The following is a 72,089-nucleotide window of genomic DNA, read 5'->3' as shown; positions in this document are numbered from 1 at the left end:
AATCCTTATATTAGGGAAGAACACCAATTCGCCCTTAATTAATATTCTGAAACACACTTCTAATAACGTTTGACCAATAGTAAACTAGTCAAAAAGTCAACGGTCAATGGTCAATGGTCCATCATGCAATGGAAAACCCTTGACCACATCGTTATCTAATCTCGAGAAAACAGGCACAACACATATGACCACCGCATTGTGGTCAGCCCCTGGTCGTGTCTCGATGCGCTTTGCAGATACATCTTCTTCATATAGTAATACATTTGCAAACTTTATTCGAATTACTCACTTAAAACTCACAAAATGGACCAAACTTTCTTATAAACTCAAGGTCTAAGAGAAATAAACCACAAACGTCGAGCCTTGAAGACTTACAAGAGTCCAAAAGTTTATATGGGGTTTATTATACTTTATTGATGGTTCCTTGCACCACAAATGCAGTCCTTCTTCCTTCAATATGCACAAAACAAGCAAAATGGGCTCAAAATGGACAAGAGGATGCTATAGTTTGGTATTCTACTCTTGGAGGTGATGGAGGCTAAGGGTTGAGGAAACCCCAACCATCACATCCCTTAAATAGGGCTCAAGACCCAAAAACTAAAGGTTTTATGCATAAAGCGACATCGCTCCATGGCCATTAAATGAATGTCATGTCGTGGTGATTTGACATGACCATGCAGAGGTAAACCGTATACAACGTTATGGGTAGGCAAATTTCCCTAAATTCAAATTTAAGTGAAAACGAGAGTGAGTTTGCTTTACACGCAACCTCCTACACATCCAAGACTTCTTCTTTTAGGTTATGCTTTAGTTTATGAGGGATGATGCCTAAATAATTCCATGTAACTTTTAAATAGAGTGTAATACTTCTATTTTGTAGTTATATTTTCAAAGGTATTGCTCTCTTTTTCTCTCATAAGAACCATATATTCTCTCCCTCTTTTCTTCTTTTTTTCTTTTGAAGCTAATTCAGGATATGGTGCATTTAAGTGTTTCTCCTTTAGTGCTTAATTGTGTTAAACACTTAAAGGCTTAAGAAATACTTTATACAAGATGAAAAACTCGCATTCTTGGTGGCTTATTCTTATTGTCATAATCTTTCTATTTCATGTAATTGGATCCTCTCGGTGGTTTTCTTTCAATGATCATAAACTAACTATTTACTTTAAAGTCTTCCATTTTCTGTCCTTAAATTTTTTTCATAAAAGGATTGTTTTTAACTTCCCAAAACTCATCAGTGGTATCAAAGCCTCTTTTACATGTTAGAAAGATTTACTTAAGTGTTTGATAACCTTTGGTTTTCGAAAATATGTTTTGTATTTCTTTTGGAAAAGAAATCACCAAGTATATTTTTTCTATGACAACTTGATTTTATAATTGCTATTATATATGCAACCAAGGTTTGCATGCTACATGTTCATATTATGTTTTATACATGCCAACTAATATATGATATTTGTGTCTTAAACTTAACGCAAAATGTTGATATTATGTTTTATAAATGCTAATGAGATTTAAAACATTATTAACATCACCTCATAAGATGTATAAAATAAGTTTGTAAATCAAATGAGTTTTATTATAAAATTCGTATAGTCATAATATTTTAACTATTAAAAGGAGATTAAAGTTGCGATTTTGAAACTCGTCCAAAACTCCAAGTATCAACTATAAATGATGTTTTAATAAAAGACTATAATTGATTCTAAAATCGTTCTATGACTAAACCTTAAATATAAGATATCTGTCTATAATTCATCGTGACTAATGATTAATAAAAGTTTTATTTGGAACTTAAAGAATCTTATTCAATAGATATGATTTTTACAAAATGTACATGAGTTGTTGGATGCATGCAATATTCACGAGACTATGTTTTTATAACTATACTGTAAAATATTTATAAAACCTTTTTCTTAATAATGCAAGTAAATGTCATCATTTTGAAGAACAATCGTGGGTCGTTTGTATGGTCTTGGTGGCATAGGGTCAATTGGTTATTACGATTTGGTCTTATGATGTTCAAGGGGGTTTTGTACTTTCTAGTGCCAGATGGATCACCTAGTCACTAGTTAGTTGCAATGCTACAAGTTTTTCAAGTAGGAAGACTTGATCAGGAATTGTTTCTGATAAAGGTCACCTAAGCATGAGAGGCATAGGGCATAGATGCGATCAATAATGCCAAGTTGAGAAATAGTTCTTTAAGATCTCATTATCTAAGAATTACATTTTGATGGAATTGGTAAACTCTATCTACCGAGTTGGATTAAGTGGATAGGATAATAGTCACCTAACCGTTTACTTGTTTAGTAACTTGGATCATAGACCTTTAATAAAGTGATGTTTTAGAAATAATAAAAAAAATATAAATTTTTAAAGACTTAATACTAAAAATAGTAAATGAAATTTTGTTAAATTATGTATATGACTGCTAATACATGTAAGCCCCTATACAACCTCTCTTTAATTGAGTTTCAAGAAATAAGTAACATTTGATGGTCATGATATCTATAACTAGTATAAAGTCTTCATATTTTTCCTCAAGGAATATATATATATATATATATATATATATATATATATATATATATATATATATATATATATATATATATATATATATAGAAAGATCTTATTCCCGGACAACCTCTGCTAAACAGTAAGTTTGATCATGATACTTTATGGAAGAATTATTGTGATGCTATTGATGTGTCTTGTATCATACTGGAATAATGACCCTTGACCTGCAGAAGGTATTGGAGAATTATGAAGCACATCAGATGTTTCATCAAGTAAAGCATATATTCATTCTGAACAGTAGAGTCTGTTTCAAACCTGTTCAATCATTGGATAAAAATGAACGTCTAAGAGATTATGTACTCTATGAGACTTATAGTTGAGTTAGGGGGAATACAACATAAACCCCAGAAATCAAGAAGGGGCCGGAATGATCAATGTTGTTTCTATTGTGGAAAAACTAGACACTGAAAAAGGAACTTATTCTCTTATCCCACTAAGCTAAGGAAGTTTAGCATCACCAACACTTCAAGTATCTATATGATAGAACTATTTATTTCCCACCAATTACTTGAGTATTTAATACTACATGTGACACTAATATTTGATATTATGTGTAAAGGGGTAAAAGAAATAAGATATTGATTACGGATGAATGATATTTCATGTTGGAGATATGACAAGAGCTATTAATGATATTGCTGGAGATTTTGATTACCAAATAGTCTGTAATTTAAATAATATATGTTTTGTACATATTATTATAGGAACATGTAACAATTGCAAATTTTGAATTAATTTAGATTTACTTATTGTTTAATGGATTTTAGATTCATGTTATGAAACAATGTATTCTCTGTTAAGAATATTTTCTCATATTATTATTTATAAAGTAAATCTATATGTTTTCATTAATGAGGGATGGTGTCTAACTAATTTCATGTAACTATAAAAGATAATGTAAGCTTCCATTTTGAAGTTAGTTTTGGAATGGTCTTGCTCTTTCTCTTTCTCATAAGAAGCATAGGTTGTCTCCCTCTTTTCTTCTTCTTGTCTTTTGAAGCTAGTTAAAATATGGTGCATTGAAGTGCTCCACATTTAGTGCTTAATTTTGTTAAGCACTTAAAGGCTTAAGAATAATTCATACCAGATGAAGAATTGGCATTCTTGGTGGCTCACTCTTATTGGTGGATACATTATAGAGAAACTCTATTCTTGATTTTTTTCCATTATCATCAACTCTCCAAAACCAAGTGTGATCAAAGTCTTCCAATTTTGTATTCTTAACGTCATATGGTTGTCATAATCTTTTTAGTTCATGTAGTTGGATCATCTTTGTGGTTTTGTTCAATTAATCATAAAATAAACTAGCTATTTTAAAGCCTTCTGTTTCTCGTTCTTAATTTATAAAATGATCATTTTTAGCTTCCCAAAACCCATCAACATCAACCTTTCGAAATAGTGTCATTGTAGCATAATCTAGATGGTCTAGCCACTCCACATCATCAACAATAAACATGACATACCTCCAGAAAACAACTTCTAATTACCCCCCAATCATAATGGACACAATATCACATATTCATTGTTCTTTTTCTATTGTAAAAAACAAGAATATCAATAAATAAAGAAGAAGAAAAAATTTACAAAATATGAAAAAAGAAAATCTGAATGAGAACAAAGAAGTTAAAGAGTCCATTTAACGTTAAATGGAAAACACAATCATCTTTGATTTTATTAAATGGAAAACACAATCATCCCTTCTTTAATTATAATTCAAGCTCGCCCTGGCACGCTGATCATAGGGCGACAAAATAATAAAAAAATCGTCAAGAAACTATCATCATACTATGCACATCAATATTTGCCACCAAAACTAATAAGTCTAGAATCTGTAGTCGTGCAGGTTTATCTACACTTTTCAAATTAGGGGGATTTAGTAGTATTGCCCACTGGTCAGCCAAGCTCTAATTTCACATAACCCAAATCCGGACTCGATATATTCTTGTACTTACAACGAAGTTTGGCGAATTTATACATTTAGTCACTCAAGTATCTTTTGTGCTCAAGTAATCATTAACGTTAGGAAATACCGACTAATTAAGGGTTTGAGGGAAATTCTATTCGGTTTATGCGTGACATGTTGGCATGGCATGACATACGCATGTTCATTTTTGGCACTATAGCACAACAAAATTTAGTGAATTTACATATTTAGTCACTTAAGTAACCGACTGTTGTTGTATCAAGTCATATAATGGTATAATTGATAGGTAAAATTCTATTTTAATGGTCTACTAGACACAAAAAATATTTTAGTGACTAAATGTGTAAATTTGTCAAACTTTGGTGTGCTATAATGCCAAAAAGCCGATAAAGGTGGAGGTTGGAAGAAGTTATGGTAAACAAATTGATCATTATATGATAAAGGCAGTATAAAGTTGTTCTTTGGTATATTGTAACCTTAATTTAGGGCAAATTTCAAGAAAGTCATTATATTACCACAAATTATTGATTTTGACACAGAGTTATTTTTTTTCAATTATGTCATTATATTTATAATTTTGCTGCAATATCAACCGAATGACCTGTTATTCGTGCTCTCCTGATAACTACTTTTCACTAATTGCATAAAGTCACTATGTTTACCAAAAAATTTCGATTTTGATACTAAGTTTCAAATTGCAAGAAAGTCACTATACTGCTACAAAATTTTGATTTTGACACATAGTTTTCTTTTTCTCTCAATTATGTCATTGCATTAATCTTTTTTGTTTTTTGCATTGCCAACCAATTGACCTATTCATGAGATGTTATAGTGGTTTAGAAGCTCGATTTGTAAAATGAATAAATAAAGGTTGGTCAAATTGTTCAAACTTACTTACAAGTCAGCGAAAAGGACATGATTACCATTCCAGGAATTGCTATTATGTTTAGAGCTCGATTTGTACAACAAATAATGAAGACCCCTATAAGGTCGATTTTGTGGTCGACTTCAAACACAACCTCATATCTTCAATATCTAATTAACTTTCAATTATGTCGGGGATCAACCTCTATAAAGAAAAAAAAACTACATCTATATTGATCCGAAAACAATTATCAATTATATTATGTTCAAATAGACAAAAAAGAGTAGAGAAAATGGACAACATAAGAGGTCCCAAGTTTAAATATCGACGTGTTCAAAATATTGTTAGTGTTTCGTTATTGATTTTTCGTATAAACCACTAAAAGAGTAAACATCCCGTTGCGTTACAATTTGCCTTTCTTCAAATGTTATTTTGCTAGACAATATATAATTTTGTTCGTAAGTTAGATGTGGTCACTTGTGTGGTAACTTACCTCGTATATTGTGTATTATTGTTTGGTGTTACTGGGTGTAGAAGGAAGGAAGGACAGGTGGTTGCATTGAATTGGGTCTTAATATATCCCATGCCATTTAGGTACGAGCCTTCAATAACAATTGATTAACATGACATCGTTGGTACACATCCACATGCCAATCTTCAGAAAGCATATATCTTATTTTTATTTTATTTTTTTTTTTATTTTTTCAAGCAACACAAATCGATATATGTATTAAGCTAGAGGTTAATCAACAGACAAAAGTACAAAAAGGCAAGGTAACGAAAAACACAAACAAGAGCAGAATTGAAGAAAAAACAAAAAGGTGATATACTCCATTGGTCCTAGTACAAAGTCTGCATTTTCGCCATAAATTTTACCTATAAGAGCCAATTTTGGAATTGATGTTATTTTTTGTCTAGAAAAATAAGGAATTGATTTCATAAGCATTGTCTTTTTTTTTCTTTTTTTTTTTTTTTTTTTTTTTTTTTTTTCTTGAAAATTAAAATTTTATGTGTAAAGCATTAATTTTTTTTTTTCCATCTCATCCTTTGATTTTGACAATTATGATGATCTTGTAAGTAGAAGGATAAATGTAAATATTTATCCATGTTCAAAAAATAAGAAATTGATTTTGTTGATACTTTGGACTGTTGAATACGAGTCATTTCCAAACATTTATCTAGTTTACAGAAATACAAAAAGTCAAACACACACAAGTACCTAATAATACTAGTCCTAATTCTACATATTTTGTCCACTGCTGACTTGAACACTCTTGGACTACATTAGGATGAATAACTTTTCGATAAATCTGAAACCATTGCGGTAAAAACCATTTAATTTAGAAAAGCATAATTCTAATTCCCTATTGATGTCTATGTCTATTTAATGCCTTGACATGAGGATATATTTTGTTTTTCATTTGTCGACATAATTAAGATAGTTTAAACTATTTATTGACGTTTTGTTTGTACTTAAAACTTTAAAACAACATTGCACATTTGTACTATTCAAGTTGTGACCGACAGGCATATATTCGGTCTTATTAAGCTATATGGATATGTTTTTGTGAATATTTTTATATATTAATATCGTTTTCATTTGCTATTGACCAGTTATAACACCAATAAGCTTTTAAGAGTTTTCCAACCTACAAACTTAAAATTATTAGTTTAAATAATAAGTCATAAGTCTAAAAACTTAACTAGTGATTGAAAGCAGTTAGAAAGTTTTAGTTTTTATTTTCTACATTACGTTATATATTTTAAAAGTTTATAAAAATTTATGCCATACATTTTAGAGACATATGGACAAGCGAAGTGGCTTCGGTTTGTCTCGGCAACAGCCGATGTGGGCTTGAAGAACACCGGACCACCAACTCGGCATGCCGAGTTCGGTGGGGCCAAACTCGGTGGGTCTAAGCCGATAAGAGAGTGTGAGGTTTTCCTATTTTAACCGTTTTTCTTTTTAATTTCAAAATTTGCCTCCTTTTTAACCTTATATAAATACTAATCACTACCACATTTCATATCATTTCACCTTCTTCAATTTTTCACTCAAAAACTCTTGTTTTTGTGAAAAATGATTTCCCCTTCCAGCCCAAAAACAAAAAAAAAAAACAAAAAAAAAAATACCAAAATAACACTTCAAACACAAACTCAACCTTACATTGACCACCTACTTTCATTCCAAGTCAATGTGAGATACCTATTTATTCATCTCCTAATTTCTAAGTGTTGTGATATGTCGAAGATGGTTGAATTGAGATCGAGGGTGAGAGTCGTGTTGTTTCCTTCTCGTGATATCACAGTACAAAAGAGAAATATGATCGTTAGTCGACGTCCGGGAGGGATTCCCAGGACGATGCTCCGACGATCAAGTTAGTTAGGATTCCGAGAGAAGAAAGGGTAAATCTGAGGAAAAAGAGTTATGTCCCCTTCCTCATAAAGAATGAGGGTCCTTTTATACCTGGTTGTGAGGCGTGTGTCTCATAGTTGAGGTTGATCATTCCCTCATGAGATGCGACGTGGCGGATCCGTATTGAAGGATCCCCTATCATGCCTTTTTGCCTCGTCGCTTCATTGGCTAGAGGGGAATCTTCGATATTACAATGATCGTGGCTGTTGTCAGATGGGCAAGTGGAACTCTCTGACTAGTCCCACATTTGTCGGTTGTTATTTCTAGGAGAAGAGGACAAGGCGCAGTTCTGCCCCTTAACCACCATACCAGTGACTCCGCAATGGCGAAGGCCTGACCTTGGTCTCAGACTGGATACGACCAGATTCTAACCAGGCTAAGCTTGGTGTTAGCTAACTTCTCATTTTTTGATGTTTTCCATGAGGGATACGTTAACAAGTCCCTCAGGCTTGTAGGAGTACTTGTTGGCTTGGTAGCATCGTCGTTCGAGCCTATATTTCAACACGTGTATGTCTGAGATTATCTCTAGCATTTTACAGACTTTAGATAGTGCCGTTAATATGTGTCAGATCCATCGCGAGATGGTTCGTGATGCCAATTTTGCCTTTAAAATTCTCCCTTTTCCCAAGACCTTTCATCTCTACCTCCTTTCCTTGCATTCGTTGTATCGACTCAGGCATTTTATGAAATTTTCTTTTCTATCATTCATCCATTCTTGACGATGGAACATTATGGCAGAGTCCCTACCATAGAGGAATTCCAACTTCTACAAGATCAATTCAGTTTCTTACCGGAGCATGGTGTGATGATTCTGGCGAAGGGGTCATCAATCTATGACTGTCCTCAAGGGAAAATGGGGGTTCCTATTCCTCTATTCGAAGTGGGGTTACGCCTGCCGACATCTGACTTTTTCGATATGATTGTTCATCACTACGTCTTTTCCGTTGACGAATTAACCCCAAATGTTATCAGTAAGACCGTACGTTTTGAACTGATCTGTCAATCTGTGGGTTGTATACCCACTTTTTGGGTTTTCAATTACTTTTTCTATTTGTCTACGAATTCCGGCATTCGCACGCTAGCGATTAGGCGGGGCATTCGTCAGTTGATCTCTAAACAAGATACTCTGAAGAAAAATTGGTAAAGGCAATGGCTCTGGGTTAACCGAAACCTTGTGGGGCATGGGTTTCGTAAAACACAATACTTTCCCGACCTTCTTCCCTAGCTGTTCGGGGATAACCTAACTCTTAGCAAACGACTAGGAAACATTACTGTCATTGGGGAGAACTGGAAATATTTCATTCTTGCCACAGCTGGTAAGAGTGCCGCTTGGAGGGCATGTAGGAAGAAGGCATAGTTATTCGTCGTGAGATATAGTATTCTCTCATATCCTTCTCCCCCTCCCTTTATTTTAAATAAGAACAGGTTATCTTATTGGCTTGTGAGTTCTCATACTTGGTGTTTGTGTTCGCAGGTATTGCAGCTAAGATTTCCTTGGAGATGGCACTGCATGGTCACTTTCAGGGTAAACTTTGCCACCGAGAGGTTGATCTTGTGGAGGCTCTTCCCCATCCCATATCTAAAAAACATATACGGGAGCTTGCTGGATTGTTCTCAGCAGAAGGGGGAAATGTTGGTTCTAGCGGACTTGCCTCGCCTTCCTAACCGGTTGTTTGGGTCGTTTCCCCAGTTTGCATTCCGGCTTCTACTTCTTTCGATTTTCCTTTAGGGGTGCAAGCGGGAAAAGGTACTACCCCTGTTTTGAAAAAACAAAGTTTGCGCGTGGTGCTATCGTCGGACGAGGAGACTGAATCCGATAAAGCGGGCCTCCATCCTCATAAGATGCGCAAGACAGTGTCTGTGCCTAAGCTTCTTGGTGGTATTGGGGATGTTCTTAGCAATAAATTTGTTGTGACTGGGAAGAAAGAGATAGTGGTGGTGCCTAGTTCTTTAAAGGCATCACCTTCGCCGTTTACTGGCTCGCTCTCAGTTGATCCAGGTTCCAACTCCGTGCTTGGGGGTGCACTAGGCGTGTCAGGAGATTCTTCCTCATCGGACAAGCCAACCATGGTTGACGAAATGAGAATTACGTCTCAGCCCTTGTCTTTTGAGGCTTATGCTCCAGGCTAGGCGGTTACTAAGGATTCCTTACTGTTAGAAGACATCGCCGCCTAGGAATGGAGTAGCTTTCCTCATCCACCGGCTATAATGAAGTTGCTTGTTGGCCAATTGGACTCTCGTATGGCTGGTGACCTTCGATATGTCGATGCTCAGGCTTCTGCCCTTATGGTTGCTGCCGCTGACCGGTTTGCCGCTCTGGCATAAATGAAGCACAGTTAAAGATTCTGTTGCAGGCTTAAGGGAGGAACTCCAAGATTCAGAGGCAGAGCGTCGAGTACTGTCCGAGCAAAATTGCATCATGGCCTGCGAGAAGGCCGCTTTGGAAGATCATGTGGCCACTTTGGAAGGTCAAATAGAGTGAATCGAAATTCAAGTGAGTTCTCTTACTCGAGAGAAGGGTGTGCTAGTGAGTGAGTTGGCCAACTGCCAACGTCAACTGGTCTGTGTCTGGGTTGATGGTGTTGTTGCTCATGCCAGCTTGCAATGGATGTGGGAAAAGGAGGTGGTTCGAGTGATCGATAAGGTTATCAAGAGCGCGGAATTTGCCATCAGGATCTAAGGTGTTTGAAAGGCTTGTGAGGCCCTTGGGCTTGAAAAAGGGAGATGGTTAGCTGGTCGTTCCATAATTTCTGGTGAACCTGAAGCCTCGAATCATGGCCGTGTTGCGAGAAGAACCAAAAAGGTGGATATTGCTCTTTCGTCCCTTGCTGAGACGGATTTTGCGGGCCACTTTTTTCTTCGGGAGCTGGATTATAACAGATTCTGCCAGTTTTGTCGAAGGACAGGTCCGGGAAGCTCTTCCTCGGACTCTGAGGACAGATTTTTGTTTGTCCCTTCTGTTCATTCTGTAATGTATTTGCATTCCTGTATATTATATGTGTAGTGAAAGATACTGGTTATTAATGACAACAAACTGTGTATTTTGCTTTGTGCTTGATATGGAAATGCTCTTTTGTTATTTTTATATATTTTTTGAATTGACCTGTGATATCTTTAGAATAGAGTTATTCTGTAATTCTTTTCTGCACACTCCCTTGTTCTAAGGTTCGCGTTGATCGGTTAATATGCATTTCAGACGTCGTATAACCGCTACTATTGACTTATATTTCACTGATTTGTATGTTTAATCAGGCTTTATATATTAAGACGCGAAATGTTGGTAAATGTTCTTGACTATACTTTGAGTTTTAGCTACCTGTATGTTGGCCGATATCGTCACCTCAAGGCCTTTTGCTATGTTATTTTTAGGGGGAAAGGTTATGAATCTTTTTAGAACCCCTTTCTTTATGGCATTAATTTAAGATTTATACATTCTCGTCTCTGAGATGTTATTGGCAAATTTTAGGTAAAGATTATGATTCTTTAAGACCTACGGTTGCATCATTGCATAGATTTTGCTCAAGTAGTGTAGGTGATCAGCCGTTGTTGCTACTTGGAGAATATGCACAACCCCTTTACTTTGTGTTTTTGCAATTGGTTAGATAGAATTCTCGAAAGCTCTTTCAAAATGAAAATTATATTAACTCTTAAAAGGGAAAGACATGAAACATTAAACTCTAAATGTCCAAGTATCAGGGCGCATGCCCGGTCTTCGTGTCGGTACCTGGAGTATGGTTATCCTGTGCAGAATTTGACCATACTCCCCACTTTTTTTTTTCAGCCTCCGCTTTTATTTTTGGTCGAGTGCTCCGCTATGACTACCTCGTCGTGGCTGCGCATTTTTTTCTCATCTTCTCCAAGTGTTTCTTGATAGGTTGGGGTTCCTTCCTGTTTCCACCACCGAGTCTTGGTGCGGGAGAGTTGAATTTCTTCCTTCATGCTTTGCAGGCGCTCGCACTTTCCCTTCTTCTTGAACCAGCTCAAGCTGCGACCATGGGAAGCGCCTGCCCTTGGCAAGGTGAGAATACCACCCGCGCTTTTTTGCATGCCTATTAACCTTGCATTTCACACAGTTATTTGGGGTTTCGTTTTGTTCGTCATAGGCCCTGGTTGGTTCTCTTCTATAGGAAAGCTTGCATATTAGATTGAGTGACACTCCGCCAATTTCTTTAATGTTCCTAACACTTAGCTCCTTCATCCCAAGGGGGTTTGGTTCATGTTTGACACTAGAGAAGATCCGGTTGGAGTCTCGAATATTTCTTTGTCTGGGCATGGCTTGGCCATCGATTGTGGGCCAGACTGTTGTCCTTGCCCGTGGGTAGGCATTCCCTTGCTTTGTGATTTTTGCTTCGTGCTCTCGATGGACCATATTTGGGTCATCATTTTCTTCTTTCCGTGAAAGAGATGTTGTGATCCGTTTGAACACGTTTCTTTGCCATTTCCTAGACTCGTGGACCATCATTTGTGTCATTGTTGATCTCCACTATAGATTCTCCACTTTCTGGCAAGTTTCACTCCGACAAGATTTGGTTTCTTGCTTTGTCTCTTATTGGGTACTACGTTCATTATCTGGTCTGGTTGCTACCACCGTCGCCGACCCGTAACTTGTGCAAAACTTGAGAATACCGTGGAGAGTGGACAAAATCGCTTATAGCTGAAAGAGTGCAAGCAGGACAAGTAGAATGTTGTGTTCAGCTGGGCAGTCAACAACCGAGAACTCGAGTACCCTTGTTACCTGTTTTTTCCCATCATGACTGACTAATGTAAATGGGAGCATGATTGTTCCTGTTGGCCAGATGCCATGACAGTGAACCCGACTAGTGGGCCCAACTTTGGTGGTTGGAGGTGCTTTTTCCACTCGACTAGTAACCGCCGAAGGTAGTGCTCATAAATTACATTGACCCTACTTCCATTATCAATGTATACATGCCTAACATAATTTTGGTTGATGAATCCTATAATGTGTAATGGGTCATTTAGGTCCCAATGTTCTGGTCTAGGATCACTCATTGAAAAGGCTATGTAAGCATGTTTTGATTGTATGCCATCGCGCTTGCGTGTTGGCTCTGGTGGTTACTACATGGGCGGGCCCGGTCATGGTAAGTATCTATGGCCTCCTTTCATGGTCCTTTGCTCCATCCTTTTGATTTCTAGGCTGGTGCTTATCCTCATCAAATTTTGCTCTAAGATCCTTTGCTATGTTAACTATGTTTCCAACTAGCTGTTTCTTGTTTATCTCACTTTTCAATACCGTGCACTCGGTGGTATCATGAGTTTTGCTCTTGTGATATTCAGAGAACATGGTCTTGTCCTTGCTCTCCTTTGCTGGAGTTTTGTTGATTGCATGGACATCTGTATGAGTGGTCATGTTGTCATCTTTTTTGAACGGCCTGTACCTCCTCGACATGTGTCTAGAGTGGCGATTGTGTTTCTGTTGGTTCCCATGTTGCCTCTCCTGTTGGGCTGAGCTCGGCCGGGACGCCACCTCCTCCTGCTTGATGTATATGTTGGTTAAAGCTTTGAGATAAGGGACTGTCCCCTGCATCTTCATAGATATAGGTCCAGGAAGCAGACCTTGGGCGAAGGCGCCCGTCACTGGGAACTCTTCATGTCTTGGGACATTCAAAGTAGCTAGTGTGAATTGATCATAATAGTCACGAATCAACTCTCCTTTTTGTTTACACGCCATCACAGAGTTGGCATCCCCATTTCCTTTCCTCAACTGCATGAAGTTATTGAGGAAAAGGTATTTCAGCTGCTCAAAATTCAAGATAATGCCTGGCCTCAGAGACGTGAACCACTTGCCTACATTTCCTGTTAGGGTGCAGGGGAAATAGGTGCAGGTGAAGCGGCAATCCATCTTAAGAGATGTTATCGTCCACTCGTAGTTGTCGATCCGGTCATCCGGGTTAATAGTACCGTCATACTTTTGCATGTTCAATATCATTGCAGTGTGCGAAATCTCGCATTGGAGCAGTTCATGGCTGAAATTGGAGCTAGCACTTCACATGGGGTTGTCCATGTATGAGTACGACATACCGCCATAGGCCATATGTTGTTGTGTCTGGTACGGCCTCACATACATCTGGTTGTGCATGGCTGTCAGCGAGATGTACGGTTGATATTGCTGTAAGTTTGGCTGCAATCTAAATTGTTGGAATGTGTATTGCCCTGTCAGTGATCTATGTAAGGGTTTGCTCATGTGTACTGTTGCATGGACGAGTTGAATGGTTGAGTGGTCGCCATGAAGGGGTTGAATTCAGGTGTTACTGAGAAATGAACGCCAGGTCTATAGGAGCTAGATACATGGTAGATCGAGGTCTACACACTTGTGACTTACGGATGAGACACTTCTAGGTCTGAACTTGGGGCCTTTTGAGCGAATGGGTTGAAGATTGGTGGTTGTTGTATGAACAACGGCACATGTTGGGTGCCATAGACTGGCTATGTAGGTTGCCGCCATTCCATCTGCAGAGCTAGATGGTGTCTGTGAGACTGGCATGCGATTTGAAGCGTGTTCTTCCTGGGTGGGAACTTTCCCTCCGTCTAATGGCTGCATTGGACGTACTGGGCTTGTTTCTGGTTCTCTTGACATCACCAGAATTTCGCCTGCCATTTTTTCTCTTTGGTTGTGCTTCGTCGATGTATCGTTCTGGAGATAAGTCTAGTGGCGTCAAATGTTGTAATATGTCGGAAATGGTTGAATTGAGATCGAGGGTGAGAGTCATGATGTTTCCTTCTCCTTATATTACAGTACAAAAGAGAAAGATGATCGTTAGTAGACGTCCAGGAGGGATTCCCAGGACGACGCTCCGACGATCAACTTATAATGGATTCTGAGAGAAGAAAGGGTAAATATGACGAAAAAGAGTTCCATCCCCTTCCTCATGAAGAAGAAGGGTACTTTTATACCTGGTTGTGAGGTATGTGCCTCATAACTAATTTTGTTGAGCATTCCCTCGTGAGATGCGACGTGGTAGATCCGTATTGAAGGATCCCCCATCACGCCTTTTTGCCTCGTTGCCTGATTGGATAGAGGGGAATCTTCGATATTATGATGATCGTGGCTGTTGTCAGATGGGCAAGTGGAACTTTCTGATTTGTCCCACATTTGATGGGGTGTTATTTTTAGGAGAAGAGGGCAAGACGCAGTTCTGCCCCTTAACCGCCATACCAGTGACTCCGCATTGGCAAAGGACCGGCCTTGGCCTCAAACTGGATACAAACAAATTCTAACTAGGCCAAGTTTGGTGTTAGTTCGACTTCTTTTTTTACGTTTTCCCTGAGGGATACATTAACAGTAGGTTTTATAATTTTAAATTTTATGTTGTTTTTTTTTTTTGATGTGTTGTAATTTTATTTTGTAGTTTAATGAAATTTTAGGTTACATAAAAATAAGTTGTTTAAAATTTTTATTGTTAATATTAATCGATTTTAGAAAGAAAAAAAAATAACATCACAACTCACGCTCTGTAAATGAGAAAAGTATGAAATAGAGTAGCAAATCCTAGGTGGCGTTTACGTGAACTGCAGCAAACTTAGTACCACTCGCTCCGGTCTTAAAGCTAAAGTAAACAATTTCTATGTAACATATATAAACCTTTATCTTTCTATAACAATAATGGTTATTTTTGTTGTGTGTGTGTGTGTATATATATATATATATATATATATATATATATATATATATATATATATATATATATATATATAGGGTTATGATCAAATGTTAATCACAAATATAGTGTGAATGTGTGACTACATTCTAACCATTAGATTGAAAAAAATAAAGGGATTTGATCATAGGGTATATGGTATTAGCATAGACTATTATTTACTATATAACTACACTTAATTACGAATAAATACAAATATAATATTTTATTAAGAGCGATAAATAAGAAATACATGAATCTTGGGCAATAAAATCAAATTAATTAATAATAATAATCAAATTTTAAAAATACAATTTAATTTTTATATGTTTGAGAATTCATTTTCCATTTTTATCATTATAATTCTTAGAAAACATGTTTTTAGTGGAGATTGCCTTGAACATTACTAAAAATATAAACTAGTTTTCATTCTTAGCATTCTAATTCTTGAAGAATAAGTTTTTATTGGAGATTGTTTTGAACGTTTCAGGAATATAATTCTATTTCAATTCTTATCATTCTCATTCTTGAAGAATATTTCATAAATTACAAGGTCATATATAATATTATTTTAGAATAGTAGTTACACTCTTGAAAAAATAAAATACATTCTTAAAGAATAAAAAATTATATACACTTAGATAACTAACATTCTGGCAGAATAATATAATAATTTTGAAAATATAAAATACATTCTTTAAGAATAATACATGAAAGAAATAAAATAAATTCTTAAGGAATAACATAACATTCCTTAAACAAGCATGCACATAATTTATTGTTCTTGCACTATTTGACATCAAGTGGTGTTTTGGATCACTTAGGTGGTACTGGTTCATAACTTGTTAGTAGAAAGCATCTTTTTTTTTTTCCAATCCTACAGTACCAATGTAGCATATTTAATTTAACTTGTTAGTAGAAAGCATCTTTTTTTTCCAATCCTGCAATACCAATGTAGCATATTTAATTGGTATAAAAGGTCATAAAAATTTCATGTCGAAAAACTAGGAAGCCTAAGTAATAAGATTTTATACAACATTTTGAAGAATACACAAGCTTCTATTACTTACGAATTTATTTGTAATATATACTACATTCTTTGTATAATATACAAAAAGAATTTACTACATTCTTTAAGAATATATTTTTCAAATGGCCAAATTGAATCGAAATTGGTTAGACCATAACATAAAAACTACACTTAAATATATCTTGAAGCAAGTGGATACAAAGTATGCATTTTTATACCCAATTTTTTTGATCAATCTCAAAGGACATTTCAACAAACACCTTATATGCATATAAATCAAAAGGAAACTATAAAAATCAAAAAATCATTAAAATATTTCCATCACATAAACAAAACAATCAATGACACTAGAGAACTAAGAGTACATAATAACTATCACAGTTGTTGATGGAATTAAAAATAATAATGTAACATATCAAAAAGACATGGTAGTCGATTTCAGGAAAAAAAGTAGCAGTAACAAAGAAGAATCATAGGAGAAAAGCATCAACTCACATTGAAAATGGTTAAGAACAAAAGGTGTTGTGCAAACAGTCGAGGAAGATATGAACCGATTGTTCTTTAGGGACCAACATAACGGAATCTAATACCCTATTCAACAGCACTAAAAAATTTAATAACCTGTATTGAAGACCTCTGATCATATTTTGATAACCTGCTCTTGGCGCTGTGTTTTAATTTTCAGATGATCGGAAAAATTATTGTTTTCAGTTGGATGTGTTGTTCTATGGGTTGAAGACGATGCTGGTTGACGAATTGTTACAGGTTGTGAAACTGATATTCCAATTTTATAGGAATGTTAATTAATATATTTGTTTTACCATATTTATGTATAGTTAAAATTCTTATTATAACTTTATCAAATGATTGGTCTAGAAATGGTTATACATTCACACAATACTTGATAGTTATTATTGGAAATAAATCTCGTATATAATTATATTATTTGTTTACTATAGTGAGTTTATAATATTCCATGTATATCTCCTATATTCTTGTTGTAATTTGTATAAGTACATGTTTAATGATCAATAACAGGTAAGGTGAACAATTAGCACTTTCTCACATGGTATCAGCCATCTCACGTTCCTAACACTAATCACCCATTCTCTTCTCTTATTCCTCACTCAAATCGATGATGGCCTCCTTTGAAAATACCTTCTCCCTCAATACCCTCATCCACATGTTGACCATCAAGCTAAATTCTTCTAATTACCTCCTCTGGAAGAAACAGATTACAACTATCCTTGTTCATCAAAAATGGATGAGTCATGTCGATGGTTCCTCTACCATCCCGCCATCCACCATCATTGTTGACGGAAAAAAAGCTCCCAACCCAGCCCATGACGCTTGGGTGGAACTCTATCAAAAGGTCCTTTTGATCCTTCAATCGTCCTTCTCTATAGAATCCATGGCGGAAGTTCTCGGTCTTTCCACCCCCCGTGAAGTGTGGACTACTTTGGAATCTACCTATAGTCACGATTCCCAGGAACGATCACAAAATCTTAAAGATTTCTTACGTCAACTTAAGAAGGGTAATCTCTCTGTCTTTGATTATGCTAAGCAATTTAAGGGTATTTGTGATCAGTTACAGGCCATTGGAAAACCAGTTTCTAACGATGATAAAAGTAACTAGTTCTTGTGTGGTTTGGGACCGAATTTTGAGACCTTGTCCACTGCCCACCGCGCTCACCCTACGCGTCCTCTATTTCGTGATTTGGTCGCTCACGCTTAAGGCATGAGCTTTTTCTCTCTTCCTTGCATGAATCAACACCTCCCCCTGCTGCTTTTAATGCAAATACATCTCGTGGAAGGGGTCGATCGGGTCAATCAAACAACCGTGGGAACTCTTCAAATCGAGGCAGTGGTCGGTCTGGTCAACGACCTCCTCACTGCCAGCTATGTCGCACGGATGGTCATTATGCGTGTGCCTATCCAGATCTCTACAGATATGCTCACCGGTCTTCTCTTTTTGCCGCAAACCTCGCTCAAGCTTTTCATGCAGATTGCAACATCAATGAATCTCCTGCGGATTGGTATGTCGATTCAGGTGCGACTGCCCACATGGCTCCTTCTTCGGGTAATCTTGATTCATCCGGTCCTTATCATGGCAAAGACAAGGTTGTCTTTGTAAACGGTAATATGCTTCCCATTTATCATACTAGTACTTTATCAATTGCTCCTCACTTAAAATTGCGAGATGTTCTTGTCGTTCCCCATATCAAAAAGAAGCTTTTATCTATCAGCAAATTAACTAATGATTACCCGGTTGATTTTATATTGTCTCGGTTCTCCTTTGCTATTCAGGACAAAATCACCAAAAAGATCTTGGCAACCGCCAGGCATAAGGATGGTCTATATGTGCTTCACTCCGCATCTCAAGCTTTGGTGGCATCTGTGGTCTCTTCTAATAAAACATCCTTTGATTTATGGCATAAAAGACTTGGTCATGTTGCTTATGATATTGTTTTTCTTCTTAATAAACATGGATATTTGAGTGTTACTTCTGCTTTACCAAGTTCTAGTATATGTTCTTCTTGTGCACTTTTCAAGCAACATCGTGTACCCTTTAAGTTGAATGTGAATCGATCTTTACATGTTCTTGATTTAGTTCACTGCGATTTATGGGGACCAGCTCCGGTTACTTCTGTTGATGGTTATCGATATTATGCCTTGTTTGTTGATGATTACTCTCGGTTTTCTTGGTTTTATCCGCTTAAACATAAATCTGATTTTTATGAGGTTTTAGTCACATTCTTGACATTTGTTCAAACCCAATTCTATTGCAAGATGAAAAGTTTTCAAAGTGATGGTGGTACAGAATTTCTTAATCATCGGGTTGCTAAATTATTTGCCGACAATGGCACTCACCATCAAATGTCATGTCCTTACATTCCTCAACAAAATGGTCGTGTTGAACGCAAGCATCACCATCTCACTGAAACCGGACTCGCCATGTTATTTGGTGCTAATGCCGCTGCAGTTCATTGGGTAGAAGCTTTCACTTCTGCAACATATGTCATAAATCGTTTGCCAACTAGGTTACTACTAAATAAATCTCCTCTCGAGATTCTCTTCAAAGTTGTCCCTGATTACAACAAATTCAAGGCCTTTGGTTGTCGGGTTTTTCCTTACTTACGACCGTATGCAGAATATAAATTAGCACCACGGAGCATTACATGCATCTTTTTCGGCTATTGCACACAGTACAAAGGATACATGTGTTTTGATCCCATTACTACTAAAACTTTTATTACTCGGCATGCCAAATTTGACAAAACTTTCTTCCCATTTGCTGGTGGTCCATCATCTACAGACGAGCTCACTTTATTTTTAAGTTCTTATTCAGATGACATACCTACCATTGTATTCGATAAACTAGCAGCACCTGTTTCCTCGCCATCACCAACTTCGAGTCCTTCTACAACCCCATGTATTACCTATCTGCATGATGATCCTATCACTGCTGCTGTAACCCTGCCTCCACCCTCACCACAGCTATCTCTGACTCCTGCGCCTCCGCCTTCTCCATAGCCCTCTCCACCTCCATAGCCATCACCACTAGCTCCTCATTCACCACCTGGGCATTCGATGATCACTCATGGGAAAGCTGGCATTATTAAACCCCGCCATATTTTTGATCTTCTTGCAATTGCTTCGACATGTTTACATGCTGCCTTATGTGCTGCTAAAGAACCTAAGGGTTTTAAATCCGCATCCAAACATGATCATTGGTGTCGTGCCATGAATGAAGAAATTCGAGTTCTATAGGATAATCATACTTGGACTCTCGTACCACGGCCATCAAATGTCAACATTGTTGGATCTAAGTGGGTCTTTCGTACTAAATATCATGTCGATGGTTCTGTTGATCGACATAAAGCTCATCTAGTTGCATAAGGGTTCACCGAAATTCCGGGGTTTAATTTTTCCCACACATTTAGTCCAGTTGTTAAGGCCACATCTGTTCGTGTTTTTTTATCCTTGGCTGTCACAAATTGATGGAATCTTCATCAACTTGATGTTAAAAATGCTTTTTTAAATCGTAATTTACGTGAAACCGTATATATGGAGCAACCTCCGGGGTATGTTGATTCTAAGCATCCAAATCATGTGTGTCGTCTCAACAAGGAGTTATATGGCCTTCGTCAAGCTCCAAGGGCTTGGTTTCAACGCCTTAGTTCCTTGCTAGTTGCTCAAGGCTTCAAATGTAGTAAAGTTGATACATCACTTTTTATTTTTCATCAAGGATCATGCTTACTCTACCTCCTTGTGTTATGTTGATGATATCATCTTAACTGGAAATCACTCCCCATCCATTGCACATTTTATTAGTCGCTTGAAAACTAAATTTGAATTAAGGATCTAGGCAAATTGAGTTATTTCCTTGGCCTTGAAGTTACATATACTTCAGATGGTTTGTTTCTTAGTCAAACTAAATATGCTCATGACATTTTAAGTCGTGCAGCTCTTCTTGATTCCAAACCTGTTGGTACTCCTCTTGCTACTAATGATGTCTTTACTACTACTGGCACTCTTGTTCACGACACTAACTTATATCGATCCTTTGTTGGAGCATTACAATATTTGACGTTTACAAGACCTGATCTTTCTTATGCTGTTAATCAAGCAATCCAGTTCCTTCATGCTCCTACTGTTGACCATTTTACACTTGTTAAATGGATTTTACGCTATGTCAAAGGCACTATAACTTATGGTCTTCATTTTTCGGTTCCCACAAAGTCAATGCTTATTGGTTATTCGGATGTAGATTGGGCCCGTTGTATTGAAACCCGACGTTCCACTTATGGCTACTCCATCTTCTTCAGTGGTAATCTTGTTTCTTGTAGTGCTAAAAACAACCCATTGTTTCTAGGTCAAGTTGTGAATCTGAGTATCGTGCCATGGCGAATACTGCAGCAGAATTGATTTGGATTACACATCTGTTACGTGATTTGAATGCCTTTCCATCATCTCGCCCTACCTTGATTTGTGACAATTTAAGTGCTATTTTCCTGAGTCAAAATCCTGTTGCACATACGCGAGCCCAACATATAGACATTGATCATCATTTTATTAGGGAACTTGTTTTATCTGGCAAATTGCATACACAATTTGTTCCTACCAAGCTTCAAGTGGCCGACATCTTCACCAAACCCTTACCAAGATCGTTGTTTGAGAAGTTATGTGATCAGCTTCGAGTTCACCCACCACCTGCGCGCTTGGGGGGGGGGGGGGGGTATTGGAGATAAATCTCGAATATAATTATATTATTTGTTTACTATAGTTAGTTTATAATATTCCATGTATATCTCCTATATTCTTGTTGTAATTTGTATAAGTACACGTTTAATGATCAATAACGGGTAAGGGGAACAATTATCACTTTCTCACAGTTATATATGATCCTAACTCTCTCTCTCTCTCTCTCTCTCTATATATATATATATATATATATATATATATATATATATATATATATATCATACATACTTATAAATCTAGCATTTTTCCTTAAACCTCATGCATTTGAAACCTCCTATTTTAATGAATACCACTCAAAATTCTCTTAATATTGATTAACAATTAAAAGGTTTTATAACTTATATAATATATTTAATAAACAATTAATGGATACTCTACTATAAAAAAGTCAATCTTTTTGAGTAGGCACACAAATACAAATTACATACAAAATTCACAAAGAAAACAAGTTTAAAGGTTTTTGTGTTGGTTTGAGGCCCTTGAACAATTTTTCGAGCCATGTTATTATGTTGAGGTTTTTAATTTGTAAGTTTGTTATATACTATTTTTTTGTACTTTCTTGATTTAAATATTCATTTAAGAATATCATTGTATGTTTTGGTTGAAATTTTAATGTAAATTAGATTAGATTCATGTTATCGATCATATGTTATGGACGGTGATATATATATATATATATATATATATATATATATATATATATATATATATATATAATATTTAATTAACTATTGTATAAATGTTTGTATGTTCATGTTGCTTCAAAACAATAATTAATTAAAAATCATGGATATGTCATATTATCAATATTATCCATGTAAGCCTTTTTTAAAAGGCAAATTGTTTATCTTATCACTTTATATTTTAGTATATGTTTAACATTTTAACTATAATAATAAGTGCTTTTCAAAAGTTTCTTTCACTTATTAATAATAACAAGTGATTATAAAATTAATAAGCAATAATTATAAGTAATAAAATCGAATTACATGGATATGTCATATTATCCATGCAAGTCTCTTTTGAAATGCAAATTGTTTATCTTATCACTTTATTATTTAGTGTATGTTTCACATTTTAATAATGATACTAAGTGTTTCTTAAAAGTCTTCTTTTACTTATTATTAATAATAAGTGGTTTAAAATTAATGAATAACAATTTTAAATGATAATAACATCAAATTATAAATTACATTTAGCTATAAATAAATTGTATTTTAAAAGAACATCATTATTGAGATCAGAAAATAATCGCATAATTAAAAATATAATTAATCAATAATAATAATTGTTATAAATAATACTAAATATGTAATTATATTTAATTCTATTAATGAGGAATGTGGGTTGATGTTAATGAATATTACTGTTCAAAATAAATGAGATTATATATATATATATATATATATATATATATATATATATATATATATATATATATATATATATATATATAGATAGATAGATAGATAGATAGATAGATAGAGAGAGAGAGAGAGAGAGAGAGAGAGAGAGAGAGGTAGGTTCAAATGTTTCTCACATCTATTGTGTGCTAGAATGCACCAATAGGAATTTTGTATTAATTATATTTATATTAAATGCTATCCATACTTATAACTCATTTTTTTGGAAACTAATTAAATTCGTCATTAATGTCAACAATAATATTCTTTCAAAATAAATTCATATATAGAAGAATGAGAGTGTATTCTAATAGAATATACTCACTTTCTTCAAATTCCATGCAACTTTATTGTATTTTAAGTGAGTGGGTCCTGAAACAAAATACGAACTCATATATAAAACCTAGATTCGAATTCATTTTAAAAGAATGTTATTGCTAACATTAATGACGGATTTAATTAGTTTCCATAAAAATAGAATTATAATTATGGATATCATTTAATATACACATAATTATGGAAATCATTTAATATCTATATTTATTTAATTAAATAATTATTTAATTTACTAAATTCCTATTGGTGCATTGTAGCGCACAATAAATGTAAGAAACAAAATAACCTAGCCCTATATATATATATATATATATATATATATATATATATATATATATATATATATATATATATATATATATATATATATATATATATATATATATATATATATATATATATATAAATTAGTGTAAAAATAGTATCTCAAAGTTAATGTCAATAAGATAACCATTTTAAACATATATTTTTCAATATTTTAACAATATATTTTAATCTTCGCTGCGCAACGCGCGAAAAGTCGTCTAGTATATATATAAAGTTGTCAAACATTGTGTTGTGGACCAACCACATACTACGTGGATGAAAGCAACACAAGATATATGAAATGTTGGGAAGAAAGTTGTCAATCTTGTAGATGTTTCATCTCATTTATTGTATCTCATTTATTGTTTTCTGAATGTTTTAACAACGATGAGCCTACATTAAATTTAGTTGACTCGTAACACTTCTAGGATTTTGTTATATCACCTTTTAAATGTTACCTTATTTATTTTTAATTTAACACTTAATCTTAGCATTTAGTAGAGAGTAGTAATATTCCTAACACTACTTTTTTCTTTTTCTAATTTAATTTAATTACATTATTTTAATACACAAACATTTTTATGCACGAATAGTAAACAATTTTTTTTTAAACCACAAACAATTAATATAATATTATATATTTTAAAACACAAAGGTTTCATATCAAACTAAAGAACTTATAATAAATTAAAATTTAAAATACCTAGAAACACAATTTAATAATTCAAAGAACGACAAACATGACTTAATATCGATAGATACGACTTAATACATATAAACACGACTTAATAAATAAAAAACACACTTCATAACAAAAAGACACTTCATAAAAAACACAATAAAGCAACGAGTGTTCCTCCGAAAACTGGTCTCCCAATTCCTCTTCTGGTGACATATTTAGATCAAGATCGTCCATCGTCCAAATATGATCAGTCAAATGGCAGCAAAGATCAGTATGGATTACTACACAATTGAATATCCTCATTCTTTGTATCCATTCTTGACCACCATATTCTGGTGGTTGTGTCTCTGGGATGACTACATTCTTGTCGTACCCACATAACACGTTTCCTTCATGTTCTAGTATCATATTCTGTATTTTGATACATATATACATCACCTCTGTCATAGTACAAATATCATGAAACGTGGATGCTTTGGAAACTATCTGTTAATGCTTTTTATGTGCTCCAAAAGCCTGTTCGACATCTTTTCTTGCTTTTTATTGGACTTACTTAAATCTCGACCATTGAGGGTCATTCAAACATGACAATGTTTTAATGAAACCAGAAATGGCAGGATAGATCTCATCCACAAGATAGTACCCAAAATTGTATGTACTTCCTCGGAGTAGAAATGACAAATCTGGGGAAGTACCGTCATACAACTTGTTTAATATTGGTCAATTATTAAGAATATTAATGTCATTAAGCGATCTGACACTATCAAAAAAGGCATGCCAGATCCACAAACCCTATGAGGCAAGAACTTGAAGTACAACTGTGTGATAATGATAATGTCCCTTTGTGTATTGTCCATGATATGCGTTAGGACACACATTCCATCTCTAGTGCATACAATCTAAACTTCCTAACATCCTAGGTAAACCATGCACATTTGCATGATGAGCATACAACTTTTGTATTCCAATAACAATACGACGCCACAAATATCATGGATTGTACAAATACATTACAACTATGCAAAATTTGTGATGAATTTCTCGGACGGTACATGAGGACATCATAAAACTCTCATTTAGTACATCAGGAGGGGTAGCATATGATAACATATGAAATACAACAATACATTTTTTAATTAGATCAAAGCCTAACGTACCTCTTGTGTCCGGACATTGCAACATATACTCAGACATTGAAGTCACACCTTCTACAATACGTATAATCAAATATTTATGCATCCGAAACCGTCAGCGGAAATAATATCCTTGAAAGAGAGAATGTCCGTCAAAATAATCCGGCATAATATGTTAGTGCGATGCTTCATGCTATCTTTGGATATATTTTCTTCGTTTACGTTGCACATTGTTGGATTCAATGTTGTTAAGATGCTGTTCTAGCTTATTACGTGTGGAGATGACCGACTGTATCACACTATCAAAAATATCATACGATGAAGATGACGATGAACATGACACTATTTTATATAGGAAAGACCTAGTTTGTGAGCGAAAGAATGATAGGTTGTGTGTGAGAAATATTGAGAATTTAGTGGTAGTTTATGGGGGTTGACTTGTTAAAATTTGTGGTATTTTTTTATTTAATGAAAGTGGATTGAAATCCAGTCAAAGAGGTCTCCACCAATCAAATTGAACCCACACATTCTCTCTTATCTTCCCACAATGTTAACGAGGAAAAGGCAGCGAGCCCCCTAGCGAGCACTAGGGGCCGGTGTTCCGTTGTTTATAGCGAGCCTAGCGAGCAATATTAACACGCCCATTCCATTTAGCCTAAGGGCACTATATATGGACATTAAGGTTTTAGGAACAATATTTCAAGGTAGGATTGTTAATATGCTTAAGAAGATTATTTGATAAAAAGAGAGAAAGAGAAGAATTCTTGCGTCTTTAGAGTTAAATTACAAATATAATCTTCAAATATTTTTTAGTTCAGGTTTATTTGAAGTTTATTACAATTTAATATTTTTATTTATAATTACCTTTTTAATAAATTATTTAAGATACCTCAATGATAAAATAGTTTATAAATTTCCATGCCAAATACGATCTTAGTCAATTTTACAAATCAAAGATATATGATCAGGTCATGTAAATTAGAATAGATAACCAAAAGTATTTGTTGTATAGATAAGCATCCTAGGATCTAGGATATATCCTTTGTAATCTGTTATCTATAAATATAATTCATCACCCTTTAGGGTTTGTAAGGAAATATAACATGTTTGACTTGCTATCATAGACAAGATCTCTAGGCGTCATTTTCTTTCTTTGTCTTACATCCAGTGCTAATTCTTTTTTTCCCTTCATTGCTCCTACTTTTGTTAATTCTGCCAAGCTTGCCACTGCTATTACATGCTAGTTGAGTCGCACCAATTTCCTGCTTTGGAAGGCACATGTCACCTTCATTCTTAGAGGTGTTCAACTGTTTAGGTACCTCGATGGAACCATAGCAGCATGTAACGACCCAAAAATAATGACTAAAAATTTCTTTTAAAACATTACGAAAACCATGTTTATAAAAACATATCATAAGTCATAAAAAAATTTTCGAGTATTAAATTCAAAACATAATCTCATTATCAGAGTAAAACATTCCCCAGGCTAACTGACTATGGTGTGTGCACTGCAACCTCTCCGAGCTCCTCTTTTGAAAACTGAGTACCTGAAACCAAAACTGAAAACTGTAAGCACGAAGCTTAGTGAGCTCCCCTGAACTACCACATACTATACAACATATAAAGCACATACTGGGCCTTGCCCACTGCATCGGACGAAAGTCCGGAAACTGCATCGGGTCGAAGCCCGGATTAACTGGGACCCTGTCCCCTGCATCGGACCGAAGTCCGGAAACTGATTGGGACCTTGTCCCCTGCATCGGACCGAAGTCCGGACTAACTGCATCGGACCCATGTCCGGAACTAACTGAACAAAGCATAACATAAACATATCAACTAACATGAACACACATATACTGCATACTGCATCGGGCCGTGACCCGGAACACATAACACATAAATCCTGTCTGAGCCACGAAGGCATCAAACATACTAACTACTGCATCGAACCGAAGTCCAGAAACTACTGTTAGCTAAACGGGCCGGCATTGTGGCCTTAGACCTGTTCCTACTTGAAGGAAACTCACCTTGAAATGCTGACTGCTGAAAACTCGAGTGAAAGATCCCCGACTACTGTCCCGGATGCTCTCCGACTATCATGACAAGTCAAACACTAAATCAAAAAGGCGAATATTTTGATGGGTAAAATGACCATTTTACCCCTGCTATGGCATGGGTCATAATATAGCCCAAACCCTCAATTCCTTCCAAATCCATCCATGGCCCTGCTAAAGGCCCAGTAATGGCCCAATTTGCTCCTTTGGGCCCAAAGCCCTTTATTGGACCTTAATCAAGCCCAATGATAAATCCTTGGTCCTTAACAACTGAATTCTGATGGCCTAAGGACCCTAAGTCTCAACTCAGCCCACACTGAGGCCCAAAATGCAATAAGCCCAACTGACTGCGCTACGCGGGGTGTACTCTAATGTACGCTTAGCGTAATGGCCTGCTAGAGAGTACGCGGGGCGTACCTAAAATTACGCTCGACATACTTATTCTGTTAAGACACTTTTCATTTAAGTGCTTAATACTCCGACTCAAGAGCCATAAACTTAGATCTAGGTCTTATTCTATGCATTAAGCCATAAAGTCACTAAATTGGTGACTTTACATGGCCCAAACCAACGCAAACTCTCAAAACACTCTTCTACTTCCACAAAGGGGACTAGATCTCATCCATGGACTTAACAGGACCACAAAGGTCGAAACTTTACTGCTTCTGGGACCCATATGACTCTAAGGGAGGCAACCCTGGTCTTAGAAACGAGCTTAAGTCATAAAGTCCCAATCTTGGGACCAAAAGGTCCAAAAACTTGCACTAAGGAGATCTAAGAGGTTAATCATCAAGCTCAAGACTTTTTACCTTGCAAAGGTCCGAAATGAAGCACTTATCCTAGATCTACAAGCTCTAGCTTCAAAGGTTCCTCATTGCCAATCTTCTTCTCTTTGCTTCCAAGCTTTAATCCACCAAAATGGGTCCTCCAAGGTCAAGATCTCATAAAATGAAGGTACGGACATTCTAGGGTTTCTACTGAGGTTGGGGAGGCTCATATGGGGCTAGGGTTGGAACCATAATGTCCTTTATATAGTGCTCAATCCGAAATTAGGGTTTCATAACTTTTTAGCGTACGCTGGGCGTACGCCTTGGACACCCGCGACCCGACTGCCTCATTACGCTGGGTGTACCCACGCGTGTTCCAAACATGCATGAATGGTCTTCTATGCAAACTTTTCTCTTTAAGGGCCATTCTTGCCAAATCTTCAAAGTGACATAACTCCTTCATTCTGGATCCGTTTCTGATGAACTTTATATCCACAGAAAGGTGGTGAGAAATCCTACGCTTCTAACAACCTAACCCGACCCGAAAACTTCTCGAATAATAATAACTCCAAATTAATAAAGGACTAAAACGCCCTTGGCCTTGGCCTCTAAAATTCCATAAGCGAATATTTTAGAACAAGGCGTTACAACTCTCCCCCACTTAAACTAGACTTCATCCTCGAAGTCCGCTATGGTCAACTATTTCACAACCCACTTACTGCCTACCATAAGCTATGCACTAGACACTTTTCGCTATTTAGCATTGAGTACCCATCAATCAACTAGTCGAATTCTAACATAGTCCGATTTCCTTTACTGCCACTGACTGAAAATATCTGTTTTCCCTTATCCGCCTTCCGGATGAACCGAGACCGCCCTAGTCCTTACTGATGCCTCCATATCTGGTTACCGGACTCCTACCGGTGACTACACCCCATCGCAATCTCATAGTCGCTTTCAGCGACTTTTGAAGATACTTCGACTATCTATAACCATTCTATCCATTTTGCGACCCATACTGAATCGATGCTGCTGGAACCAGCCTTCTTATCTCTCATTTGACTACTCAACCTCCAAAAACTGAGTCTCCCTTCCCGAAAGAAAGGCTACCTGCCTAATTACCCTTGCATATCACTTATACTTGGCAGAAGACTTAACTGATCCTGCTAAGAGGGACTTGCCATTCCCAAATCAACCAACTATACCGCCTTACTTGAATTCTGACACAAATACTAATACTGTCCAAAACTCTAAAACTATCCGAACATTGAACTGCCTGCAATATTGAACATGCCTGAAACTCTGAACTGCCTGAAACACTGAGCTGCCTGAAACACTAAACTGCATGAAACACTGAACATGCCTGAATCTCTAAATACGCCTGAAACATTGAACTGCCTGAAACACTGAGCTGCCTGAAACACTAAACTGCATGAAACACTGAAAACATGCCTGAATCTATGAATATGCCTGAAACACTGAACTGCCTGAAACACTGCTTCCCAAATTATCTCAAGACCTTCCTGGTCTCCAATTATTTTTCGGTTATCTGCAACACCGAGTTCCAACTCAACTGTGGAGTCAAAGTACTCCTCACTTAGTCGCTCCCACAACTTCTGAACGAAATCTTTCTCTGGAACTAGTTTCCACTAGTTATCCTGTCATTGTGGCTCTATCAACCTCCCGATCCACCGATCAGGTCCAAACGTCACATCCTGACATCATCAATTCCACGACTAACAACATGATGGCTCCCAGAGTAACGGTAGCCCCTAACATACCCGAACCCCAACGGTCTACTGCTACTCTGATCTCATAACTGAGGTGACGATCCGACTGTCGAATCGCCGACTTAACCATAACTGAACCATTTGGGAGATCTGAAATCTAACTCGTGGATTCCCATATCATCACTGCTACACCCGAACTGGTGGGTACTACTATTTCCCCCGCGTCCAAATAACGTGCTCATGCTATCTACTAACTTGATGAGCGCTACAACTACTTCTGCAGACTTACAACACTATACTACTATCTGACTGCAAGTGAATGCTACGGCTACCCCCGCAGACTTACAACACTACTACTACTATTTGACTGCTAGTGAATGCTACGGCTACCCCCATAGACTTACAACACTACTACTACTATCTGACTGCTAGTGAATGCTACGGCTACCCCCGCAGACTTACAACACCACTACTACTATCTGACTGCTAGTGAATGCTATGGCTACCCCCGTAGACTTACAACACTACTACTACTATCTGAGGACATCCTGACTATCCCTAGTCCTGCTAGTGATTCTTCATCCTGATTTCTCAAAACCAGCCCTCAGTCTTTGAATACTGCATCAACCTCGACATCTTATATCCTTGATGTACTTAGCGCTTCGTCGAGAAATTCTTCGGCTTGGTTCCCAAACCAACCGTCTACTAATCCGGGTACAAGAAGCTATTGTTGGGAAGTTTCCAAACTCCCAACTCCTGAATCTACACAACTCTGCATGTTGACTCTGTCACTGGCTACTAATACGAAAGCATCTCTTGCTAACCGTTCTTAGGATCCTCATTCCGACTTACTTGAGCCCTACAGGTGGTCCTCCAATCCTGGATTCCCAACCAGCTTCTAACCATCTTGATTACATGAAGCAACTATTGGGATGGTCCTCAAACTCCCAATTCTGAACTCCTCAATCCATAAATCACTGTGCTACTATCTTTTCTTCTCAGAGGCCGCGTACTCATTCTGGGTCTACGTGGCTCTTATCCTTGTATACTCGGAGGGTTCCCCCCCACTTGGATTCGGCTAACTCCTTACTACTCATTGGTCGAAAGGATTCCGAACCTTCCTTCCATTAAAAGGGCGATATGCTGTCCGCCAACGTTTACCTCTGTCGGCGCTCCAACTAACTCTTACCAGATCCGCACCATTCTTGCTATCTAACTGAGCACCCTTCGATCCTTAACTGTATTTGCTTTAGGGACTACATCCCGAGAACCTGTGTTTGGGGTGCACATCCCCAACACACTTCCCTACTGACCGCTAGCTACTCCACTAAAAACTCTAGATTATCACTATTGAGAATATAACTGATCATTACCCGACTAACACCTTCCGCAAGTAGTAAGGCACTACTGAATATTACACATACATGATATAGTTATTGTATCCGAAGTAACCTGATCTAGAGGGGATGACCTCCAATTCACCATTAAATTCCAAGGTATGCAGATGGCATAAAACTCCGTCACAAGCAGGTAATATAATACCCCAACACATATGCTTATTGACATCAATGCAGCAACATAACAATAATATCATGAATAATAATTGATAGGGAAGTAAAAGATACATACCTCCATCACTTGGCGCTGCTCGAATCCTTGCTGAAATCAACCGAAAAAATCGGCTCTGAGCCGTGGGCTCCCTTGCCTGGCCTCGGCAACCGCTGGCGGTACTTGAAGTCCCAAGGACAGTAGTTGGCACCTGCCCTGCTGTATACAAACTTGGACTGTGGGCCTTCTTGTGGCCCCTCTGAATGCAATGGAAACATATCGGATCAAGTCCATAGGCGATGGTAATAACACAATCTCTGCTAAAATGGCCAATCTGGCCGCACTTGAAACATCTAGCATCGCCACCACTTCTACGCCTGCACGCACCCAGGTGCGTCCTACCTCACTTCCCGCATCAACTGCAGCTTTGATAGTCCGTCGTCCTCAAATCTGACTCCTTGGGCCTCTTAACCGATAATGTGGCTACATGAGTCTCATCCGTTTTTCTCTTCCTTTCCGATTCCCTACCTGTTTCCCGCTCCTGCGTTACCTTGTCGACACCGCCCGTCGACTGGACAACAGTTGTCTGATCCTGGAGCTTCGCGATCAACCTATCAGTGATCCTCACGACCATGTCAGGCTGATCCTCGCGAATGGATCGCGTAACCTCCTCAACTATCCAATCATGCAGAGGTCTCTCTTGGAGACAGGGTGCCCCACTCACTCCTATCCACCGATGATAGAAACTAGAAATGGGATCTACTTCCCCGATGGATCCCTGAATTCCATAAGCATCAGGCTCTATACGAGCCCCAATCTGTCCTGAAACTATCCCGGCCCTAAAGGCCTCGAGATGACTGTCCATAAGCTCCACGATGGCCTCTCTAACCAAACCAAAAATCACTGGAGTCTGATCAATGATGTTGTGCGTGATCTCTGCGGAAATGAAATCCCTCATCTGATTATCAAGCTGCCCGGCTCCAAAGTCCGAGTTAGATCCCTCCCCGGTACCTGAATAGCTAACTGGTATCTCACGCAACGTCACCATGCTGGAAGCACAACACACTACTTATCACTGTACGCACCGCTGCTGAGGGACCCCTCACACACCCTAAAAGTTCCCTGGTCGTGTCTTGGCCCCTCTTGATTCGAGTACGGATCCTCTGCTTTCAGTAGTACCGGACCATACTTCCTTCCACATCTATCCGTACTTTCCTCAAGAGTTACCTCAACTCCACCAAATCACTTTACTGTTATTGATCTCTGCAACTACCTTCCTAGGCTTGCCTTAGGGAACTTCTGACTCCACCCAAACCAATCCTCTGCTGCTGAAGGCCTCCTTGTAATGCTAATTAGGCACCACCTGAATACCATCACATGCAATAAGGCTCGGATAATCCTTCGAGTAAAAGACTCGTCCCTACAACGGTTAGACTCAAACGAGAGCTGTGCAGTAGGGCCAAATCCAGGACTTTGTGATTATTCAACCCTGATCACATGTGATGTGACGTATTCACCTAATGGCTAACTCCCATCACTAAGAGTTCCACAAATCACAAAGCAAGCAACATCCGGATAAAGGAAACATGCTCAGGCAAAACTATTCTCATAACAAGAAACTGTACTAGCATACAATGCTAAGCTCGTACTATTAGGCATAATCTACACAAGCTATCCTACTACTGTCTACTCAATACTAGCATGAAATTCCTATGAAGCTGAAACACATAAAGCAGGCACATAAGGCATCCTCCTAGATCCTTAGTCCTATACTAACATGCTATTCTACTGAAACTGAAACTGAAACTGGAACTAAAACTGAAACTGGAACTAAAACTGAAACTGAAACTGATGATCATAAACTTGTATGGGTAATTTGGGAGTACTTACTTGAGCTCAGCTGATTGCATGCACTACACCCTTTTCTCTTTACAAAGTTCTTTTCTTTCTAAAATTCTTTTTACTTTCCTAAAACTATTTTCTTTCAAAAAACATCTTACCGTTTCCTTAGTTTGAGTTCAGACACACCCAAAAGTGTGCCCGAATCCCTCAAACCAAGGCTATGAAACCAACTTGTAACGACCCAAAAATCACTACTAAAAATTTCTTTTAAAACATTACTAAAACCATGTTTATAAAAACGTATCATAAGTCATAACAAAATTTTCGAGTATTTAATTCAAAACATAATCTCATTATCAGAGTAAAACATTCCCCAGGCTAACTGACTATGGTGTGTGCACTGCAACCTCTCCGAGCTCCTCTTTTGAAAACTGAGTACCTGAAACCAAAACTGAAAACCGTAAGCACGAAGCTTAGTGAGCTCCCCCAAACTACCACATACCATATAGCATATAAAGCACATACTGGGCCATGCCCACTGCATCGGACCAAAGTCCGGAAACTGCATCGGGCCGAAGCCCGGACTAACTAGGACCATGTCCCCTGCATCGGACCGAAGTCCGGAAATTGACTGGGACCTTGTCCCCTAAATCAGACCGAAGTACGCACTAACTGCATCGGACCGAAGTCCGGAACTAAGTGAACAAAGCATAACATAAGCATATCAACTAACATGAACACAGATATACTGCATTCTGCATCGGGCCGTGACCCGAAACACATAACACATAAATCCTGTCTGAGCCACGAAGGCGTTAAACATACTAACTACTGCATCGGACCGATGTTCGGAAACTACTGCTAGATAAACGGGTCGGTATTGTGGCCTTAGACCCGTTCCTACTGGAAGGAAACTCACCTCGAAATGCTGACTGCTGAAAACTCGAGTGAAAGATCCTCGACTACTGTCCCGGATGCTCTCCGGCTATCATGACAAGTTAAACACTAAATCAAAAAGGGGAATCTTTTGATGGGTCACAATATAGCCCAAACTCTTAATTCCTTCCAAATCCATCCATGGCCCCGCTAAAGGCCCACTAATGGCCCAATTTGCTCCTTTGGGCCCAAAGCCCTTTATTGGACCTTACTCAAGCCCAATGATAAATCCTTGGTCCTTAACAATTGAATTTTGATGGCCGAAGGACCCTAAGTCTCAACTCAGCCCACACCGAGGCCCAAAATGCAATAAGGCTAACTGACTGCGCTACGTGGGTTGTACTCTAATGTACACTTAGCGTACTGGCCTGCTAGAGAGTACGCGAGGCGTACCTGAAATTACGCTCAGTGTACTCATTCTGTTAAGACACTTTTCATTTAAGTGCTTAATACTCCGACTCAAGAGCCATAAACTTAGATCTAGGTCTTATTCTATGCATTAAGCCATAAAGTCATTGACTTGGTGACTTTACATGGCCCAAACCAACTAAAACTCTCAAAAGACTCGTCTACTTCCACAAAGGGGACTAGATCTCATCCATGGACTTAATAGGACCACAAAGGTCGAAACTTTACTGCTTCTGGGACTTATATGACTCTAAGGGAGGCAACCCTGGTCTTAGAAATGAGCTTAAGTCATAAAGTCCCAATCTTGGGACCAAAAGGTCCAAAAACTTGCACTAAGGAGATCTAAAAGGTTAATCATCAAGCTCAAGACTTTTTACCTTGCAAAGGTCCGAAATGAAGCACTTATCCCAGATCTACAAGCTCGAGCTTCAAAGGTTCCTCCTTGCCAATCTTCTTCTCTTTGCTTCCAAGCTTTAATCCACCAAAATGGGTCCTCCATGGTCAAGATCTCATAAAATGAAGGTAGGGACGTTCTAGGGTTTCTTCTGAGGTTGGGGAGGCTCATATGGGGCTAGGGTTGGAACCATAATGTCCTTTATATAGTGCTCAATCCGAAATTAGGGTTTCATAACTTTTTAGCGTATGCTGGGCGTTCTCGAGAAGGTCGTTCGCCTTCATATCCCCAATCACGAAACCCTAATAATCTATGGTGATAAAAATGGTGCCAATCTTCGCTTATATTATATGTCGCGAGAAGGCCTTTTGCCTTCATATCCCCAATCACGAAACCCTAATAATCTATGGTGATAAACATGGTGCCAATCTTCTCTTTATCTCTTGTATCAAGGCACAAAAGTTCCTACACAAGAAGAACTACGCATTCCTCACTCATGTTGTGTATGAGACCAATGAAGAAGTAAATATTCAAGATATTCTAGTTACATGTGACTTCCCAGAGGTATTTCCAGAAGATCTTCCGGGAATACCACTAGAAAGATAGGTCGAATTTTGAATAGACCTAATACTAGGAGCCACATCAATTGCCAAATTAGCTTACAGGTTAGCTCCAGTGGAAATGCAGGAATTATCCAGTTAACTAAGCGAGCTGTTGAGCAAATGATTCATCTTACCAAGTTTCTCACCTTGGGGAGGTCCGGTCTTGTTTGTCAAGAAAAAGGACGGATCCTTCCGAATGTGCATCAACTATAAGGAATTAATCAATCTCACAGTCAAAAAACCGATACCCACTTACTCGAATTGACAATATATTTGACCAGCATCAAGAAGCTAGTTATTTCTCAAATATAGATCTGAGATCCGGTTATCATCAACTCCGAGTTCGGGAGGAGGACATCCCAAAGACTGCCTTTCATACTCGCACGGTCATTATGTATTTGTCATGATGCCCTTCGGTCTAACGAATGCCCCTGCTGCATTTATGGACCTCATGAATTGAGTCTGCCGCCCATTCGTTGATAAATTCGTGATTTTCTTCATCGACGATATTCTTATTTACTCTAGAAGAAAAGAAGAGCATGTTCAACATCTCTGACAAATCCTGGAAACCCTAAGAGCTGAAAGATTATATGCGAAGCTCTCCAAATGCAGATTTTGGATCCGCAGTGTAAAATGTTTGGGTCACGTAGTCAGCGAGGAGGTGATTCACGTGGATCCTTCCAAGATAAAGGCCATTGAAGGTTGGGCGATCCCGAGAAACCCAACAAAAATCGTGCAATTCCTGGGTCTCGCAGGCAACTAACGAAGGTTTATCCAAAATTTTTATAAGATAGCGAAACCGCTCACCGCCTTCACACAAAAGGGTGTGTCTTTCAACTGGATAGAAAATCAAGAAGCCGCCTTCCAAACCTTGAAGCGAGCCCTTTATAGTGCCCTAGTGCTATCCCTAGCGGAGGGAAGCGAGGATTTTGTAGTCTATTGTGATGCTTGTCCTCATGCAGTGCGGAAAGGTGATAGCTTATGCATCCAGGCAACTAAAGATGCATGAACTAAATTGCACCATTCATGATCTCGAGCTAGGCGCTGTGGTTTTCGCCCTAAAGATTTGGAGGCACTACCTCTACGGTACAAACTGCACCATCTTCATCGATCACAAAAGCCTCCAACACATTCTAAACCAAAAGCAGTTAAACATGAGACAACGAAGATGGGTTGGGCTACTAAATGATTACGAGTGTGAGATCAAGTACCACCCAGGCAAGGCTAATGTGGTAGCCGTTGCCTTGAGCAGAAAAGAATACTCAGGTCGTCGGGTGAAAACCTTATCAATAACCATCCGATCTCACTTAACCTCACAAATCAAGGAAGCCCAAACAGATGCATTGAAGCCAGAGAATGTCGTAAATGAAACATTGCATGGGATGGTTAAAGATTTTGAAGCCAAAGAGGAAAGACCTTATTATTTCATGAAAAGAATTTGGGTCCCTAAACATGAGGAAGTCAGATAAATGATCATGAACGAAGCCCACAAGACGCGATATTCCATCCATCATGGTTCGGATAATATGTATCTGGACATAAAGCAGCATTATTGGTGGCCAAATATGAAGGCATAGATCGCTACTTATGTGGGCTAGTGTCTCACTTGCGCCAAGGTGAAAGTGGAATACTAAAAGCCCTCGGGACTATTACAACAGCCAGTAATACTCGAGTGGAAATGGGAAAGGATTTCTATGGACTTCATGACCAAATTACCTAAGACGACAGGCGGGTTGGATGCTATCTGGGTAATCGTCAATAGATTAGCTAAATTCGCTCATTTCCTGCCAATAAAAGAATCTTACAAGATGGAAAGGTTAACACGAATCTTCATCAAAGAGATCGTAAAACTTCATGGGGTGCCAGCGTCTATTATCTCAGACCGAGATAGTAGATTTACCTCACGGTTTTGGCAGTCACTTCGATGGACAAAGCGAACGAACCATCCAAAAACTCGAAGACATGCTTCGAACCTTTGTGATTGATTTTGGCATGTCATTGGATACTCATTTGCCCTTGGTTGAATTCTCATACAACAACAGTTATCACATGAGCATCAAGGTTGCTCCTTTTGAGGCTTTATATGGTCGTAAATACAGATCGCCTCTATGCTAGGCTGAGGTGGGTGAAACCTAACTAGCAAAAGGACAATCGCCAAACTGCACTCTCACAGGGCTAGAAATCATTCGAGAAACAACCTAAAAGATAATCAAAATCAAAGCCCGACTTCAAGCATCATGGGACCGATAAAAGAGTTATGCTGAAAAACGGCGAAAGCCTCTGGAATTCCAAGTCGGGGATCGGATGCTATTGAAAGTCTCTCCATGGAAAGGAATGATCCGTTTTGGGAAACGGGGAAAGCTAAACCCATGATACATCAAATTATTCGAGATCCTTGCCTAAATTGGTCCGGTAGCTTATAAGTTGCAGCTACATTCAGAGCTCAGCAACGTACGCCCTGTGTTCCATGTCTCGAATTTGAAAAACTGCTTACCAGACGGAACTCTTGTCGTTCATTTAGAAGAGATCGAAATAAACGAGAATCTCATGTTTATTGAGGAACCAGTCGAGATAATGGATAGGGAAGTGTAGCGCACGAAGTAGAGCCACATTCCGATTGTGAAGGTTCGATGGAACGCTAACCGTGGACCGGAATTCACATGGGAACGTGAAGACTAGATGAAGCAGAAGTACCCTCACTTATTCTCTCATTCATGATCCTACATTTCGAAAGAATTTCGGGATTAAATTCCCTCTAACGGGGGGATGATGCTACAACTAGCATTTTTAGCTAGGAAATTCTATTCTCATGTAAACATCATCTATTGTAAGGCATGTAGTCTAAGTGAAACTCATACTCTGCGCTTAATCAAAACCATCCATTTGAATCCAAACTTTTGATTTAAGTTCAAAACGTAATACAATGCATATCATATAGTTTGAAAACCCTTGAAATCCTGGTTCAAGTTAATATGGACTAGGATCCTCTTATTGGGCCTAATGGACCAATAAACTTTCAATTTGACTACTTTGGACCTAGGAACCCTAATTGGGCTCTAATTGAACCCACATTCATGAAACTAAAACATTTTGGGTCATGTGGGCCTAGAATAGTTCATTTTATCCCTAATAGGCCATGTTAGGCCATAAATGATTTCATTAGCCCTAATGGGCCGTAAACTACTCCCTTGGGTTTCATTGGGCCGTGAACCTCCATAAAGTCCTAATGGGCCGAAAAATATTAATTTTGGGCCTCATGATTTCGAGCTAAGTCAAGGAATGGCCTAAACTGTCTCATTACCTTTTCTCCTAGCCCATTCTCGGCCCAACTAAAATAAAAAAAGGAGATAATGAGGTTCACTAATAATTTGATACCTCACTAATGTATATAGTGTATCCATGCAATTGATCTCACATGTATCTAAGCTAAAACTCTCTAATCCACCTTGTAATGACCAAAAAAATCCTGCTCTCTCTACTCTTATTACCTTTGGCCGATAGCACCCACAGACACACATACATTTCCACTTTCAAACTCTCTCAAATATTCTCTCAAGAACTCTCATTTCCTCCTCAAAATTTCTTGAATTAGTGTGGGTGTTTCAAGAGAACTTCATCAAGAACTGATCCATTTTGGTTAGCTACTCTTACTCAATAAGTTTAACTTCTTGATTTTGTTAAAACTTGTTACTCATTTGCTCTTCAAATTGTGATCAATTCTCCATGAAGCTCCTAGAACTCGAAGAACTCATCAAGAGGGTAGACTAGGCTGAAAACAACATCATCTCCTCTCATCTCTCCATCAAAACCGAATCAAAACCCCAAAGTAAGTTCATACCCCTTGTTTTTTGGGTTTTACTATGTTTTGGGGAGGATACAAGTTGCTTATGTGCTAGATCTACGTACTTGTGCATGTTTATGTGTTTTTTCTAAGTTGTATGTTGTGATTATGTGAAGAAACTTCATAGATCTCGAAAACTCTATTAAGTCTTGAAAATATTTGCAAACTAAAATACTTTATACAACTTACCATAAGGATGAAAGTGTTTAAAATGTTAAGGATGTTGAATAACTAAACAAAATCTTGTAAAGGGACCATTTTTGACAAATAAACAAAAAGGATGAAGCTTTTATGATACTTACGGTTTTTCAAGGACCAAAGGCCCCTTATGGTTTTAAAAAGGGACAAAAGGGTAAATTTTTCACAAAATGGGGTAAAACTGGGCCTTCACGGTTTTATGATTGAAGGGTCCATGTTATGGTTTGGGCTAGGCTTTTGGATGTATAGGTCATTTTGTGCTTTGTGTATTAGAATAGAAGTGTTTTGGTGTGTTTACGGTCAAGAGTGTGTTTACAGCCGTAAACGTGTTTATGGGCGTAAACCTGTTTACGGTCATGTCTTCTCCGCTATATATAGGTTCAGTCTGTGTCTGTTAGATGTTGTTGATGATTCAGTGTGTTTACGGTCATTATCAGAGTTGTACCTGACGTTTTTCTGAATACAAAGGCGTGTAAGCTTTGATTCATTCTTCTTCTACTTAATTCTCATCTTAATTGATTGTTAGATTGCTTGATCACTGGTTAAGATTCTGTTTCCAGGACCTTACAATTGGTATCAGAGCAAGTCCGGTGTCAAATCATCTTTCAATCATGTTTTTGATCAAAGAAGCTGATATTGTATCATTGTTCGAGACTGGATTTGGTGTGTTCGTACCAAAAGAGATCAAATCTAAAATGAGGTCATGTTTTCATCAAATTTTGGGCATTTACGGTCAAGTGTTTACGGTCGTAAACTCCATTCACGACCGTAAACAGGCAATATTCTTTGACTGTAAACTAGCAACCTCCTTTGACCGTAAACACACAATCTCCCTTAACCGTAAATTGCTTTCAACCGTAAACTCTTCGACCGTCAACTCGTGTTTACAGCCGTAAACTGTGTAACCGTAAACATCCGTTTGACACTTCTTTTAGTTTTCACTTTTATTCTCAAGTAAAATCATAAAAAAATGGATTCTGAAAGTCAAGCACTTCATCATGAACTAGAATCAGTGATGGGAACAACCACCCATATTCAAATAATATTGTCTACAGTAGGGTTCCCAGAATGGAAATATGGAATCGAGAAATACATCAAAATGAAAGACTTCAAGGTTTGGCGAAGTATTCTCAGAGGACCAATAAGAATTACTACCACTATTGCGGGTGGACAACAGATTGACAAAGAAGTTGAACACTATACTGATGAGAATTTTGAAAAGATTGAAGAATAGGAAAGGGCTCTACCTACTTTGACTATGGCTTTATCTTCCAATATAGCTGAAGGTTTCAAAGAATACACTTTAGGCAAAGCACTATGGGAAGCTTTAACTGAGGCCTATGAGGTAGGCCTGTTGAAAAACCCTGAAACCCGTTCTACCCACCCGACCCGTTCCAAATTCGGGTAGAATGGGTTGGGTAGAATGGATAACGGGTATGAACATTCGGGTAATAGGGTAACCCGATAATAATATAGGTTGGGTTTTAGGTATGAATATTTATTTTTGGGTATACCCAAATACCCAAATTCATTTTTTAGATAATACCAAATATACAATGCAGTCACGTACACACACATCAAATAAAACAAAACCTTTTGTTTCCTTCTTCTGAACGACGACTCGACAGTCGACGCAAACTTGAAAAGAGAATACGACGCTGAAGAAAAAGAAAAACTTCGAGCTTTTATTAAAAAAATGTTGGTAGGATTTTTTTGACCACCGATACTTGGACTTCTACACACAATCAAGTTATATGTGTCTCTCCACCCAGTTTGTAGACAATGAATGGAAATTGGAATTTTTTTTTTCAGTTTGTGTCCTCCAGAGAGTCATCGTGGGGTTGATATTGGATTAGTGGTTGAGAAATTTTTAATAGAGTGGGGAATAAAAAATGTTTTCATAATTTCCGTTGACAACGCAAGTGCTAATGACATGACAATTGAGTATATATGTACTTGTTAATTGTATGGAGTATTTTCCTACCCGATTGTTTATTAAACCAACTAACATGTAAAAAAAATTATCAATAAGTGTCATTTAAGAAATTTTCGGGTATACCCGATAATTACCCGACCCGACCTCAAACCCGAATTCCCGAAACCCGAAAACCCGAATTACAATATAGGTCGGGTATCGGGTATTATTTTCTTAAGGAAATACTCGTTCTACCCGAAACCCGAAAATTTTACCCGTTCGACACCCCTACTACGAGGGAAATGAAGACATGAAAAAGAGTCGTCAGGATATATTAAGACAAAAGTTCAACATGTTCAATTATATCCCTAGAGAAACCCTGGAATCTCAGTTGCATCGATTTACTACACTTACTATTGAGATGAATATAGCTGGGATCTTCTTGACTAAATCTGAGATAAATAAAAAGCTGTGAATTCACTTCCGGAGTCGTGGGATATGAATGTTGGTGTCATCAAGAAGTCAAAAGATCTCAATCGTCTTAGTCTTGCTGAAACTATGGCAATCATTAAAGCTTGTGATCTTGATGATAAGCAATGAGAGATTAATCATGTGAATTCCTACTCGACTGCAAATCTTGGGATTTCTTCGAACAACGCCTTATCATCCTTCACTTCTTCTCCAAGTCAATATTTTGTTGTTCAACATCCTCAAAATCAAACATTTATTACTCCATCCACTGCACCCTTTGTTGCCTCATCATCTATGCCTCAACCACAAAGTTAATCTTTTGTTGCTCCACAAGCAACTGCTTCCTCTTCCAAAGCACCAGTTATGGATCCAACTCCTCATTCCAAAGAAACTGATGTGAACTTAGCTCTTGCTACTGGACTTGTCAATTGCTAAAATGCTGTTGTAGCTGGAGAGCTTCCACCTTAACTCTCATTTGTTGATCTGGATCAAATTCATCCAGAGGATGTGGAAGAAATGGATGTTACGTGGCTGATAGCTATGGCAGTGTTCAGGGAAAGTCAATTTGCTAAAAAGATAGAAAAGAATAACTAGGGAATGAATGCAGATAAGAAATTAGGGTTTAACAAGGGAAAGTTGCGATGCTATAAATGTCCCGAGCCGAGTCATTTTGCTTGTGAGTGTCCCAAACCAGACAAAAGAGTAAGTGGTGATCAAACAATGGTTCCAGTGGGAAATGGTCATGGAAATGTTGCTGTCAACAGTGAGACTACTAATCTAGCAGTGGTTGCTCAGTCTTTTGACTGGGAGGACCAGATTCAGGCACTGAATATTTCAGGACCTGAAAACGCTCACTTGGCTCAAATCAATGACACTCCTGTAGAAGCTAAAGCTGAAGCGGAGATGATGGAGTTACAGGTTGCTTTAATGGTATCTTCTACTTAAGAATCTGAAAGGAAAGAGGTAAGTTCATCTTCCTGTTCTCAAACATGCATTGATAATTTTAAAAATCTTCTTGAGCACATAGAATCATTAAATAGAGAGAACAAGGACCTAAGATATGAAGGTTATCAACTCAGGAAAGGACAAAAACCCCTAAATGCTGAATTAGAAGCAAAAATCAAAGACTTTAGGAGGCTTCAGGAAGATTGTTGTAATAAATGTGTAAATTATGACTATGTTAAGAGACAACTTGATGAACTAGCTGCTAAGCTTGACACATTAAAAGGCAAATTTGAAACTGTAGATTTTGATTTTAGAAAATTTAATGTGTCAAGAGAAGTAGTTGCGAACATGATAGATCATCGTCTGCAATTTAAAAATAACCAGCAAAAGGGTTTAGGATATGATAAAGTACCTCCTCCTTTAACCTCACATATCAGTATCACCCTTTGACTAAAGAGGAGATTGCCAACGAACCATTCATGGTTTATGGCAAACCAGCTGGTTTTGTTTCAAGAGACACTATTAATGTTGAAAATACTAATGTTTCTCCTTCCCATGCACATCAATCCTTAATTCAGTCAAAGCAAGAAGCTGTAGGATATGTTTCTAATAATAAAAATGAGTCTGAACCTGTTGTTCCTGTTTCAAATGATAATTATTTTCTTTCTGATGTTAAAAACAAAGATACATCTTGTGATGATCATGCATCGGATCATGTTGAGTTGAATTTTTTTGATATATTTGATGGCTTGTTTGATACTCTTGATATTCATGATGCTCCTGATGTTTCTGTTACAAGTACACCCACTTCACAAATCACACAACCTGATTCACCCTCACTTAACTGATTCTTGCACATGTTCTCGTAGAAAATGTAAGAGTGATGTTAAAGAAAATAAATCAGAAAGAGGCAGTACCGGTTCCAATAACAATAAACAGATTTGCTTCAATTGTGGTACTGCTGGTCACATTACTAGGAATTGTTTCAATCGGGTTTTTGTGCATTTTTTTCACCAAGAGGAGAGAACGAGTCTAGAGGAAGGTCGTTAACTAGAAAGTCCTCAAGATCTCATTTTCGAGATGATGATTGGAAGGCTAATCAAAACAAGAAAAGGATAGTTTTTCAAAAGAACAAACAGGTTTTCAATAATAAAGACAAAAGTAGCTTTCCAAAATCGAACAAGGCTCAGCCGAGATCGGTTTCGTCAAAGAGTAGATCAGGATCTTCAATCATTTGTGGTAGAAAATCCAATTGCTCAAAGCAAACTGAAAAGAAAAGTGTTTCAAAACCACTAGTGATTGTTAAGAAACCTAAATATCAGTGGGTGCCCAAATTCACTTCCAACCAATCATTGTCATCCTCTGAAAATGTTTTACATGATGATTCAAAATTATAGGGTTTAAAAGATAAATCTTTGATTGTCAAGGGTCCACCCAGAAACGTAATGACTTGGGTCCCCAAATCTAAATAATTATGCTCATCTTGCAGGGATAGTTGCGGAGGAATGTCGTCAGACCTTGGTATGTCGACAGCGGCTGCTCCCGGCATATGACAGGAGACATCTCCCAATTGACCGACATTCTGACTTTTAATGGGGGATTCGTTTCCTTCGCAGGCGATGAAGGCTGAAAAATCACTCAGAGAGGAACTGTGACAACCGGAGTGCTGAGTTTCGAGAACGTCAACTATGCTCCCAAGTTAAAGCATAGCTTGTTGAGTGTCTCTCAGATTTGAGACAAGGGTTATTCAACACATTTTACTGATAAAGAGTGTTTGATCTTAAAGCCAGGCAGTGTCATCCCGAATGAATGGATTCTTGTTAAATCAAAGCGGTATGGAAATGCATACATTATAGACATGAATAGTAATATTTCTGAGAAAGTCACCTGCCTCTTTTCAAAAGTCTCAGAACAAAGTGCTATGCTGTGGCACCAACGACTCGGTCATCCGAACGCTAAAAATCAGAATCGTCTTGCTAAAAATGAAATGGTGTGTGGCGTGCCTGTTAGAGACTTTATAACATTTAAAAAGTGTGTGTCATGTGCCCAAGGAAAGAATCACAGGAAACAACATTTGCCAAAATAGATAAATTCAATCAGCCAGGTCCTCCAATTGTTGCACATGGATTTATTTGGTCAGATCAATGTCCTAAGCATCAACAGAAATGCATACTGTCTCATTGTGATCGATGACTTCCCGCGTTTCACGTGGGTTTTTTTCTTATCCAACAAATCTGGGTATCTGATATGATCAAGAAATTCATCATAATGATAGAGAACCAAACAAATGACCGGGTGATGTTGCTTCGAAATGATAATGGAACAAAATTCAAGAACGCGATTCTTGATCACTTTTGTGCATAAAAGGGTATCTTGCATCAATTCAGTTCTGTTCGCACGCCTCAGCAAAACGATGTTGCTGAACGGAGGAATCGAACGTTGCAAGACGCTGCAAGGACGATGTTGTGTGACTCCAAATTACCTATTTTCTTTTGGGCTGAGGCGATCAACACCGCCTGTTATGTTCAGAATAGTGTTTTGATCAACAAATCCCAAATGAAGACTCCATACGAAATTCTATATGGTCACAAGCCATCTGTTAGCCATTTCCGCATATTTGGCCACCCTTGTGCCCTTCTGCACCTGGAGCCCAACCCGAAGTTTAATGCCAAAGTTGATGACTGCTATTTTGTGGGGTATGCTGCTCGCACTGCGTACTAGGTCTACAACAAAAGAACAAAGTAAATTGTAGAATCATTCGATGTGCGCTTGATGGAGTAGAATGAAACAGATGCTAGAGTGGGTCTTGATTGGCTGTTTGACTACACATCATTGTTCAAATCGTTCAATGTGTGTTTAGATCGTTGATCTGGTTCTACTTCTGGTTCGAAGACTATACTTGAAGATGAAGACGAAGAAGTTGTTTACAGACCACCGATAGTGTCTTCTGTAATTCCTGCGGAGGAGTCATTTGTTCCAATTACTTGTCCAGAATCCCCGACTCAACAAAATGCTCCAGATGCTTACAACTCTAACTCCTGATGAAAGAGAGTTCATGTACAAAGATGCTTCCACTATTACTAAAACTTTTATGGAACTTCTCTTTCCTGAGTAAATGGAAAATTTGTTTGTGGCAGATCCTACTATTGAGACCGGTTCGTCTGAAGTGGATCATTCGGCAAATGATGGAGTTAACATTCACAATCTTCCTGTTTCACTCAATGATATCAGCCAGGAGATACCTTCACGCATTCAACGAGATCATCGGATCGATAATGTCATTGGCCAGCTGCGCGATGGTGTTAGAACAAGAAGCCAGAGTGGAGATGTTAATCAATGTCTATATTCTTGATTTATCTATCAAATAGAGCCAAAGAACATTGAAATGGCTTTGAATAAGCCCAGCTGGGTAGATGATATGCACGATGAGTTAGATCAATTTGAAAAACTTGAGGTTTGGACGCTGGTTGAACTTCCTAAGGGAAAAAGTCTCTTGACACACGCTGGGTATACCGCAATAAGCACGATGATTCAGGAGCCATAGTGCGCAACAAGGTAAGATTGGTGGTTCTTTGGTTTAGACAAATCGAGGGTCTTGACTACACTGAGTTTTATGCTCCGGTGGGTCGCTTGGGAGCTATCTGTATCTTCCTTGCATATGCTTCGTACTTGAACTTCACTGCTTATCAGATGGATGTCAAGACAACCTTCTTGTATGGCAAGGTGAAGGAAGAAATCTACGTTGATCAACCCCCTGGGTTTGTTAACTCGAAGTTTCCCAATCATGTCTACAAGTTGGACAAGGAATTGTATAGGTTACATCAAGCTCCTCAAGCGTGGTATGCAACTCTCACAAAACACTTGCTTGAACATGGATATTCTCATGACACTATCAATCAAATGTTGTTCATCAAGCATATGGCTAATGATCAGATTTTAGTCCAAATCTATGTTGACGACATTATCTTCGGGTCTACCAGTCCACAACTTTGCAACAGAGTTCAAAGGAGTGATGAAAAAGCAGTTCGAGATGAGCTCGTTATGAGAGATGACCATGTTTTTGGGGCTTCAGGTCCATCAAAGATCAACCAAAATCCTTATCCATCAAGCAAAGTATGTGGTCGATATACTTGAGAAGTTTAGGTTTCAAGACGCAAAACCTGCTTTGACGCCAATAGCCGAGCAACGCCTGCTGACTCTAGATACTGATGGCAAATCCGTAGATCAAACTCACTACAGATCGATCATCAGTTCCTTAATGTATCTAACTGCAAGCCATCCAGACATCATGTTTATAGTTTTTCAATGCGCACGCTATCAGGCTAATCCTAAACTTTCACATCTTACTGTTGTCATAAGAATCTTTCGGTATCTCAAAGGCAGCCCAAATTTGGGTCTTTGGTATCTAAAAAATTATGAATTTGATTTATATGCATTTGCTGACAGTTATTATGGAGGCTGTGAGCTTGATAGGAAATCTACATCAGGAGGGTGTCAATTCCTTGGTGATCGGCTGGTGTCATGGCAGTGCAAGAAACAACACATCGTCTCAACCTCAACAACAGAAGATGAATATGTTTCCGCCTCTACATGTTTCTCTCAAGTTATATGGATCCAACATCAGCTGTTGGATTACGGTTTGAATTATTTAGAAACCCCTATCTTTTGTGATAATGAGGCTGCAATTCAGATTGCTAAAAACCCAGTCCAGCACTCGAAAACCAAGCACATTGACATCAAAATTCATTTCATCAGAGATTGTTATGAGCGTTCGCTCATTTGGCTGGAACAGGTTCCCACTGCTAATAATGTGGCAGATTTGTTCTCAAAGCCGTTTAACAAAGCTCGATTCGATGTGCTTTTGAGTCTATTGAAAATGCTACGTTTTGAGGACTAATTTTTGTTTTAGATTAGTTTAAATTTGCGCATTTTAATTTCATTCTCAACCATGCACAAATTTAGGGGGATAAATAAACAAAAACCAAAAAAAAAGAAAATAAAAAAATCCAAAAATAGTGTTATTTCATTTTTTTTCAAAAAATACTCCAAAAACCCAAAAACATTAGAAAATCAGAAAATTAAAAAATATGTTGTTAATAGTTTTGTTTGTAGGTAATGTGAAGGGGAGTGATATAATCATGTGATAACAGATAATCAGAATATGTGTAAGGTGACTTAGTCGAATTGTCTGTGCTCTGTGTTTCATGCGTTGGTAGACATGAAGGGTTTTTTAAATGGACTTGACTAGGATCAGATGAACTTATGGAGTTTAGAGACTTGACAAACTTTAACCTAGATAGTTCCATTAAGTCCGACAATATGACACTTGGGTAGGTTGAGTAGAGAGATATGCATGGGAATCTGCGGATACACTAAATGATCTGTATTTAGAACTGTGGATTGACTTTTCCTCAATGTGCGGTCTTTGTCCTTTATTCCGGTATTGGCGGGGTGACTGGGGAATTCCAATAAATAAGGTTTTTAGAAAGTTATTTTCTTTCTTTCTTACTGTCAGTCATATGTTACTTCCTCTATGTGATCGAAAGATCCGACCTGGACTGCAACATATGCAAATCTATTTGTCTGCATCTTCTTCTATGCTATTCTTCCTACCTGTGAGCCATATGTTGTCTCCTTTGTGTGATTAACAATCCGACCTGGTATACTGCATATGCAACCTTCTACATCTGAATCCCTTTAAACTCTAGTTAGTCATATGTTTCACTCTTTACGTGATTTGAAGAGATCCGACCCGAGTGTACAACATATGCATTCTAAATCTATTTTACCCTTAATGATTGTCTACTCGTCTGAAGTAAGGAGTATTCTGGAAGTCCTTGATTATTGGGGTATATCAGGAAGCGGGAAATACGTTCTAAATACAATTAAAATTGAACACTTATAGGTTGTTTGTAGATCTCGCTGCTCAATTTAGGTGGACAACAATATCGTTGGTTGTCGTCAGCTGAATGATTTTTAGGATGTATATCTAGATTCATAGGATCCAAGGTCTTGTCACTCTTACCTTTTCCAAATTTGATCACAAATCTTTCGTGTTTAAGTGGACCACAATACTGGCGATCAACCAGACATAGACATGAAGGTAAATGTATCGATAAGCGGACTAAGGTTGTCTATAACTTTGATCCCAATATTACAAAATTATTTTCAGTATCAGAATAGATGAAACAAGACTTATTTTTAATTCTCAATTTTTAGTTCTAATTTATTTTTAATTTTTAATTTTTTTTATTATTTTTGATAAAAATTTTATCTTTTAGTTTTATTTTAGTTTACTTTATTTTTATTTTTATTTTTATTTTTTACTTTTATCCTCCTAAATGTTTTGGGGTATTGGACTTTGTTTTATATAGTGTGGTTTGTAGCCCAACTTTTCAACAAAGTATATAAGGGAGTTTACAGCTGAATTCAACCCCCACCCTCTCATTTTCTGAGTTCTCGGCCGTAAACTCTCCAGACTCTCTCTCTCTTTCAAAAAAAATTTGTGAAGTTTTAAGAAATTGATCCATTGAAACTGTAAGTATGCTAATTCCGATCATGGATATGTGATTATCACATCAAATCGACGTGTTTTGAAGCTATAATCGTAGAAAAACCCTCTGTCAGCATTTACGACCCAACCGTTTATGACAAGACTATTTATGACCAGACTGTTTACGGCCAAGCTGTTTATGACCAAGCTGTTTACGGCTGTGAGCTTCCTTTTGGTCAAATAAAATTGTTTTTTGTGTGTTTCACTTAAAAGCCAATCTGAGTTGCTAACATGAGTAAATTTTAAACAGTTAAATGTATTGTTTTCTCATCTGGCTTGTTTTAGTGTAGATTGACATGGCAGAGCTCAAATTTGCTGACAATCACAACCTGGCAATCCTTCTGGCTGAACCTCCTGTTTCTCATGGAGAGTTCAAGTCTATGATTCCTGGGCTCAGGGAATGCTACTTGTCCACTGCTCTTACCGTGAATCCTGTAATCTATCAAGGAATCATTAAGGAGTTCTGGAATTCTGCTAAGCTGAAGAGAGGAAATGATAGATCTATATCTGTTAAATCTGATGTAAAAGGGTGCAAAGTTGTTATAACAGAGCAATCAATCGGAGATGCCTTACAAATTGATAATCAACCTACCTTCTATACTAAAATTGCAATTGATGAAGCTCAAGAAATTCTTGACAAGATGGGTTATGAAGGCGAATTTCCTCTCACAATAAAGAAACTACTGCCACCGTATTGGAGATTCTTGGCTCACATCTTTGTGAATTGCATATCCGACAGACGAATTACTGGTGCTGATGAGATCTCATTAAGAAACACAGGAGCCATTACCACTCTTGCTGCTAGAATCAATTTCAACTTCTCAATGTTTATCCTGGACGAATTTGTTGTGAACATCAACGTGAAGACTAGAGTCACATTCATTATGTATCCCAGGTTTATTCAGGTGTTCATTGATGTGCAATTTCCTAAAATAATCAAAGATGGAGATATCCTGGATATGAAGTCTCTTGGTCAACATACTGTTGGGTTGATCAAACAAAATCGAAAAGGAAAAGTCGTTTTTAAAGGAAGGTTTCCCATGGTGAAGTTTGGCAAGTTTGCTGAGTTGAATGAGCCATCTGAATATCACGGGTCTTTTGACCGAGTATCTTTAGAGCATGTATCTTTAGAACAGGTGTCTTCAGAAGATGATGTCATTACAGTTTCTGATCACGAAGATGTTGAAGCTACACCTGCTGCCACTGTTGCTGAAGAGCATGACCTTCACTCTGTACAGGTTGAGAGTTATTTTTATGATGAGATTGATTCCTTTGAATATTTGGATCTTACAGGCTTTGATGAGGATGATATTTCCTTGAACCATGGAGGAAATGAAAATCTCTTGTCAAATGAGGATCTTGACACTTTCTTTGACACTATCCATGATGTTGCTCATCCAACAATGAAGATAAGGGAGTCAGAAGACGTTCTTGAGACCACCCCTTCTTCTCCAAAACAAACGGCTGAAGCTTCAATTCCAATGGAGACATCTTCAGAGATTCCTCCCTCTGAGAATGTTTCTCCTTCTATTGATCCATCAATGAGTGAACCTCTAACAACTCATACCTCCTTCCCTCATTGAAGAGAAGAAAACTTGATCATAGAATGGGTGTATTTGTGCCTGATCTATCTCAAGGCTTGTCAACTCCACCAATTACTACTTTTGTTGCATCTTCACCTATTCCATCCAATGAAGGACCGAGCACATTTTATGTAGCTGGTGGTTCCTCAGTCCCTTCAGGATCATCTCCTCTTAGTCCCTATCATGATGTTGCCTCTGAGAGGCTTGCTCTTCATTTAGCCTATGAACAAAGCTCAGTGCCTTCCTCTCGAGCTAATGGAATTTTTATTGAGGAAGGCTACTCAAAAGAGGATGATCCCACCATAACTGACCTTCAAAAGGAAATCAGCATGCTGAATCAGGAGAATATTGAGCTTGATATCCGGGTGGCTGATCATGAAGCTAAAAAGGGCCAACTTGAAATTCAGGTTGCAGATCTTAACGCGGATAAAACCCTAAAAACTCAGCAAATTTCAGATATGCAAACCCAACTGGGAGCCTTGATTGCAAATTACTTTAATCTTAAGAAGAAACTGGCAGAAGAATCTGGCTACAAGTTCAAGTCTTCAGTTCACGATGTCAACGCTGGCCAGTCTGATCAAGAACCCCCTGTTGACCCGCCCACTTAAATAAGAACTATGATTGTTGATCTCTTCGACAAGGAACCAACTCAAGCACCAAACATTATTCCACTCAAGTGTGCCAAGCTAGTAGCTTCTGACAAGAAAAATCAACTTCTTTTCAAGAAATCCTCTGATCAGAATGCTCCTCAAAATCAACCCAAAATCACCGTCACTGACCTTAAAAGGAAGAAATCTGGACAGAAGTTTGGTTATAGGATAGGAATTGTCTCATGGGGCTATCATGATGGGCTAAACATGTGGTTAGTGAGACGTAAAAGCAAAAATGTGGAGTACTACAAAGACTTCCAGGATTTCAGTTCCTAGACTAGGGTTGATCTTTCAGAACTAGAAAGTGCTCCATTTGCACATCCTTCTGGAGATCCAAAGGCAAATAATTTCAAGGGATTCTTGGAGGTTCAAGTAAAGAAGTGATTCGCTGGTATGAAGACTGCTGAGTTTTTTATTAAAAGATTCCCTAATGTACTGGATCCCAAGAAAAATAAGCCTTTTCAGACCGTTATGTGGCCGCCAACCAATCAAGTCAGGCAGATTCCGGTACCTTCGAACTTTAATGGCAGATCTCTCGCTAAAATGCATTACTGGGTCTATGATGAAGCTACTATGTCTGCTGTCGTAAAATTACAAGATGGTTGCTTTCGCTTATACGACAAAAGAGACCTACTTCAATTTGGCATGTGGGATATTCATCAGTTGGCCCTACATCAAATCAAGGTAGCTGAAGATATTTTCAAGCCTGCTGCGAAAGAGTACACAATAATGGTTGCTGAGATTATTGCAAAGGAGATGTGGCAAGGGGAAATGGGAGGGTCTGTTAGATGTTGTTGATGATTCAGTGTGTTTATGGTCATCATCAGAGTTGTACCTGACGTTTTTCTGAATACAAACATGTGCAAGCTTTGATTCATTCATTCTTCTACTTAATTCTCATCTTAATTGATTGTTAGGTTGCTTGATCAGTGGTTAAGATCCTATTTCCAGGACCTTACAATGGGCCAAAATTGGAAAAATTATGACTTTTGTGGATTAAATTGTCATTTTAGACAAATTTGAGCCCAAAATGCAAATTCACGGTTTTATGGGCTGAAAAAGTCACTTTATTTTGATTTGGGCCTAAAATGTTATTTTCACAAAAATTAGGCCGAAAATGGCACTTTTATCTAAAATGGGCTGAAAATGTAAATTATATATATATATATATATATATATATATATATATATATATATATATATATATATATATATATATATATATATATATATATATATATATATATATATATATATAGGTCCAAAATGTCATTTTTATCTAAAACAAGCTGAAAATGTAAATTATATATATAAATAGGCCGAAAATGTATATTTTTATAATAATGGGCCGAAAACATCAATTTATATATATATATATATATATATATATATATATATATATATATATATATATACTTGGGCCAAAAATGTCAATTTATATACAATTGGGCCAAAGATGTCAATTTTCATGTTTATTCGGCCTAATACTTATAATCCATGTTATTGGGCCTTAGACTATACAATACATGTTTATTTGGGCCTTCGTGGTCTTTCTAGATGTCTGTTGGGCCTCGTACATTCATATACATAGTCATTGGGCTTTGCAAACATAAAACGTACACGGAAACATTAGATAACATAATACGATATTCGCGTAAACTCAGCTAAGGATGCTAGTGACACATGTCGGTTGACACCTCTCAAGTGTACAATCGTAGCCTGTAGTTATAACCACATTCTCTTAGAGGGAAAGAGAGAGTTTGTGTATAGATATATATGGGGTTACACCCCACACCTGAGTTGTTCGCTACAGTTAGATTAGGCCAGTCTAGGATGACAAACCTTACCTTAAACAAGTCGGCGCCTAAAAACGCCACAACATGCGAATTCGTCATAATCAAGTATGGTTAAAACGGCTCACATAGTGATTCTATCCATCACAATTTTACGGAATACATATAAAATCTTGTCGATGCAAAAACATAGATACACTGATAATCGGTGTTAGGGTTTTGAGACCACGACACTTTTGTAAACAGAAAATATAGGATTTTCTGGGGAAATATATAGTTATACAATACCTTCTAATTACAACAGAAATATTACAACATTTTTCCGGGTTACATTTTTATATACATTTCCAAAAACAGAATACACACATGCATCAGTACATGATTTTCACACATCAATTTGGAACCACTTTTCAGAAAATATCGGATTTTTTGGCGCTTGACGAACAATACAAAACTTTTCATTCAAACATGCTTATCAACTCACCAACATTATATAGGTTGACATTTTCAAAATAACTTGTAATCTCAGGGAATCGTTAAGCAGAAAGGAGTACAAGAACATGTGGAATTTTTCATATTTTGTTATCATCATACATTGAATATTTTGGCATGTAATTTATGATAGTATACTTGATGTAAACAATGTTGGTTTTATTTTGATATGTATGACGATTGTGTTGTCTTGCTTCAATTATATGCATTGTGATGATATTACAAGATGAAGTCATGCACAAGCCCCCATACGTTTTCTGCCATCTAGTTCGGGGGTGTGACAAGATCCCTATTCTTCTTAGGCCCTATAAATAAGAACAAATGTGAAAACCATATCCTGTATCAAGAACACAAGAAATTGCATGCGATGAGTTATTAGATTGAATAGTATAACTACATGCGAAAGACGGCTTAATCTTCCCATCTTTGATATCTTGTAGATATTTCAGACAACTTCGTTTCCATTGCACCTTCTCATGGCGGTAGTAACACTCTGCATCCTTTGGGTTGGGGGTGGATGCAGCAAGACCAACCTTGGTTCCACTAGAAGAGGTGCCATCATGGGACTTTCCCTTATGGTGGATCTTTGAAGGAGCCTTCCTCTTCTTACAATTCCCCTGCCCAATAGCCAAGACGGGGGCAGTCGTAGTGGGAGTTGATGCAACGAATTTATCCTTGAGGTTGCTCTCAGCAGTCCTCAACAAGTGTTGAAGCTTGCTCAAGCTGACCTCCTACTTGTTCATGTCGTAGGTCATGCAGAACTGGTTGAAACTGGGCAGCAAGGAGTGAAGAATAATATCAATCGCCAGTTCTTCATCAAAGTTAACATTTAACTTCAGTAGGCGGTCGACATACCTCTACATTTTCTACAGATGAGCAGTGACAAACTCTTCATCCCTCATCTTGGTCGTGATCATCGAAGTGATGATCTATTACCTCTCCTACCTGGCACTTTAGTGGTACCTATCCAACAAATCCTGTTGCATATCATAGGGATAGTAGTCCTCGTAGGACTTTTGGAGTTCTGCAGTCATCGTCGCGAGCATGATGCAATGGAATTTCATAGCATCTCGCTCGTGGGCCTCGAAGGCAGCGATCTCATTGGGAGTAGCAGTGTTTACATTCATCTCCTTCAGCTCCTTTTCGATGACATACTCATTGTCCTCATAGCGGGTAACCACTAAGACGTTGCAGATCCAATCATTAAAATTGGTCTCATAGAAAATTATCCCCCCACACAAATTCATGAGTGAGAACGAGCCAGAAGAGGTTAAGCCTGAAGTGTTGTTCTTGTTCAAGTTAGAAGTCTGGAAAAGAAAAGAGATAAAGTTTGATTAGAGAAGAATCCCCCCAATCAAACTCCCAAATGAGAAATTAGGGCTAGGATCCAACATCATTATTTGCAATTTAGAAGAGGGATGTCTGAATCTAAACAACAAATTATTTGAAGGTAATTGAATGACGATTCACTAATTTCCACCTTGAAAAACAAAAGGAATTAAGTTTTAAATGTATTGAAAACTCCTAAATCTTTTCAGATTCATTAAACTTTTCAACGACATGTTTAAATCTCGATATGCCCTTCAAGTTTGTGATTGGGATACCGAGGATCACAAAAAAGGTGTGAATAACCATGCAAATGTACTTGGTGCCCCCAATGTTACAGTCACATTATCAATGTGCCAGTTAGCCACACACACTCCATTGATCTATGACAAACATCGAGTCACCCTTTTCCACCTTTGTTAGACCCAAGTTAGTGTGCCGGTTAACCACACACGCTCCACTAACGTCTTGGCAAGGGTACAAAGTGTAATTTCATGGAATAACATCAATTTCACATTTTTCCTAAAGTAACTAAGATTAAGAATTTAATAAAAAAACATTTAGTTACTTTATTGATCATTATACTTTTAATGAGGAATTAGTTACCTATCCTACCCGTTTGGCTAACGACCCTCCACTAATCAAGGAAGCGGTGGGTGAGAGTTGACACCCACTAACGGTAATACTAGCATTTATCTTATACATATATACTAATTATTCTTATAATATTATAATAGTATAGGGATGAATTTTAATCTTGTAAAATTATAGGGTTTAAAATCTAATTATTTCAAAATTTAACTTTTAATCAAAAATTTAAATTCCAAAACATGAGGGCAACTTTTGAAACATTTCAAAACTATCTAGATCAATATTCAAATAATATAATTTAACAATTAATTGGTGATTATCTAGTTTTGACCTAATCCAATTTCATGCAAGATAATTGATCAAATAATTCAAATAATTAAGGTTTATCAAATAAGGCAATAATCATCTAATTAAATGAAAAATATCTTTTATTTTGACTAAGATAATCACATGGAATCAATAAAAACGGATTTTATTAACTAAAAACATTTTTCGTAATTATTTGAAGTAAAAATAAGCCAAAATCCCGAAAATCCATCTGTCTGACGGCCCGACTCGCCGAGTCCCCATTTAGACTCGTCAAGTTTATTAGACTTGTCGAGCTCATCTAGGGACTCGATGAGTCTGTCAGACAGAAGGCAGAAAAATTTCGATTTCAAGCAATGAATAAACACACAATGCATCAAATACAATTAAAACCAAGCAAGGCTCTGATACCACTGATGGGTTTTGAGCAAAAGAACATTCCTATGTACACATGCAAAACCCTAAAGCTTTGGATCTAGGTTTCTCTATTGTACATGCAAATTTATCCAAAGCTTGCAAACCTTAATCTATCATGCTATAAAAATCGAAATCTAGAACTAATACAAGTTTAGATGATTACCTTTTGATAGTAGCAAGAATCTTCAATCTTCAAGAGCTTAGTATCATAATTGTAATACCTATAATGGCTCCCAAACACAAATGAAAGAATATGATTAAGAATAAAGGAAATGGAGGCTTAATTTCGGCTATAAGAACTATAGGGTTTGTTTTGGTATCCGAAATCTGAAGCCCTAGGGGTCCTTAAATAGCTGAGCTGCTAGGGTTTCATTTAAAACCCTAATTGGATAGCTTAGGCCATAAGAAGCTCAAAGAACCTTCTGGAATAGGGACCTTGGACGATTTCAAGGTGGGCTTCCACTGTAATTTTGTCCACCCCCTTAATCCATAAGATCCACAACCCAAAATCAATTATCTTATAATTGGCAATTCCAGTCCCCATTATTTAATTAATCTCTTTCAACAACAAAGGTAATTATTGACCAGTATTAATTAAATAATTTGATTTATATTTTAATATATTATTCATATAATATATTAATAAACCATAATATCCTCTTTCTCTCCATAAATCATCTTATCCAATTGCTTTGGTGAAGGCAACCAAAAGGGACCATGCAACAACCGGGTCAAGAACATACAAAATATAGTTATGGACATAGACACTAATCCAACAAAAAGTCCTTTGGATATCTCTTCTATAGAACGAGTGCCCATGTTGTCTTTGTTGTGAGAAGAGCAGTCTTTCGTGAGAGATAGCTCGTATTCCAAAGGACAGTGGGAGGCAAACTGACCTTGAAGAACTTCAAGAGTTGACCGATGAAGGAATCTCAAACACTAGCGGCCAACCTAAGGAGGAAACTCCTGTTGAGCCGGCTGACGAGTCCGTACCTTTGAGGCGTTCCAGTAGAGTTAGTGTTCCACCTGTGTTATATGGTTTTCATGTAACATCTGAGGGTGATACATTTATCATTGAAAACAAAATGATAAATTTGGATGAGCCTAACAAATACAAGGAAGCCATGGCAGGCCCCGAGTGTTCTAAATGGAATGAGGCTATGGACATCGAGATTCAATCCATGTATGAAAATCAAGTTTAAATCTTGGTTGAAAATGTACCGGGTTGTAAGACGGTTGGGTGCAAATGGATCTTCAAGAAGAAGACTGACATAGATGGGAAGGTACACACTTATAAGGCGCGACTAGTTGAGAAGGGCTTTACTCAAACTTTAGGAGTTAACTATGATGTGACCTTCTCGCCAGTAGCGAAGATTAAGTCTATTAAGGTTATGCTAGCCATAGCTGCATTTCATGATTATGAAATATGGCAAATGGTTTTCAAAACCGCTTTCCTTAATGGGAAGCTGGCTGAGGATGTTTACATGAGTCAGCCAGAGCGTTTTATCGATGCTAAATAACCTAATAGAGTGGGTAAGCTTGAGAAATCCATTTATGGGTTTAAAAAAGCATCTCGTAGATGGATTCTTTGTTTCAATGAGAAGGTCAAAGAGTTTGGTTTCTCGAGAAGCGACGATGAGTCTTGTGTATATGTTAGAGCTAGTGGGATTATAGTTAACCTTTTGATACTGTATGTGGATGACATACTACTCATAGGAAATGTCATCCCAACCTCACACTAGGTGAAATCTTGGCTCAGGAAGTGTTTCGCTATGAAGGAGCTTGGAGAAGCTTCCTATAGCGTAGGGATAAGGATATTGAGAGACAGGATTCCGAGACTAATTGGACTTAGTCAAAGTACCTACTTGGACAAAGTGTTGAAGAAGTTCAACACGCATAATTCCAAAAAAGGTGTGAAGGGCCTAATTAGTGGTTCGGTCTAGGCTTTGCCTTGTTATAGTGTTTTTGGGTTGATAGAGTATTTTAGTAGGTTAACTGTTTGCTTACGAGTCTGTAATGAGTTTACGGCCATCAACACCTTACGGCCGTAAACTATTTTCGGTCGTGGTTCCCTATATATACAGGGTTAGTAAGTCGTGTTTTAGTTGTTGATGCTAGTAGTTCACGGTCGTATATCGAGTTGTACCAGACGTGTTCAGCAATAGAACGTGTGCAAGCTTGATTTATTTTATTTTCTACTCTTATTCTTTTTTATTCGGTTGTGTTTGCTGTTGATCACTGGTAGGATCCTTTCCCAGGACCTTACAATTGGTATTAGAGCATAACCAGCGTCAAAGGCACTCTCCAATCGATCTTGGAGCGAGTTTTCATTGGTTTGAGACTAAAGTTCATGATTTCTGCAAAAAGGGTTTTTAGTTTCGTCGAAAAACTGCAAGATTCGAAGCTTTCGGCCTGAGCTTACAGCTGTAATCACCGTTTACGGCCGCAAACTCGTTAAGGTTCTTTGACCGTAAATCGCATTCTTGAGCCGTGACCAAGGAATATTCATAAATCGAAAACTGATTGTTCTTGGACCGTGAACTTTAGACCATGAACTCCTTTCGACCATAAACTCGGAGTTTACGGCCGTAAACTATTATCTGACAGTGAACTCTGTTTTCGGCAGTAAATTGCATTTTGACTGTGTTTGGACCGTATTTGACTAGAAGCTTAATTTAATCATAAATAATTTAATTTTTTTCTCATATTAATTAAATAAAAATAACTGATTCTCATGGTCAATGAAATCATCACGAGTTGGATTCAGTTATAGGCACAACCAACCGAATTCCTAGACTTTTATCCGCTGATGGCTTCCTAGAATGGAAATGTAGAATTGAGCAGTACATAAAAATGAAGGACTTCAAAATCTGGAGAAGCATAATAAAAGATCCTGTCAGAATAACCACTACTGTTGCAGGCCAAGTGGTTGACAAGAAGATGGAAAACTACACTGATGAAGACTTCGAGAAGGTTGAAGAGCAAGAAAAGGCTTTGGCCACCTTGACCATGGCATTATCTCCAGACATTGCTCAAGGGTTCAGGGAGTACAGTTTTGCTAAGGCTTTGTGGGAATCCCTAATTGAGGTGTATGAAGGGAATGGAGATATGAGGGAGAGTCGCCAAGATATGATGCGACAACATTTCAATATGTTTAACTACGTTCCTGGAGAAACTCTTGAAACACAACTGTCGCGGTTCAGATCTCTTAACACTGAAATGACTGTAGCCGGGATTACTTACACAAATTCTGAGATAAACAAGAAGCTACTGAATGCTCTCCCAAGGTCTTGGGAAATGAATGTAGCTGTCATCAAGAAGACTAAGGATCTTAGTCGGCTCTCTCTTGCTAAAGTGATGGCTGTCATCAAGGCATGTGATATTGATGACAAGCAACGAGAGATCAACCATGTGAACTCATACTTAGCTGCAAACCTTGGAGTCTCTACTAACAATGCTTTTTCATCCTTTTCCTTTCCTTCTGTAGGTCAATCTTTTGCTACTCAGCAAGCTCAGGTTCTGAACTTCCCTACTCCATCAGCTACCTCTGCATCAGCCATGCCTCCTTCACAGAACCAATTGTTCGTAGCTACTCAAGCTGCTTCATCCTCCAATGTAGCTTCTTCTTCAAGAGGAAAGGTGGGTGATGAAAATCACACACTTGCTACAGGGTTGTCAATTGCTACAACGCACTCGTAGCCGGGGATCTTCCACCCCAACTATCATTTGCTGATCTTGATCAGATTCACCCTGAAGATGTTGATGAAATTGATAATACATGGCAAATTGCCATGGCAGTTTTTAGGGCGAAACAATTTTCCAAAAAGACTGGAAAGAAAAACTGGGGAATGAGTGCTAACAAGAAAGTTGGATTCAGCAAGGGAAAGCTGCGGTGTTTCAACTGCCACGAGCCAGGGCATTTTGCTCGTGATTGTCCACAGCCAGACAGAAGATTGAATAACGATATAACAATAGTTCAACTTGGGAACAATCGAAGCGGTGCTCAGGTAAACAGTGAGAAGGCTATGGTTGCAGAATTGTTCGACTGGGAGGATCAGATGCAGGCCCTAAACTTATCCGGACCTGAAAATGCCCACCTGGCATAGGTCAGTGATGACGCTCCGGCAGAGATTGTTGTAGCTAAAGATATAATGATGGAGTTGCAGTTTGTGTTGATGGTATCTTCTTCTCACGAACCTAATACAACCGAGGTAAGTCAACCCTCATGCTCTCAAGCTTGTATTGATTATGTTAAAGCTCTGCATGAGAAAATTGAGACATTAGGTAGTGAACTAGAGAACTTTAAAATTCTCTGTGAACTTAATGATTCACTAAAAAGGGAAGTAGAAGGCCTTAGATATGAAGGCTACCAACTCAGAAAAGGTCAAAAACCTCTTAAAGCCCAATTAGAATCTAAAATAAAGGACTTTAGGAGACTTCATGAGGACTACTATAATAAATGCGAGAACTATGATTATATAATGAAAAAGAAAGCTGAACTAGTGGCTGAAATTGAATCTTTAAAGCGCAAATTTGAAACCGCTGATTTTGATTTTAGAAAATTTGATGTATAGAGTGAGGTAGTTGTAAATATGATAGACCACTACATGCAATTTAAACGAAATCAGTCAAAGCGTCTAGGGTATAATCAAGTGCCTCCTCCATTCAATCATACATATCAGTTTCAACCTTTGTCCAAAGAAGAGATTGGCAATGAATCATTTATGGTTTATGGCAAGCCGTATGGTTTTGTTTCGGGAGGATTTATTAATGTTGAAAAAACTAACAATTCTACTTCTCCTACAGATCAATCCTTGAATCAGTCAAAACACGGAGTTGGAGGATCTATTTCTGAAAATAAAACTGAGTCCAAACCTGAAGTTTTAGTGTTTAATAGAGACAATAATTTTTCTGACGTTTTAAGTGACAACGGTTTTTGTGGTGCTTCTGTTTCTTCTGATACTGTTTTGAATGGTTTTCAAGTGTCAAATACTGTTTTAAATAATGTGGTTGGCAATTTTGATGTTTGTGATGAAAAAGTTGAAAAACCACCAGTTTCACAATCTTCTCCATCTAATGTACCCTCACTTGCCTCACAACCTAATTCTGGTACATGTTCTTGTGAGAGAAGCAAGGGTGTTAGTATGGAAAACAAATTTGATCAATGTAGTACAAGTTATAACAATAACAAACAGATTTGTTTCAATTGTGGTGTTGGTGGCCATATAGCTAGAAATTGTCAAAATCGTATGTTTGTACATTTCAAATTTCCAAGAGGAGAGAACGAATTCAGAGGAAGGTCTTTAACTAGAAAGTCCTCTAGAAATCGTTCCCGAAATGATGATTGGAAAGATGATCGGGGTAGAAAACGGGCCATTTTTCAAAAACATAACAAGGTTTTTCATCACAAAGTCCCAGGCATTTTGCCAAAACCGAGCATAGCCAAGCCAAGGTCGGTTTCGTCAAGAAGCAGCGGTGGGTCATCAACCAAGTCTAGTAGAAAACCCACATGCTTCAAGAAAACTGATAATCATTCAACTTCATAACCACCCGGGACTATTAGAAAACCTAATTATGAATGGTTGCCCAAACTAGCTTCCAAATTATCATCGTGTCCTTTGAAAAACCTTTAAATGATAATAAATCTGAGAAAGCATCGGGACCACCTAGGAAAATTATGGTCTGGGTTCCCAAATCTAATTAAAACCGCACATCTTGCAAGGACAGTTGCTAGAGAATGTCGTCAGATCCTGGTTCGTCGATTGCGGCTGCTCCCGACATATGACAAGAGATATCGCCCAACTGCACAACATGCAATCATTTAATGGGGGATACATCTCCTTTGCGGGTGGAGAAGGTGGAAAGATCACTCAAAGAAGAACTGTTACAAATGGGGTTTTAAGTTTCGAGAATGTTAATTTCACTCCCGAACTGAAGCATAGTTTGTTAAGTGTATCTCAAATCTGTGACAAGGGCTATTCTACGCATTTCACTGATAAGGAATGCATGATTCTCAAGCCAGGCTTTGTCATTCCAGAAGAGTGGATACTAGTAAAATCTAAAAGGGATGGGAATGCTTGTATCATTGATATGAATAGCAATCTTCCAGAACAAGTTACATGCCTTTTCTCCAAGTTCTCCGAACAAACTGCAATGCTGTGGCATAGAAGACTTGGTCATGCTAACGCCAAGAACGTGAATCATCTTGCGAAAGATGAGATGGTCTGTGGATTGCCTGTCAAATACTTCATCACGTTCGAAAAGTGTGTGTCATGTGCCCAAGGAAAGCATCATAGAAAACCACACCTATCAAAGCAGGTCAACTCAATTAGACAGGTGCTTCAATTGCTACATATGGATTTGTTTAAACCAGTAAATGTTCTCAGTGTCAACAGAAATTCTTATTGTCTGGTTGTGATTGATGATTTCTCTCGATTTACGTGGGTTTTCTTTCTATCCAACAAAGTTGGAGTTGCTGATTTGATTAAGAAATTCATTGTATTAATTGAGAACCAAACTAATAATTGGGTGAAGGCGCTTCTTACCGACAACGGAACAAAGTTCAAGAATTATGTACTCGATCACTTTTGTGCAGAAAAGGGTATCATGCGTCATTACGGCTCTGCTCATACACCCCAACAAAATGGTGTTGCTGAAAGGAGAAACATAACGTTAAAAGACGCCACATGGACAATGCTGTGTGATTCAAAAATCCTAGTTTTCTTTTGGGCTGAGGCGATAAACACTGTCTGCTACGTTCAGAATCGCGTGTTGATCAACAAAACTCAGATGAAGACCCCGTATGAGATTTTATATGGTCACAAGCCATCTGTCAGTCATTTCCGTGTATTTGGCTGCCCTTGCACCCTTCTTCACTTAGAAACCAACCTGAAGTTTAATGCCAAGGCCGATGACTATTACTTCGTGGGGTATGCAGCTCGCACCGCCTATAGGGTCTACAATAAGAAGACAAAGCAAATTGTGGAATCTTATGACGTGCGTTGGTTGGAAGAAAATGAGACGGACGCTAGAGTGGGTCCGGATTGGTTGTTTGATTACACATCGTTGTTCCAATCAGTAAATGTGTCCTTTAGTGGCTCACCTGGATCTATTTCAGGTTTGAAGAATATTTTTGAAGATGAAGACGAAGAAGTTGTCTACAGATCTCCATCTGCATCCTCTTCATTACCTGAGGTGGAGTCCTCTTCTATACCTGAGGGGGAGTCCTCTGCTATACCTGAGGGGGAGTGATCTGTGCAATATAATAGTCCTAAATCTCCAGTCCAAAATGATACTCCTGATGCTGAAACTACGCCACTTACTCATCTAGAAAAAGAGTTCATGCCTAATGATGCTTCCGCTGCCTCTTCAAATTTTATGGAACTACTCTTTCCTGAACTTATCTCAAATGAGTTTGTGGCAGAGCCCTCTGGAGCGGCTCAATCAACAAATAAAGGAGGTATCAACATTCACACTCTTCCTGTCTCTCTCAATGATATCAGCCAATAGATACCTTCAAGGATTCAATACGATCATCCGATCGATAACATCATTGTTCACCTGGGCGACGGTGTTAAAACCAGAAGTCAGAGTGGAGACATTAATACTTGTCTTTACTCTTGCTTTATCTCTCAAATAGAGCCTAAGAATGTTGAAATGGCTCTAAATCAGCCCAACTGGGTACATGCAATGCATGAGGAACTGCATCAATTTGAGACATGATGTTTGGAAGTTAGTTGAGTTACCAAAGGGCAAGAAGTCTCTTGACACACGATGGGTTTATCGCAATAAGCAGGACGATTCAGGGGTTATGGTGCGAAATAAAGCTCGATTGCGGGTTTGTGGGTTTCGACAAGTCGAGGGTCTTGATTACACTGGAGTTTATGCTCCACTAGCTCGCCTGGAGGCCATTCGTATCTTTCTAGCATATGCTTCCTACATGAACATTACTGTGTGTCAAAAGGACGTCAAGACCGCTTTCTTGTATGGAAAGGTGAAGGAAGAAATCTACGTTGATCAACCTCTTGGGTTCGTTGACTCAAAATTTCCTAATCGTGTCTACAAGTTGGACAAGGCATTGTACGGGTTACATCAAGCTCCTAGAGCGTGGTATGCAACTCTAACAAAGCATTTGCTCGAGCATGGTTACTCTCATGGCACTATCGATCAAACCCTGTTTATCAAGCATGTTGGCAATGATCAGATACTTGTGCAAATCTATGTTGACAAAATTATCTTTGGGTCGACTCGTCCACACCTCTGCAAAGAATTCGAAGGTGTAATGAAGAAGCGGTTCGAAATGAGTTCATTGGGAGAAATGACCATGGTTTTAGGGCTTCAGGTTAAACAGAATTCAACTGGAATCCTGCTACATCAAGACAAGTATGTGGAGGATATTCTTGAGAAGTTCGGGTTTCACGACGATAAATCTGCTTCAACACCAATGGCTGAAAGACCTCTTCTGACTCCAGATCCTGACGGCGAATCCGTAGATCAGACCCACTATCGATCGATGATCGGATCGCTGATGTATCTTACTGCATGCCGACCTGACATCATGTTTGCAGTTTGTCATTGCGCACGTTATCAGGCTAATCCTAAACTTTCAAATCTTATTGTTGTCAAAAGAATTTTTCGTTATATCAAAGGCAGCCCAAAATTGGGTCTTTGGTATCCGAAGAATTCTAAATTTGATCTATATGCTTTTGCTGACAGTAATTATGGTGGCTGTGAGCTTGACAGGAAATCAACCTCAGGAGGGTGTCAATACCTAGATGACAGGCTAGTTTCGTGGCAATGCAAGAAGCAACACACTGTCTCAACTTCCACAGTGGAGGCGGAATACGTTGCTGCATCGGCCTGTTGTTCTCAAGTCATCTGGATCCAACATTAGCTGTTGGATTACGGTTTGAATTATTTAGAAACCCCTATTTACTGTGATAATGAGGCCGCCATTCAAATTGCCAAAAATCCTTTCCAACACTCTAAAACCAAGCACATCGACATTAAAATTCACTTTATCAGAGACTGTTATGAGCGTTCACTAATCCGAATGGAACTGGTCCCTACTGCTAATAATGTGGAGGATTTGCACAAAACCATTTAACAAAGCTCGTTTCGATGTGCTATGTGGGTTTTCTGAAAATGATTCGTTTTGAGGATTAAGTTTTTTATTATTTTTCTTTTTCTTAATTCTTCATTTTTTTGGTAGGATAGATTAAATTTGCGCATGTTATTTTTTATTTTATTTTATTCTATTTAATTCTCACCCATGCACAAATTTAGGGGGAGAAATAATCAAAAATCCAAAAACAATAAAAAAAATCCAAAAACATTAAAAATCAGGAAAATTAAAAATGTTGTCGTTAGTGTTGTTTGCAGGTGTTGTGAATGGAAATGAAATTAGCAAGTGACAATGGGCAATCTGAATCTACGTAAAACCCTTATTGGAATCGTCTACGCTCTGTGCTCGATGTGCTGGTAGGCACGAAAGATTTTAAATGGACTTGACTAGGGAAAGTTGAACCTAATGAATTTAAGGACTTGACAAACTTTGACCCAGTTAGATCCATTTAGCCTGACATCACGACGCTCGGATAGGTTGAGCAGGGAGATACACATCGGAATCTACCGGTCACATTAAATAACACGTATCTAGAACTGTGGATTCACTTTTTCTCGATATGCGGATTTTGTCCTTAATTCCGGTTGGATGGGGTGACTGGGGAATTCCGATAAAGTAGGTATGTAGAAGGTTATTTTCTTTCTTTCTATCTATTAGACATATGTTGCTTCTTTTGAGTGATCGAAAGATCCGTCCTGGACTGTAGCATATGCAACTCTCTCTCTGCATCTTCTATCTATGCAATTCTTTCCATCTGTTAGCCATATACTGTTTCCTTTGCGTGACTTAAAATCCGACCTGGTACACAATATATGCAACGTTCTCTTCTCAATCCCTCTGAAACTTCAGTTAGCCATATGTTTCATCCTTTGCGTGATTGGAAGAGATCCGACTTGGATGTACAACATATGCATTCTAAAATTATCTTCTCTCTTAATAATTGTCTGCTCACCTGGTGTAAGGAGTATTTTGGAAGTCCTTGATGGCTGGGGCATGCCAGTAAGCGTGAAACACGTTCTAGTACAATTAAAATTGAACTCATACAAGTTGTTTGTAGATCTCGCTGCTCAATTTAGGTGGACAACAATATCCCTGGTCGTAGTCACTTAAATGGTCATAAGAAAATCTTATTTAAGAATTAGGGCCAATCATGATAATGAAGAATTATAATCATCTATATAAGTATTTGTCATGTCATTGGTAAATTTTCCTAAAATTGTCACAAATTTTTCGTGTTTAAGTGGACCACAATACTGGCGATTGATCAGACGAAGATGTGAAGATAAGGGTACCGACAAGTGGAATAAGGCTGTCCAACAACTTTGATCCCAACATCACGAATACATTCTCAGTAATTAAATTTTAAGATGTGCATTTTAGTTGGAGTTAAATTATTTTATTTTAATTTTACTTTTATTTTAATTTTTTATTTTTTATTTTTATTTTATTTTATTAACTGTTAAAGAATTTATAAGCTATATTAAATTTTTGCAAAGTAAATTTTATTTTATTTTATTTTTAATTTTAGTTTTAATATTAATCCTCAAAAGAATTGATTTTAATTTTTTTAAAATTTTTTTGGACTGTGTTGGACCCTACTTTATACTGTGTGGCTATTAGGTAAATGTAAAATGGGTATAAATAAGAGTTTACCGCCGGAATCTTCATCAGTTTCCTGATTCCGGCCGCAAACACCCTTCCACTCCCTCTCTTCGAAATTTTTTTCTTCAAATCTTGAGAAATTAATCTGATAGTCTCGAGGGTAATGAGTTTTAGACCAGGAATATGTATCTTGTTGCGTGATTCACCACGTTTTTGAGGCATAAATCGAAAAAAAATTATCGTAGATTACGGCCCAAGCTGATGGCCCAAGCTTACGGCCGTAAGATGCTTGCGACCGTAAACTCCGCAGATGGTCATTGATACACTGGCAAGGGTTTAAGGCCGTAAACCCCTATTAACCGCAAACTCATGTGTTGACCATAAACATTATTGTTGACTGCAAACTCCGATGTTGACTGAAAAATTTGACTTTGACCAAATTTTAAAATTATTATTTCATTATTGGGATCAAAATTAAATCATTTAAAACTTTTGTTGCTTGTTGGTTTCTCTTGTCTTACTTAGCATGGTTAGTGCAGGTCAATGGCAAACCTCAAATTTGCGGACATGCATAATCTGGCTATTGTTCTGGCGGATCCTACAGCTGTTCACTCGGACCTCAAGTCGATGATCCACAGACTCAGGGAATGCTGTTTGTCATCAGCTATCACTGTCAATCTGGTGGTTTACCAGAATTTGATTAGCGAGTTCTGGTCGACTGCTAAAATGGAAAGGGATGATGCTGGTCTTGTTACTATTAAAGCTGTCGTAAAAGGACGCAAGATTGTGATCACTAAGAGTTTTATCAAAAATGCGTTGCTGATTGACGATCAACCAAACTTTCCCTTGGAGATTGGGATTGACGATGCTTAGAAAATTCTAAGGAGGATGGGGTATGAAGGCACTTCTGCTCCAACTTTGAAGAAGCTCTTACCACCATACTAGAGATTTATGGCACATGTCTTCGTTAGCTGCATTTCAGGAAGAAGATCAGGAGCTGATGAAATTTTTCTGAGGAATACTGGAGTGATCGTTTCTCTTGCTGCCAGAGTAAAGTTCAACTTTTCTCGATTTTTCTTGGAAGAGTTTACGGTAAACATCAGGACCTCAACTCGGGATACTTTCTTATTTTATCCTAGGTTCATTCAATTGTTTATCAATACTCAGTTTCCAGATATGGTGAAGGAAGGAGATACTCTTGATATGAAATCTCTGGGTCCTTACACTGTAGGGCTCATCAAGCATAACCGTAAAGGAAATATTATCTTTCAAGGAAAGTATCCTCTAGAAAAATTTGAAACGTTTACTGAATTAAATGAGTCCTCGGTGTCTTATGAATCATCTGACAAGGCATCTTCTCAGCCTGCATCTTCAGAGAAATCATCTCCAAATGACGATGTTATTACCGTATCTGATGATGAGAATAGAGAAGAAGAAGAGACTCTGACTCCTGAAGCTAATGTGGCAGAAGAACATGATTTAATACTTGCTCATGTTGAAAGTGATTATGTAGAAAGGACTATGGCAAATGAGATGGAAGCTGAAGTAGATAAAAATTATTCTTTTGATGATCTTGATCTTACCGGATTTGACAATGATGATATTGTTGCGTCTCTTGCAAGTAGTTCTAATCTTGTGATAAATGAGAACCTTTACTTGATCTTCAGCAATGTCGATGAAGTCGTTCCTCCAACGACAGAGACAAGGAAGCCTGATGAAGTTCTTGAAACTACACCTCTTATCTCAAACCAAATGGCGACTGCTTCCACTCCAATGGAGACGGTTATTGGATTTCCTCATCATGTTTATGTTCCTCCTACTACAGAGCCATTCGTGAGTGATCTTACAACAATGCAGACTGGTCAACCCCCATTGAAGAGAAGAAGAAGGGATCCAAATCAGAGTGATCTAATTGCGAATCTTGTTAGTGGCCTTCCAGTACCACCTACCACTACTCCTAGTCTTACTACAACCAAGCTCTTTACTATAGGACCAGACACCATTTTTGAAGTTGGTGGATCTTCTTTTCCACCAGGGTTTTCTCCTCCTCGACCTGATCACGATGCTGCTTCCGCAAGATTAGCCATGCATTTGGCTAAGGAGCAATTTTTAATGCATCCCCCTCGTGGTAAAGGTATTTCTATTGGGGATGGTAGTTATGGAGAAGACAATCTCACTATGCCTGGGTTGCAAAAGGAGATCTCAGTGCTCAGTCAGAAGAATATTGAGCTTGATATTTGTGTTTCAGATCTCCAAGTGGAAAATACAAAGCTAAAAGTTCAAGTCTCTGAACTTCAATCTGACATTTCAAAGCTCGGTGTGCAAGCAGTTGATCTTTTTGAAGACAAAGCTTTAAACTCATAGCATATTTCTAATCTTCAAGACCATTTCAATCTTTTGTCTTCAAGTTATTTTGAGCTAAAGAAGAAGCTTGAACAAGACCTTGGTGAAAAACATCAAACGTCTACTGATGAATATAAAGTTAATCTACATACTCAAACCTTTCCGGTTACCATGCCGACTACTCAGACATCAAGGGTTGTTAATCGAGTTGAGAGGGAGCCTCCCCAAGCTCCTCATGTTTCAGCAATAAGACGTGATGCACAGGAAGAAGCTTATAAGAGGGGTCAACTGTTGTTTAATGGAAACCCTAACCAGAATGCTTTTTGGGATGAACCAACAATTACTATTACTGATCTTGAGGTTGTTCGGTTTAGTGATACATTTAGTGATAGATCTGGAATTGTTTCCTGGGGATTTCATGATCCTCTTAAGATGTGGATTATGCTAAGAAAGAGTAGCAACTCTGAGCTTTACAAAGATCTTCATTATTTCAACTCATGGACTAAGATAGATTTGACAGGATTGTCACGAGCTCCATTCTCGAATCTCACAGATAATCCATAGGCAACCCAGTTCAAGCACTTCCTTGAGGATCAGGTTAAAAAGGGATTTCCTGCCATGAAAAATGTTGAGTCCGTTATGTTGGAGCATCCTGATATTGTTGATCCTAAGACTGACAAACCTTTGCAAGTTGGTATGTGGCCTGCAACTAAACGGGTTAAACAGTTCCCTGTGCTTTAGAACTATCAAGATGGGTCTCTAAGCTCAATGGAGTGTTGTGTTTTCGATGAGATTACATCAGCTGCTGTCATCAAGCTCAAGGATGGATGCATCCATCTCTATGATCATATAGATTCGTTACAATTTCGAAAGTGGGACATTCATCACCAGAGCAATTTTCAGATATTGGTTACGAAGGATATTTTTGAGGATGCTGCGAAAGTATATAGGACCATGGTTGCTGAGATTCTTAATAAGCGTATGTGGAATGGGGCGATGGGGCAGGCAGATGTTATGGTAGTCAATAAAGGTTAACTTCAAGCTAGCACCAAACCAAGGGGGAGATTGTAGGGCCCAATTAGTGGTTTCGTCTAGGCTTTGCATTGTAATAGTGTTTTTTAGGGTGATAGAGTATTTTGGTAGGTTTACTGTTTGTTTACGAGTCTGTAATGAGTTTACGACACTAAACACCTTACGAACGTAAACTGTTTCCGGTCGTGGTTGCCTATATATACAGGGTTAGTCAGTCGTGTTTTAGTTGTTGATGCCTAGTATTTCACGGTCGTATATCGAGTTGTACCAGATGTTTTCAGCAATAGAACGTGTGCAAGCTTGATTTATTTTCTTTTCTACTCTTATTCTTTTTTAATCGGTTGTATTTGTTGTTGATCACTGGTAAGAACCTTTCCTAGGACCTTCCAAGGTGACTTACCGATCCAACACAATGCTAGACTGAGCAAGGCTCAATGTCCGAGTACAGAGGCTGAGATAGGTGAGACGAGTCAATTATCATATGATTCCGTTGTTGGCATGATCATTTATGCTATGACTTGTACTCGCTCTGATGTGGCCTTTGCTTTGAGCATGGTCAGCAGATATCAAGGGAATCCTGTCAAGGCTCAGTGGACTGCGATGAAAAACATTCTCAAGTACATGCGGAGGACTGAGGACTGGGTCCTTATCCTCAGTGGGAGTGATGACTTGAGAGTGGTAGGGCATAGTGAAACCAGCTTTCAGACCGACAGAGATAATTTCCGCTCTCCGCTCTCAGTCGAGCTGGGTCTTTACCTTGAATGGAGGAGCAATAAGTTGGAAAAGTTCCAAGCAAGAGACTGTAGCCGATTCAACGTGCGAATCAAAGTACATAGTAGTAAGCGAAGCAACGATGGAGGAGATATGGCTGAAGAACTTCATCGGAGACCTTGGAGCTGTACCAGCTATAAAGGAGCCTGTGGAAAATTTATGTGAGAGGGATGGAATGGTTGCCTTAGCCAAGGAACCAAGGGATCATGGCAGGTCCAGACACATCGACAAGAAATATCACTTCATAAGACACAAGATAG

This window comes from Lactuca sativa, chromosome 2 (genome assembly GCF_002870075.4).
Source record: "Lactuca sativa cultivar Salinas chromosome 2, Lsat_Salinas_v11, whole genome shotgun sequence".
Classification (NCBI taxonomy): domain Eukaryota; kingdom Viridiplantae; phylum Streptophyta; class Magnoliopsida; order Asterales; family Asteraceae; genus Lactuca; species Lactuca sativa.
Note: the sequence above shows the minus strand (reverse complement) of the source record.